This window comes from Eumetopias jubatus, unplaced genomic scaffold (assembly GCF_037043125.1).
Source record: "Eumetopias jubatus isolate StellerSeaLion01/CBP00866 unplaced genomic scaffold, mEumJub1_p1.0 scaffold_14, whole genome shotgun sequence".
NCBI classification, from domain to species: Eukaryota; Metazoa; Chordata; class Mammalia; order Carnivora; family Otariidae; genus Eumetopias; species Eumetopias jubatus.
The window spans coordinates 45,128,169-45,200,257 of NW_028274820.1; positions in this window are offsets into that span (position 1 = coordinate 45,128,169).

The following is a 72,089-nucleotide window of genomic DNA, read 5'->3' on the forward strand; positions in this document are numbered from 1 at the left end:
ACAGCGAATATCATTCTTAGTGGGGAAAAGCTGAGAGCTTTCCCCCTAAGGTCAGGAACGTGGCAGGGATGTTCACTATCACCATTGCTATTCAACATCGTATTAGAAGTCCTAGCCACAGCAATCAGACACCAAAAAGAAATCAAAGGCATCCAAATCGGCAAAGAGGAAGTCAAACTTTCACTCTTTGCAGATGATATGATACTGTATGTGGAAAACCCAAAAGACTCCACCCCAAAACTGCTAGACTCATACAGGATTTCAGTAAAGTGGCAGGATATAAAATCAATGCACAGAAATCAGTGGCATTCCTATACACCAACAACAAGACAGAAGAGAGACAAATTAAGCAGTCGATCCCATTTACAAGTGCGCCCAAAACGATAAGACACCTAGGAATAAATCTAACCAAAGAGGTAAAGGATCTGTACTCAAAAAACTATAAAATACTCATGAAAGAAATTGAGGAAGACAAAAAGAAATGGAAAAACGTTCCATGCTCATGGATTGGAAGAACAAACATTGTGAAGATGTCAATGCTACCTAGAGCAATCTACACATTCAGTGCAATCCCCATCAAAATACCATCCACTTTTTTCAAAGAAATGGAACAAATAATCCTAAAATTTGTATGGAACGAGAAGAGACCCCGAATAGCCAGAGGAATGTTGAAAAAGAAAAGCAAAGCTGGCGGCATCACAATTCCGGACTTCCAGCTCTATTACAAAGCTGTCATCATCAAGACAGTATGGTACTGGCACAAAAACAGACACATAGATCAATGGAACAGACTCGAGAGCCCAGAAATGGACCCTCAACTCTATGGTCAACTCATCTTTGACAAAGCAGGAAAGAATGTCCAATGGAAAAAAGACATTCTCTTCAACAAATGGTGTTAGGAAAATTGGACAGCTACATGCTAAAGAACGAAACTGGACCATTTCCTTACACCACACACAAAAATAGACTCCAAATGGTTGAAAGACCTAAACATGAGACAGGAGTCCATCAAAATCCTAAAGGAGAACACAGGCAGCAACCTCTTGGACCACAGCCACAGCAACTTTTTCCTAGAAACATCGCCAAAGGCAAGGGAAGCAAGGGCAAAAATGAACTATTGGGATTTCATCAAGATAAAAAGCTTTTGCACAGCAAAAGAAACAGTCCACAAAACCAAAAGACAACCGACAGAATGGGAGAAAATATTTGCAAATGACATATCAGATAAAGGGCTAGTATCCAAAATCTATAAGGAACTTATCAATCTCAACACCCAAAGAACAAATAATCCAATCAAGAAATGGGCAGAAGACATGAACAGACATTTTTCCAAAGAAGACATCCAAATGGCCAACACACACACGAAAAAGTGCTCAACATCGCTCAGCTTCAGGGAAATCCAAATCAAAACCTCAATGAGATACCACCTCACACCAGTCAGAATGGCTAAAATTAACAAGTCAGGGAACGACAGATGTTGGCGGGGATGCGAGAAAGGGGAACCCTCCTACACTGTTGGTGGGAATGAAAGCTGGTGCAACCACTCTGGAAAACAGTATGGAGGTTCCTCAAACCGTTGAACATAGAGCTACCATACGATCCAGCAATTGTGCTACTGGGTATATTTCCCAAAGATACAAATGTAGGGATCCAAAGTGGTATGTGCACCCCAATGTTTATAGCATCAATGTCCACAATAGCCAAACTGTGGAAAGAGCCAAGATGTCCATCAACAGATGAATGGATAAAGAAGAAGTGGTATATATACACAATGGAATATTATGCAGCCATCAAACAGAATGAGAGCTTGCCATTTGCAACGACGTGGATGGAACTGGAGAGTGTTATGCTGAGTGAAATAAGTCAATCAGAGAAAGACATGTATCATATGACCTCACTGATATGAGGAATTCTTAATCTCAGGAAACAAACTGAGGGTTGCTGGAGTGGTGGGAGGTGGGAGGGACAGGGTGGCTGGGTGATAGACATTGGGGAGGGTATGTGCTATGGCGAGTGCTGTGAATTGTGCAACACTGTTGAATCACAGATCTGTACCTCTGAAACAAATAATGCAATATATGTTAAGAAAAAAAAAGAAGAAGAAGATAGCAGGAGGGGAAGAATGAAGGGGGGGAAATCGGAGGGGGAGACGAACCATGAGAGACGATGGACTCTGAAAAACAAACAGGGTTCTAGAGGGGAGGGGGTTGGGGGGATGGGTTAGCCTGGTGATGGGTATTGAGGAGGGCACGTTCTGCGTGGAGCACTGGGTGTTATGCACAAACAGTGAATCATGGAACACTACATCCAAAACTAATGATGTGATGTATGGTGATTAACATAACAATAAACACACACACACACACACACACACACACACAAAGAACTAGTCAAGTTTCTATTAGGCATAGCTGTGGTCTGAATGATTATTTCCTCCAAATATTCATATGTTAAATCCTAATGCCCAAGGTGATGGTATTTAGAGATAGGGTCTTTGGAGTGTGATTCGATCATGAGCAGTGAAGCCCTCAAAAATAGGATTAGTGCCCTTTTAAAAGGGGCTCCAGAGAGATCTCTAGGCCCCTGCTATAGGAGGATTAAACAAGTCTGAGACCCCAAAGAGGACCCTCACCCAAACATGCTGAACCTCTGATTTCAGACTTCCAGTCTTCATAACTGTGAGAAAAAAATTCCTGTTGCTTGTCAGCCACCCAGTTTAGAGTATTTTTGTTACAGCAGCCTGAATGGACTAAGACAGGCATCTAGTCAAAGTTTCACGTAGACTATAATTATATCCTCCACTGTCTTGAACTGCTCTCCATTGCACTACACAGAATTTTGCACAAAAATTTAAATAAAGAGATGATTATCTATAGTTTACTCTTAATAATTCACAAGTAAACCAGATGATAAAGTTCCTGTCCTCTATATAGAGCTTCCATTCTAGTGCATCCATCAGAGGCTATATATTTATTTTAATAAATACTGGAATATAGTCCACCCAAACAGTGCAATATCATCTTTTCAGGCCCAGTGCAGTGGCTCCCACATCACCGGTGTTTAGTAAGTATTTCTTGAATAAATAATCTCACTTAAGTATCAAACAACTTTGCTAGATAATCGTATTATCAAATATTATATCAAGACAGAAAACCTAATTCTATAATGAAGCCTTAAAGAGGTTAGAAAATTTGCCCAAGTTTACACACCTACTACAGAAGCTAGCTTGCAATTTTGTTGAAAGGATAAAAGAAAATAATGAGAGTGAAGGTGCTTTGTAAACTCAAAAGCTAATGTGTTGTTCTAAAAAGCACTCACAGGAAATGACAGAAGCAGATTTCAGTGCTCATAGCTACCATTCATTTTTCAAACAAACCCTGCAGGATGTTACCTTCAATATCTACCATACTGAATTATTCTGCTACTTTTAGCATTAGATATTGTTTAAATGAATTATCTTTCAAATAATAACCAATATTTAAGTGTTCACAAATCTTAAGTTTTGACAGAATGGCTGAACTCCTGCAGTAAATAAATTATTTCTATAAAAGTTCCTAAACTCATAAGGAAATTTGAAGGTTCACTGTACATTTAATTAATAATGCCACTGACCAAAACCAAGAGGCATTAACATTCCCATCAGCTTCACCAAACTTTAGAAAGGCTTCTTCCTGACTCTAGACCCCTGATTTCCCTTTTCTTAGATCATTTCCTTTAGAAAATTTGTCCACGTTACAAAACAATCTCTTGTCATAAAGATGGGAGAAGTTAATTTTTCCTTTGGATAAAATCAAATAGAGAACACAGATAGCCTATGACTTACCCCAAATGCCCTTCAGTATTTTTTTCACTAGCTCATCCCAGCCTTTAAAACACTCTACCCGCTGTGTGTCAGCAAAATTCAACTCAAACTTAGTTGTGGCATCTCTCCCTACTACAATAGCTTTGAATAAAGTCTTTCTTGCCTCTTTAATTTTGTCTGGTATAATTTTTGCTCTGATACTATATTTTTAGAAAAGATTTTCATAGAGTTGACGGATGTCACGTGTAAACAAAACACAAAACTGAGAGCACCTCACTTACCATAAAAATATCAGCTCTGGGGCAAAATATAAATTTGTGAAGTCAAGTTTATAAATTATTGTTTGAGATAAATGTTTCTGAATAACTTTTTCCCCCATGCAAAGGGTCATTTTCACAGACAAGAAACAAACATGGAAGCTACCCATATAAAAGACATTAATCTCCTGTTATTTGTAGAAATTCAAGTAACTTAAAGATTTTTTTAAAAACAGCATTTGAGCACCTGGGTGGTTCAGTGGTTAAGTGTCCAACTCTTGATTTCGGCTCAGGTCCCAATCTCAGGGTCATGAGATCGAGCTCTGCTTTGGGCTCTGCACTCAGTGTAGAGTCAGCTTGAGAGGTCCACTTCCTCTTCCTTTGCCCCTCCCCCTACCCCACACACATGCGCTCTCTCTCCCTAAAATAAATAAATAAATCATTAAAAAAAATAGCATTTAAGGGGCGCCTGGGTGGCTCAGTCGGTTAAACATCTACGTTCGCCTCAGGTCAAGATCCCAGGGTCCTGAGATTGAATCCCATGTGGGGCTCCTTGCTCAGGCAGGAGGCTGCTTCTCCCTCTGCTTCTGCTCCTCCTTCCTCCTCGTGCTCTCTCACTCGCTCACTCTCTCTCTCTCTCAAATAAATAAATAAAATCTTTTAAAAATAAAAAATTAAAAATGGCATTTGAGGGGCACCTGGGTGGCTCAGTCAGTTAAGCATCCGACTTTTGATTTAGGCTCAGGTCATGATCTCAGGGTCATGAGAGTAAGCACCAGCCTCCCTGCTGGGCCTGGAGCTTGCTTAAGATTCTCTCTCTACTTCTGCCCCACCTTCCCTTTCTCTCTTTCAAAAAAAATAAATAAATAAAATAAAGTTTAGAAACATAACCAAATATTTATAATTAACCAATTCTAGAAAAGCAACCTATACCAGGGAGTTCAGCAGCCAAGTGTGATCAATGGCAGGCCTTCATTGTACGTTCAATACAATGCCACACCCTTTTCATTTACCACTCCGGCAATTAAAAGAACAATAGAAAGAAATCAAGTTACACATTACAGGAAAATGTAAATGAGAAAAAAAAATCAAGAAGATTGAATATAATAGGCAACAGAGTATTCAGAAGATACAGTAAGAAGGAGGAAAATCAATCTGAATGTCTAAAACCTAGATTCAAATTAATATCACCAAGCTTGAAAAATATCTTTTTAAATTCATACAATTTGAATTTAAAGATGAACTCAAATATAAGCTAAATATACTCATAGCAAATCTGCCCTGTTCACATTGCTCAGAATAGCAAGAAACAATTTTAAATGCTAGCTCATCAATATGAGGCTTCTAAAGAAGACAGACCAACAAATTAAAATAGAATCTGATTTCTCATATACTGGAAAGATAGCATGAGATTAAGTGAGATATCCATGTCCTGGGGGTGGAAAATAATGAACTGGGAGTGTGAGTATGGAGACATAGGAAATATAGAACAATTTTAAAGCTGTTCTCTACTAAATTAATAGAAATAATCTCTCCTAAGAAATATAATAATATTTGCCCCAAACTGACCAATAGTTTTAAATGATGAAAGTAGCTCAGGCTCACTAAGGATTTGAAGACTCAGACACATCAGGGAATAACTAGACAAAGAAAATAATTGTAACAGGAATTAATTTCATATTTGGAAACATCATTTAGCCTTAAAAAATTCCCAAGTGAGAATTAATAAATCAGAATTATCTCTATTAAAATGGTACTATTATTTCAATTACTTTTACAATAGAAGTTTTGCCTATCAAGGAATAGAAATAAGAACCATGAAATAGAAAACATATTCAATCTATTAACTTTCTATATGATTTATACAGCACAGAATAGCTCAGATAAATGTAAATGAAATTCAGTTATACAGTTAATTCAGTTTGATGTTTATTTATCAAATTAATTACATGAAACAAAAGTAGCAATACTATAAAATAATTTTTAAATCACAGAACTATTTACTCAACAGGTGTTAGATGGGATCTTAAATCTCTCAATATAAATCCCATTTACCACGTCAAATTATTGTAAAGAATTTTCAACCCAGAAAGTGCAAAATGTATTTCTAATGAATTTTAGATACCAAGAGACTGCTCTCAAAGACTTACTAATTCAACAAATAAACACAAATAAAATAACATTACACACGTTTTCATTAAGGCATTTATCATATATTCCCCACGACATGATTTAAATTCAATGCAAGCTCTGTACCAAAAATAAAAAGCAAATTCTTCATTTGCTTTTTTCTTACCTAGAGTAATATATACCATTAGTCTCAATATTTAGTATCTTATTCATGTTTTCTCTTTTCGTATCAGAATTTAGTGCACCATCAGAAATTTCCACACTGATATTTATAGCCCTACACACTTGACAGGTATCTTTTCTACTAAAGAATCATTAAAAAACTCAAAATGAAACATGAAGACTCTGTAATACTTAGATTATAATTCCTGACCATAGGAAACCAAAGGAAATTATACATTTTTTTTTTCCTTTAGGAATATTTTTCCCAGAATAAAGTTCATTCCTTGAGGGAGCAGAAAACAGATTCCATGATTTTTAAGTTATGTTTACATTGTCATCTAGCTCTGGGTAAAATCAAACACTGTGAATCAATTGAAGTTAACATGTCATATGAAATTATCAGTACATTTATTCCCTTGCTTAAAATTTCAGACTTACTATTTGTGACTTTTATAAAGTGCTGACCTACACAATGCCACACTTCATTTTTATCAATTTATAATTTTCTTTTATGTTTATGTGCATTTGTTTATTGTGAGATAGGGGAAAAACTGCATTTTACTGTCTTAAAGTTTAAATTTCTACAACTTAGGACCTATGTTTTTGTTCAGAACATAAATATGTATGAATAATATTTGAGTGTGGGAAAGTATAAGTATATACTTTATATTAATATTTTATTTTATTTAAAATATATATACCTTATTTCCAAGCTTGGTATTGAGAATAACACTGTTTTAGACGAAAGCCCAGAAGTTATTTTGCCCAATGTATACAATGAAAGACTTCGGAAAATCTTGAAATGTCCTCTGTATTCTTTCTTAAAATCTTCCATAGAACAAAATTTCACTCCACTGAAATAAATTCCAGTTTCTTGTTGGACAATTCGAATCTAATATTTCTAATAAAAGCTCTTCTTTATATCCACCCCCCAAAATATATGCCTCTATCCAACATTCACCACTCTTTTTCATGAAGCAATCCTTTAACTATTTGAAGACATTTATGATGTTCCCTTATTCATTCTATCTTCCTCTTCCCATAACTGGGCAAATTTGTTTTTTTAAAAACTAATGTATAATTTCGTACTTATCCTTAAAAAAGTGTATTTCAACGATAAACGTAGTGGCCACCCCAACTAGGTCTTTAATGGAGGCAGACCTAAATCAGAGAGGTCGCTGGAGGGCACACTACAGGGAGCAAGACAGAGGCATCACATTAGTCTAAAAGAGAAACCTTATACACTTGGTCAAACTGCCTTAAATAAATGTTGAGGGGGGTTTTTTGTTTTGTTTTTTGTTTTTTTAAATCAGTTCCCAAAGCCACTTCCCTAATACTGGTGAGGGTAAAGAAAGACCCCCATTACAGAAAACTTGTCAATATCATTATCAATTTGAGCATCCCCAGGTTACAGATATCAAAAATTCACTCTCAAATATTTCTAATAATGGTCAGTTTTTGAAAATCAAGCACCAATCCCCATCTCTAATTACAGTATTCTTATTTTCCTTGGGGGGAGTGATTGACTCTATTTTTTCCTTTCTCTCTATGTGCTTTGAAAGGAGTGGCCTCTCAGGGAGGGTATTTGTATCAGAAAAGGAAAATCAGAGCATTTCATTTTTCCTGAGCACAGCGATAGGTTCAGCATTTGACATGTGAATCAAATAGAGAGAGAATCTAGAATCTAGAGGTATTTACTGAGATTGTAGAGAGAGCTGTATACTTTTCTTCCCTTGACTTTAGTCAAGATGTAAAAGTAAAAAACCTGGTTTGGTTCCTATATGAGAATAATTTTGGTTGAAAGTGAAAGAAAACCCAACCCAAATTGCTTTAACTAAAAATTTCTAAGGGTAGCAATTTTCTTCCCTTGACTTTAAACCATCAAGATGTAAAACTAGGGCTTACTGTCAAGTCATCCTGCTAATCATGAAGTCTTCCAGAGAAGTCAGCTTGGAAGAAAGGAGAGCCAAGAGGTGGTGTGGTAGGCTGGGTAATGCCCCTCCCCCAAAGATGTCCCTCTCCTAATCCCTGGAAACTGCGAATACATTACCTTACATATAGGAAGGGATATGTGAATAAATTAAGGATCTTTCTTATCAAGAAAGACCGAAATGTGATCATAAGGATCCTTATAAGAGAGAGGCAAGAGGATCAGTGGGGGCAAAGTGGTAATGTGATGATCAAAGCAGAGATCTGAGTGATGCAGCCAAGAAAGAAGCAATGAAGACAGCTTCTAGAAACTGAGGCAAAAAACAGATTCTTTCCTGGAACTTCCAGAAAGCTCTGTCAACACCTTTATTTTAGCGCATTAAGACTCATTTTGGACTCCTGACCTCCTTCTGGAAGAGAATAAATTTGTGTTACTTTAAGCCACTGAATTTGTGGTAATTTGTTATACTAGCAATGGGAAACTAGTACAAGTAGAGAAACACTGAGTCCTGGTGATTTCCTTAATCCAAATGTGGCTAAAGCCAATGCTACCCTTAGAAATTTTTAAAGCAATTTGGGTTGGGTTTTCTTTCACTTTCAACCAAAATTATTCTCATATAGGAACCAAATCAGGTTTCAGCTGACTTTAGTTAAAATTATCCATTTTTGCCTATCAGATTTCTACATGATCTTCACATTCAATAATGTCCCTATAGTCCCTTCCTTAAAGTGCTTTTGACTAATTTTACCATCGTGATATGATGCTATCATTTAAACCTATTAAAGTATTTTTTGATGCCTAATTTTTCTTCCAATCTATTAGCTAACTTTATTAGTATTGTGCCATTGCTTTAGTTTTTAAAATATAGCAGTTATCTCCTCCAATAATTAATTTGACCCATATATTAATTGGCATAATTTGCATATAGTTATAACTGTGAATCAACTTGAATTTGTAATTTATTTAAATCACATTCTTCACCTTTCTCTAACAGAAGTGAAATTTAACAATTTAACAATTCTTAAATTGTTAAATTGTTAAATTGTTAAAATTGAATGTATTTTTATATCTACTTCTATAGAAGTATCAATCAAAAAAAAAAAGAAACAAGGTAAGTTTGTCTTAAATTCTTCTTCCCATGCCCATATCAATTTCATTGATCACTACCTTTTGTTCTGTTTTGTTTTGTTTTATTATATAACTTATATTTTACTCTTAACAACACATCTCAGAGCACCTTACATGCAAGTCTCACAAGGCTACAGCCTTCTCTTTCCTTTTAACTTTATTGAGATATAATTCACATTTCATAAAATTCAGCCATTTAAAATGTACAATTTAAAGGTTTTTAGTACTTTCATGGAGTTGTGTAACCATTATACCACAACCTTTTTTTGGAACATTTTCATTACCCCAAAAAGAAATTCTGTACCTATCAGTCACTCTCATTTCCACCCCTAGTCGTCACCCATAGCAATTATTAAGCTACTTCTTCTTTCTATGAATTTTCCTATCCTGGACTTTTCATATCATGGAATCATAAAATAAACAGTTTTGTGAATGCTTTCTTTCACTTAACATAATGTTTTTAAGATTTATCCATTTTACTGCATGTATCAGTATTTCCCTTCTTTTTACAGCAAGATAACATTCCATGGTATGGATATAGATCGACCACATTTTTAAACTGTCTACAGAACTGAATGAAATAAACATTAACCCAAACATGTAAATTTTCCAAATTCAATGTCTTTATTCCTGTGGAAAATTTGAAAAATATGCACCAAATTTAATATTCTTTCCCTACTTTATCATTTGTTAACGATAGTAATTAATTCTGCAAATGTTTCCAAGTTCCTTGAGATGGAATTCACTTAGACCTAGTTTTTCAAATTTCTTTAATCCATAGAAATGTTCTCTCATGAATTGGGCTCACCCTACTCTTTTGCAATCTCTGTATTATCTTGTAGAGTTTTAGAATTATTCTCAATAGAAAAATGGGAAGGGGGTGGGAGGGAGAAACCAGGCAGAAGCCAAGTATTTCTACTTACTCTGGTGTCATTAGTATGATATTCACCAGAAAGGGCTGTATGCCTTCTTATCTATCTTCTTCCTTCAAGGAAGGTTTCGGAAACTTCCTTCACTGGGAAAGTCCTTTTGGGTAGGTGAGTCTCTGCAGGGAAGAAATGGCTGTGTGCTGATCCTAAACTTTCCACAGTGGGGTCCAAACCAATCTGCTAAAGTACTGGAGAGAGTTTGCTCCACAGAGAGAAAGGGAGAGAAATGAGAAGGTAAGACGAGAGAAGAAAGCCAGAAGGGTGATGGGAAATTATGTCGGCCTAATAAAGATTCTCCTCTGATCTCACAAATATTTTGTAAGCTTTATAAACTCAAGAAGTGTTCAATATGCATGATTTTTCTGGAAACTGGAGTAGCATCAGATTTTTACATGCACACTGACATGTGGCAACATAGTGATAAAATATAAAGATTCAAGAACAAAGGGCTGTTAAGAAAACAAGACCCTTGAAAGTTCAGAAAAATCTTGAAGATGTTTAAGGTTGTGCATTGGTCTTCAAAATAATTCTACATAGATGTCAAGAGTCAAAGAAGCCCAAGCTGATGTGGAGGACAATGGCTTAGATGGAGGCAGCTTTTCAAAAGGGTGTTAGTTTATTGACTGATTTTTGCAAGTTGTAGTTCATTTTTAGATTCTAGCACAATTTCCTACTAATTCTTTAATTGCATTCTTTTTTCTATCTTTTAGTTAGGTTTGGAGCTTTCTTTCTTTTGAGATGGATGACAAATGTACTTGTTAAAGTCCCTATTCTTTTTTAGCTTAATACAGAAATTCTCATCTCAGTAAATGTATGTTTGCTAGGGCTTCCAGAACAAAATACCACAGACTAGTGGCCTAAACAACAGAAATTTATTTTCTTACCATTTTGGAGGCTAAAAACCCAATATCAAGGTGTCAGCAGGTTTGGTCTCTTCTGTGGCCTCTTTCCTTGGCTTGCAGATGACTACCTTCTTACTGTGCCCCTACAGGGTCATCCCTGGGTCTGTGTCATAATTTCTTCTTATAAAGACATCAGTCATATTGGTTAGAGCACAAACTAATGACCCCACTGTAACTTAACTACCTCTTTAAAGGCCCTATCTCCAAATACAGTCACATTCTGAGGTACTACAAATTAAAGTTTCAAGATATGAATTTGGGGGGATACGATTCAGCACATAACAGTAACATAATCATATTTTCTCTGTATTATGTAATCTAATTTGTCAAAATCTTCTGTATCCTATATCTATGTATCTGTATCTATATCTATATCCTGTATAATGTTGTATTCCTTTACCATCACAGAAGGAAATGATTATTTTCCATCAAAAATTACATATATCTATAAATACACATACCTACCACACAAGTCAGAAATCCCAATACAGGCAGGTCTGTGTCCTGATCACTCTAGGGTAGAATCATCATCCTCCATATCCTGGATTGTATCTCTGTGTGCATGTATATGTGTGTCTTCACATATGTATAAAACTTGTTTACTCACAGTATCTTAATTAGTGTTAGGAAAGATTGATTCTTAGTATCACCACAGAAGTTAACATATTTTAATGAAGCATATCACACATGAAATTGTCTGTTGGATAGTTGTCTATTGACCAATGTAAATGCCTACTCTATTCTTGTTATTTGAGTCAGAAATCTCAGACTGTTGAGTGATGGATAAAGATAAAGAAGGGGGAGGCAGAAAACAGTGTACAAAACTTTAGCCAAAAAACACAAGGAACCCGGTGACAGACATAAAAATACAATGTAAGCCTTTCAACACTCTATGACATGTTTTTCTATGAGATTATGATACTTTAGATATGGGTTATAGAAATGCCACTATTTCTTTAAGTACTATTGCTCCCTCTCCTACAGGATTTCCACCACATTACAGAGATTTTATAAAAATTGTCAGAAAAGGCCCAAAGTACTTTGAGCTCCTCAGAAGAAAGGTATAAAATAAAACTAAGTAATTGTCAGTACTATCATTATTATGCATTAAACATGTCAGATTGCTTCAGAAAGGTTACTCATGGGACCAAAAACCTAGTATTGTAGTAAACAATATATTAAATCGATTAATATTTAAAAGGGTATATAAGAATCATTGCCCTTCAGGAATTTACCTTTCAAATTACTAAATGTAAGTATTAAAGCAGTACTCTATGCATATCAACAAACTCAGAGTTCCCAGATAACAAACAAAGACTAAATTTGCCTTCAGGCTCATGTAGATTTGTCTTCACATACAATACTTCACAACCAGAATATAAAGTATCTACAGCTCTAGGTTTCCCACCTGACTTCTTAAGTAATCTTTTAAGACATCATCTGAATAATTGTTAGGAATGATATGATACTGCATGAAATCAAAGCTGTGGATTTGATAAGTATAAAACTTTTTAGTAAGTGTCTTTGTGGTCTCAAGTCTTAAATTAAGGTCCAAGCCAGGAATCTAACCTTTAGCAAACCAAAAATGAGAATTTCAAATGTCTTTGGATATATTGTCAGTGCCGCTCATACTCATCAGAGACAAACTCTGTAAAAGGATTTGTATATTAATTTCAGTGAGGCATTTTGATGCCCTAAAGAACTGGGATGAATCAGGATTTAAAAATGTTTGCCTGCCCATTGCATCCAAAAGGCCAGCCAATTCAAATGTAGCTGTAAATTCAAATATCTGAATTATTGTGCATCTGGACATAGCTAGATGATTATGTGCCAATAAAAATGTCAATTTGTTATAGAGACTTCTGAATTATTACTCATTTCTTATGAAATGTGTGTATTTCTGTTTACTTTTATGTGCATGTATATCTCACTTTTAAAATACTACATATAAACAAAAACAGAATTCATTGCTAGTAGTTGTGCCTCACAAAAAAATATTAAAGGAAGTTCTTCCGAAGTACCTGGCTGGCTCAGTTGGTAGAGTATGTGACTTTTGATCTCAGAGTTGTGATTTTGAACCCTATGTTGGATGTAGAGATTAGATAAATACATACATACATACATACATACATACATACATATACTAATTGGAAAAAAAACAGAAATAAAGGAAGTTCTTCAAGATTAAAGCAAGTGAAGCCTGATGGAATTTGAATCCATAAGAACAAAAAGCATCAGTAAAGGTAATTGTGTGATTATTTAAGATATATGTGTTTTTGTATATATGCATTTTCTTCCTTTTCAGAACTTATTTAAGAAGGTATTGAATAAAATATATGTATATGACATAATGTTGGGCTTATAACATATAAATATATTATATGTATAATATATTTGCCACAAACAGCTCAAAGGAAGTATGTTTTCTGTAACATTAATAGGTATAATATGTACAGCAATAATACCACAAAAGGGGGGGAAAGGGACTAGAGTTATATAGGGTAACATTTCTATATATTACTGGAATTAAGCTAATATATGCCTGAAGATGGTTCTGATAAGTTTAGATGTATATGGTAAGCCCTAGAGCAACCATTAAAAAACAAACAAAAACAGTGAAAAACTCAAAGAAATTGAAATGCTATATTAGAGAGTATTTACTTAAAGCAAAAGAACACAGTAAAGGAAAAAGAGTGGCAAAAAAATAAGACATATAAAAGAATAAAAAGTGAACTGGTGGATGTAAACACAACTATTATAATAATAGCATTAAATGTAAATGGATTAAACAACCCAATCAAAAGTCAGAGATTATCAGACTGCATTGAAAAAAAAAAAAAAACATAGGTTGAAATGCTAATACCCAATGTGATGGTATTAGAAGGTGGGCCTTTGGAGGTGCCTAAAGTCATGAGGATGGTATCTTCATGAATTGTGGGAGTGTTCTTATAAAAGACACCTCACAGTGATCCCTAGCCCCTTCTACCATGTGAGGACAAAACAAGAAGTCTCTGGCTATGGACCAGGAAGAGGGCCCTCATCCAACTATGCTGGCACTGTGATCTCAGACTTCCAGCCTCCAGGACTGTAAGAAATACATTTCTGTTGTTTGTAAGCTACCCAGTCTGTTTTGTTATAGCAGCCCAACTGGACTATGATAGTACAAACCTGCAGAAAACACCATACGCATAGCTATATCATCCTGATGTTGAGCATATATCAAGCTAATGATGCTTTTGAGAAATCAAAGTAATGGATAACATCTGAAATTTTGGTCTTACATGAGGAAACAGCTAATAAGTAAATTGGCAGATTTTATTTATTTGGATAAATAGTCCTACCATGGATACTGTTTAAAATAACCTTTTTGGCTTTTATTCTGCCACAGGTGGCATATGAATTTCACAAGATACAAAAACAGAGAAGTAAGGTTATTACACAGTATAGTTGCTTTGCAATGTTCACATTAAGATGAAGACTACCATCTGTGCTTTGGAAAACTGTGTAACTACAGGAAGATGTTTGCTTTGCCTAAGACATATCTTTACCCATAATACTAAATAATAGTGGCCACTGCCATGATATTACAGGGCTTTTGTATTATAGAATAAAATATGAAATCAAGTGCTAATGAACAGGCATGGGTGATATGTAACAGACATAGCTAATAGGCAAGACTTTCACTTGTCAGGAAGGGCACTATTTTTTTTTAATTATTGGATTTGTATATTCATTTTATAGGTTCAAAGTGTTTTTGTATGTGGCTTTTCTTTTGATTCTCACAATGGTCTAAAATCCAGGATAAAGCAAGAGAAAATATTACTTTACCAATAATATTTTCATTTTTATGGTAAAACATGGCTAAAAGTCATTCTGTGTCATGCATTTTATGAAGAAAAATAATGGTTTTTCTTCCAATATTCAAGAGGGTCATCAGATCATATGCTTAACATTTAACTAGTATAGATTTATGCCTGACCTGGGCTATTATAAATGTATGAACTTTTTTTTTAAAAGCAATTTCTATTTGCAGTTAATCAAATGAGTTATTTCTTTAAGATAGTATCCTAGCAACTTCAGACAGAAAAGGAAGTCCCCGCTGATGTTAGAAAGAGATTTGTTTATCACATACCCAGATCTAACTTCTGAATGTGCTTCAAAGTGTTGCTTTGATCAAATAACTATCAAAACTTTTCTATTATAGAACTAACAAGGTTGTAAGAATCTTCATTTCAAAATTTCTCAATTTGAGATGCCCATAGAGAGGGAATGGTGTTGCTCTCATTTATAATAAACACCTTTATTAAAATAAAGAATATTTTAATGAGGCTGCATCTCTAAAATAAACCCAATAACTTATCAATAATGAAATATTTAACTAAATCTTTTCAAATATTATTGGGATGACAACTAAGTAATTAGGAGTTTTCAACCAATTTTAAAATAAAACTTACCTGGCACATTACCCAACTAAATTTCTCAGTCAATGACAAATGAAAATGGTTTGAGTCCCTAAGATCAACTTCCACTCCATATTCTTTGCTCCTAACCTCTACTCTGATTTATGTCCAGAACTTAAAAAAAATAAAAATAAAAAATACTAACCCCAGCCAAGAAACATTGAATCCAGTTCACTCAGGATAGTCAATGACTTCACATCTCTGTTAAACTTCTCTCAGGTAATATGGTATAATGAGAGGAACTGTGAGTTGAAGATGTGGCCTTGGCTCTACAAAGTTTAATGCAGAAATGCAACAGCCCTACTCACTGGTCAGATTAGGCCAGAGGGAGGGACAGGGAATCCAATAGTCAAATACAAATTTGAGGATATTGATACCTGAAGAAATATCTAACTTAGGTCATAAAATAAATAAATGAATGGAGACTAACCCATGTAGGACTTCGAATCTGGCCTTAATGAAAATATATTAACAAGATGTACAGAGAAAAATCTCAGTTTCTTCAAGTTTTATCATCTCCAGTGCTGTAGGATTTTATATTGCAAAATAAAGATATGTATTTCACATTTTGATTCTTGTAATTCATAATTAATTCCTAACAACCAAAGAAAATACAAGCCTAGAATGTTTAAAGTTTCACTCCTATAAGTTTCAATCCCTAAATTTGGTAGATAGAAGGACAATTCCTAAAACTATTAAATACTGTTTCTTGGTTAGCTTCCCCCATTACTTCCTATGAATCAGTCACTATTAAAGAAAGTAGGAGCAATGCTGCACATCCTGGATGCTGGGAATAATAATGTTAAGCAAGACGTGGCCTGTTCAATTAAAGCAGAAGAATCATCCACCTTTAACTGATAACAAAAACAATGGCAATAATAACATCTAACCTCTAACAAGTGCCAGACACTATGCTAAGTTATTTATATACATTAGCTCATCTAATTTTTACAACAAAACTATGAGGTAAAAATTATTATGCCCAGTTAGTAGATTAAGAAAATAATGCTTAAAGAGGTTATGCAACTTTCCCAGAGTTACCCAAAAAGTGGCAAAATTGGAATTCAATTCAGGACTCTATCCTCCCAAGTCTGTGGGTTTATGCATGATGCTACACAGTTTCCTATCACCCCAGCATTGTCAAATATCTCTAAGTAATGTAGGATGCATGGTTCTAGGAGCCAGCAAATCCTATAAGATTATATTAGAAACAGAGGCAATGACTTCCCATGAGCCACTTCTTCATATCAGTAATTCCAGTTTGGGCACTAATCAGGTAGGATTAGCTTGGTCTGCATAAAACACAACACCTTGCCCCAAAATAAAAATGGTTTAAGCAAAACAGATGTTTATTCTCCTGAAAGTAGAAAAAGTTCAAATGTACAGAGTCTAGAGCTGATGTGGCAATTTTACAAGCATTTGGGATCCACGCTTTGTCTTTATACACCTTGATCTTTAGAACTGATTTCCATTGACAGCATTGTCTCATGGTACAAGATGGTTGCTTAAGTGTTAGCCATCTAATTTTAGGCAGGAAGAATGATGAGAATGGAAGGGGAAAGAGGCACTCCTCCAAGATGAGTCCACATGCTTTAAACAAAACAAAACAAAACAGCTCTTCTAGAAAAACCAATACCATATTTTGCACTCAGATCACCTTGGCCACCCATAACTCACTTCAAGAAAGATTGAAAATGTCTTTCAACTGGGAAGACTTCTACTGGTAAAGTACAAAGAGGTAATAAGTGTTATATCGATAACTAGCAATTTCTATCAAGTGTGAAACACCATCACTGGTAAGGCTGTGTAATACCTTCTTTTAAAACTGTCTCAAAGACAAAATTATTAAATAAAATGTAGTATCTTGTAGAAGCAACACTCTTTGAACATGTAAAGAAACACAAATCTCATAATCAGAATTCTATTGCTGCTTTAATAAACATTCTTCTAATTACTTATAATTTAAAGTTTGTTAATTCAATATGAAATACAAATGTGATACAAGGACAAATAAGAAAAATCCTAGCTACTAAATAACACATCTGTCTAATTTATTCTACTTCATTTGGCTTTGATCCCTGGAAAGATTTCATGTATTTATGACAAAATCTGGTCTGATGACCATGCCCATAATTAACATTTCCAATCTCATGCTCTGTGTTTTCTTTGTTTTCTTCGTTAACATATGTTACCTCAGATATAGCATCCTCTCCTCCAACTCCATTAGCCTAAATAGATCAGAATATATCCTCTAGCAGTATACTTAATATAGCTCATAATCAAATATTCTTATTTCTCTGCCACTTCATTGAAAGGAAATCACACAATCCTTACCTCTGCTTCCTTCTCCAAAACCTTACCACATTCTCTTCATTTCTTTCAGGTAACCACCCATGTAATTGTCTCCCCTCATTTAGATTATCATGATTAATTATCATGTATAATAATATGTGTTAAAATGAACATTTGATGTGGCTTCATGGTATAGAAAGAAAGCTTATAGGTAGAAATGATAGAGAGGCAGATGTAGCTAATGTCTTTATTAACCTTAAGAGTAGCCTCATAGTGGATAAGACCATCTCAAGGTGGAGACAATAAACACCATACACAGTTAAGCAAAGGCTAGATGTCAACCAGTAGAGATAGTAAAAAGTGAACTGTTATGTTGAGTGGAAGGTCAGCTGATTCCCTAACATTCTCTCCCACTAAAATATTTTGTCTAAATTTAAAATAAATTGAGTTGCACAACAACCCTCCAAATTATAGTTAATGAAACCTCATATTTTATTGGATATTAGCCTAGCTGATGAAATTACACTTGGTCCTCTGTGGGAGTGCCTGTGTCAAATATTTAATGCTAATTAGACAGTAAATTCAGACCTAGCATTGACATAGGGAGGAAAAGCAAAAGGATTATTAAATAGAGGTGATTATTCTCGTGCTCTCTATCTCTCATTCTCTCTCTCTCAAATAAATAAATAAAATCTTTAAAAAAAAAAAAAAGAGCGCCTGGGTGGCTCAGTTGGTTAAGCGACTGCCTTCGGCTCAGGTCATGATCCTGGAGTCCCGGGATCGAGTCCCACATCGGGCTCCCTGCTCAGCGGGGAGTCTGCTTCTCCCTCTGACCCTCTTCCCTCTCGTGCTCTCTATCTCTCATTCTCTCTCTCTCAAATAAATAAATAAAATCTTTAAAATAAATAAATAAATAAATAGAGGTGATTATTGCATTTTTATTGCTTTTAGAAGAACTTAAAACTTAATCAGCTCTTCAAGTGACTCATTATTTACATTGAGGACAAAGGATTAAATATTGAGAGAAAAAGCCAATTGTTCTAAAGAAAGCTAAGTAAAAATCTATCTATCCATTATCATCATTAACTATGTTAAATTTAGTTAGGTAATACTAGAAAACAAGGCAAAAGTCTATGAAAATATATTAAGTGACTTCATTGCTCAAAAATATTGAGCATATTAATATAACACAATTTTAAATTGCTCCAAGATAAAACATTTCTATTTTTACATAAAAATAACTTTTCTAATATTAATCTAGTGGCCTTTTTTTTTTTAAGATTTTATTTATTTATTTGTCAGAGAGAGAGAGAGCACAAGCAGGGGAAATGGCAGGCAGAGCAAGCAGAGGGAGAAGCAGGTTACCCACCGAGCAAGGAGCCCAACGTGTGACTCGATCCCAGGACCCTGGAATCATGATCTGAGCCAAAGGCAGATGCTTAACCAACTGAGCCACCCAGGCGCCCAATCTAGTGACTTTAAAAAAAAAATTTTAACAGTTATGATCAAGTAGATTTTGGTCATCCTGAGATTGGGCTCTCAAACTTCAATAATTTTATTTCTATAGAACAATGCATATAAAGAAAGAATGTTAAAAGCCCTTTTCAAGTTAATAATCCACAAAACAAAGGAGAATTTGAATGCTGAAAAGACTTGGGGGTCATAGTGTGTGCTGCATCATATATTTCACTTTTGATCTCCATGTCAATATTGTATCAGTTTAATAAAAAATGAGGTATTTTCTCATAAAAATAACCTGTATTTTCATGGGCAAGATAGAGGAGTTGAGGCTAAAGAAAATGCAGTTATGGCCTATACCTCCTGAAAACAGTTAGAAAAAACAACAACTAACAAAGAAATTTGCTGAATTTAATTTATGAAGAGAGTTAAGGGAATATGAGGCTTGGGTGCTTGCTCAATTTCATCTTCAAATTGGAAAATAGCAATATTAACATAGTTATTAAGAGAAAAATTGCTTGCTCATATTATTGCAAAGCACTCTAACAAATAAATTGATATGATGTTTAATATTAAAATTGTCTGTACTTTGAGTTTTTTGGTGATATTTTATATTAATTGATTTCTAAAATGGCTTTATCTTTACTGCATCAGTTTGCTGTAGAAATCTCTGAACTAATGTCTTGAAAGAAGTGTGTTGCAATTACATGCACAATAAACCAAACGAGTAAAAACTCATATTCTAGACTTGTAGAAGACAGCATTGAATTGTAGAAAAAATAAGTATTCAAGTTAGGGGGTTAATCTTGGTGCAACCTATTAGTATGTAAAATTACCAATGTTACTAATCTCTCAAATCAGTTTATTCTTATAGAATAAATTGATATGAAAAATCAAGATAAAGATGTCATGCCTAGTTATATATTTCCCACCTCCTATATCCAACAAAGTGCATGCAATATAGCAGATACTCAATAATTGACAGTCATCTGTCCCTCTTCCCTTTTGTCACTTTCCCACAATAGGATTTAGTCCTCAACAAATAAGAAGCAACCAAGTGATCATTCTTCCCACAAGAAAATAAAACATTGAGAAGAACACAGTCAAGATGATATGAGAAAAACGATATCATAATTCCTCTTTCCCAAGATACCATTAAAATAATAGTAAATTTGTTTTTTTAATCATTTAAATGCATAGCATATTTTTGATAGAGAGAAAAATACTGAGTAATGAAGAAGCACCAAGGAAGCCATGGTCTAAGATCCATGAAAGGATAATATAGGGGGAAGCAGCTAAACTGTTGGGTAGAATCTTGGAGATTTTTTTTTTTAAGATTTTACTTATTTATTTATTTGTTTACTTACTTACTTACTTATTATTTGAGAGAGGAAGAGCACAGAGGGAGAGGGAGAGGGAGAAACAGATTTCCCGCTGAGCGTGGAACTCACTGCACGGGGCTCGATCCCAGGAACCTGAAATCATGACCTGAGCCAAAGGCAGACACAACCTACTGAGCCACCCAGGTGCCCCAAATCTTGAAGAATATTCAGGAAATGCTGCAACAGAAAGTCAGATGTACAGCTATAGAAAGAGTGTTAACTGAAGTTTTATACACTAGACCATTTATCACCCTCAAATTCTCCTTCCTTCCTTATCAAAGAGTAAGGGACAGGCAGGTATCAAAGAGGGGGGATGGGAAAGTTATTTTTAATGGAAATCAATTAGCCACTGAAGGAGAACGAAGGCAAGTGGTGTGAATATTAGCACTCCAGTATAATTCTCATACATACTGGCTCTTAGGCCCACTCCATCAACGTGGCAGTCTTCCTGCCCACTCACCTTAAAGCTAAATCTATTACTTTACAAACTCAGAAAGCCACATAGACTTCCCAGACTGCTTCTTTACTGCCCCCCTTTAAATTTGATTGGGCAGCCAAGTGTCACCATTTACAGAGACAAAAATTGATCCCAAGCAAAGTAACAATCCAGAGAACAAAAGGAGGATGAATTTGTTTACTCAGAGAAATGCAAAAACTAACACATTCATAAAACAAGAATCAGTAACTACTGAAAAAAAGAAAAATTGGATAGTGAGAGTCTTTGGATAGTGCCATAGACTGAATGCTAGTGTCCCTCCAAAATTCATATATTGAAATCTAATCCCCAATGTGATGTTATTAGGAGGTGGGGCCTTTGGAAGATAATTAGGTCATGAGGGTGGAGCCCCATAAATGGGATTAGCACCCTTATAAAGGAGACTCTAGAGAGTTCTCTGTTCCTTCCTCCATGTGGGGACAGAGCAAGAAGATGGCCACCTACGAACCGGGGGCAAGCTCTCACCAGACACTGAATCTGCTCGATACTTGATCTTGGACTTCCCAGGCTTCAGAACTGTGTGAAATAAACTTCTATTGTCTATAAGCCACACAGTCCCTGGTATTTTTTATAGCAGGCCAAAAGGACTAAGATAAGAAAATATTAAAATATGAATACTGAGAAGTGGAGCTGGAAGTATTCAAGGAGGGGCACACAATTGGACCAGCTGATGAGACCAACACTTTTCTGCGTCAGCCTCTACTTATCTACAGGGAGATGGAGACCCTGTCATTGATTAGACTAATCTCTCATAATTTCAGTAAGAAACAGGATTTTCCTAAGATACATTAGCTCAAGTCCAAAACTAGAGATTATGAACCAACTCTCAACTCTTTCAACTTTACATCCATAAAACTGGAAACAGCCAGCACCCCTCCACAAAACCGTATGCTCATTAACATCTTCATTAACATAGGCCACTCTATGGACAGTGGGACCAAGAAGACAACAGAAGCCTTAGTAAGAGAAGTGAATCCTAATGTGCAGTGAATGAAGGGGTGCGGCAATTGTACACACTTTATGGATGTGAATCAACAGCTGCTTGCCATCTTGTTCAGCACTGTAAGCCTAACACTCAGTAGGTGAAAGTTGTCCAGTTGCACACAGAGTGCTAGTGGAACATATGGATCCCAGGATTTGTCTGTAAGGAAATTCAATTCTACAAAAAAGCTTACACCAATAAAAGCTCACAAACAGAAGGACATTTGGTCAAGCAAAGAGTCAAAACAAAGCAAACCAGCAGAAGTGCAGAGAATAGACAACTCTGCATTTGGACAAACATGAGGTGAAGCTTCATTTAGCTCATCCATGAAAAATTTTTAAATATTTTACATAAATAATAGTATCATTAACAGAGTAGTAATACCTATAGTAACTGAGAGGATCTGCCTCCCTCCACCCCCCAAAAATAAAAGCCACTTATTTTGGTTTTATTTATTTGCTATCTTAAAGTGGAATGATCTTATATCTTCCAGTAAAGATCTTCTTTGTCCTTTATCACATATTAAGTGATTGTCTATAGGATAAGACTGCAGTCTCATTTACTGAAATAGTGTTAGCAGGATAGGTAACGATCTGTATTCCCTTACCCCTACCCCTATCCCCTGTACTGTTTAATGTCTGTGTTTACATGAATATGGCCCTCATTTATTTTTCTGGCTTATAAAGAATATTACCTTAAAAATGTGACTCCTTGAAATAAAACATTTCAATGGAAATCCAGAATGTAAAGTCAAAAATATCTCCTAAAATATAAATCAAAGAATCAAGCCATATTCCTTTCAATTAATAGGAATTCCAGAAAAAAAGAACATATAGGTAGAGAAGCTTATCAATGAAAAAAAATGCAAGGAAAAGTTTATAGGTGAAAGGAGCCTGGAGACAGCATACTGAAAGGGTGACAAGAGGGTGAAGCAAATGTATTTTAATCACTCTTCCCCAACACATTTAGAATATTCAAAGTGCCAAGGATAGAAAAAAGATTCTGAAAGATGCTAGAGGAGAAGCAAAAATAACACAAGTCACCTACCAAACAACATCAATTAAACAGTTCTCATTTTTAAATTTGAGTGGAAAAATCCTGAATATATACAATGTAAAATGAATATATTATTGTCTATTACAACTGTGGGTTTTCTTCATTGTTTTCAGAGTTAGAATTTAGTGATTCATCAGTTGCATATAACACACAGTGCTCATTCATAAAATGCCCTTAGTGCCCACCACCCAATTATCCCTTCCCCCCCAACTCCCCTCCAGCAATCCTCAGTTTGTTTCCTAGAGTTCACTGTCTCTTATGATTTGCCTCCCTCTCAATTTTCATCCTATTTTATTTTTCCTTCCCTTCCCCTAAGTTCATCTGTTTTGTTTCTTAAATTCTACATGAGTGAAATCCTATGGTATTTGTCTTTCTCTGACTTATTTCACTTAGCATAATACCCTCTAGTTCCATCCACGTCATTGCAAAAGGCAAGGTTTCTTTCTTCTTGATGGCTGAGTAATATTCCATTGTGTGTGCGTGTATGTGTGTGTGTGTGTGTGTGTGTGTACCACATCTTTATCCATTCATCCATCAGGGACATCTGGGCTCTTTCCATAGTTTGGCTATTGTGGACATTGCTGCTATAAACATTGGGTGCATGTGTCCCTTCGAATCGTTATGCTTGTATCCTTTGGATAAATACCTAGTAGTGCGATTGCTGGGCCACAATGGTGTTTTAATTGTCTCTTCCTGCTATTCTGTGAGAAAAGGCAATTTTTTTTCCTAAAAATAAGCCTAAACAAAGTATAAGAAATATATCAAAGTGTATATTTATATAGATATACACACATGTATATGTATGGTTTTCTAAATTTCTTAATTTTAATTCATTAATTAATATGTACTACTTATGACTAATGAAGACAATAAATATCTTTATTTTAATTCACTAATTGACCTCATGCTGACTCTGTGTTTAGGAAGATTGGTTGGCAAATTTACAACAAATCTTGAGATTTAGGTGCTTTGATTTGCCATCAAAGTGTGGCAAAAGCACATTAGAAACACCTGAAAAGTGCTGGTTTTCAAGAGATCAATATTTTCCTCTCATCACAGTAACAAAGAAATAGTAAAGAAGCAACATAATTTTATTAAGTTTTGAAAGAATCACTCTGTTTCAGCTCTAATGTAGAAAACAGGTGTTACTTCTATGTTTAACAAAAAACTGGGGTGCCAGGGTGGCTCAGTCGCTGCGTGTCTGCCTTTGGCTCAGGTGATAATCTCAGGGTCCTGGGATCGAGCCCCACATCGGGCTCCCCGCTCTCCGGGAAGCCTGTTTCTTCCTCTCCCACTCTCCCTGCTTGTGTTCCTGCTCTCACTATCTCTCTCTCTCTGTCAAATAAATAAAAATTTAAAAAAATCTTTAAAAGAAAAAGCTGAACAAAATGAAAAGAATGACTTTTCTTGGACTTATCAGAGAACGAAGTTTATTGGGCAAACTGCCACCCCAAATTTCGAGACACATTGAGTCCAGAGTCAGAGCTGAGATCATACCTAGAGCGGAAGACACTGGAACCACAAACTGAGATAAAGAATGTCTCATTAATGGGCCCATTCCTAGCTTGGACACAACTGAGGAAAGAATCAGTGAGCTATATCAGTAGAAACTTCCAAAAGTGAAATACAAAGATAAAAAAGAACAAAACACACACACACACGGAACATCCAAGAAATATGGGACCATTTCAAAAGGTGTAACATAACTAATTAAAAAAAAATCATTTTGGCTTTAATACTAAGAAAAAACTGTAAGTAGACAAGGGTAAAAGCCAGGAAACCACTTAGGAGTCAATTTCAGGAATACAGGAAGGAGATTATGGTGATATAGGCTAGGCTCAAAACAGTAGAGTGGGATAGTGGTCAGATTCTGGATATATTTTGAAATTCTCTTAGCCCTTCTTTCTAAATATAATAAATAGCTTATTTTTGTGTCATGAGTTGCAGTTCACATGCATTGCTGGATTTGAACTTTCTAAAATCCCTAAAAAATATAAAGAACATCTTATAGGGGACAAAACTAAGGTTGGAGATGCCACATGGGTTCTTCTGATGCCATCACTGGTTGACTTTTGGCTACATATGCTTCAAGGCTAATTTTGATCTTTTTTGGTAGCTACCAGAGAAAGTATTACTATTTGGAACAGAATACAATACATATGTAATCATACCACAGTCTTAACAGGCAATGAATACCAAGTGTTAACACAGAAGCATTCTAAAACTTCATTTGAACTGACAAACCAATTGTGTCTAGTTGGAAGCATGACTGACACAGATTTCCAAATAGTAAACTGAATCATTCTGATTCTTTTGCTCTATTAATGATCATAGTACATTCATTCAGGAGAATGTTACATAGAGAAAGACCATGTAGTAGTTTGGTACCTTTATACATAAACACAGTTTATGGGAGAATTATTACCTATAAATTCGTTAACATGAAAATTTTAAATGTGCTAATCTTGTTGGATAGTAGCTCTGTTATACCTATTATTAATAATGTAATACTATATATTGTTGTCAAATTAGTGTAATGCAAGGCTATATCTAGTTGCTTCTTATTATAACATCCCTTCCCCTTTTCATAACTCTTCTCATCCATGGCTCCTTGATAGTTTTACAAACATTAATTAAGACTTACATCACCTCTGTGAGACTGGGAACTGCCACAGTCATCATCCTGATGTGAGGTTAGAGTTTAAGCCGTGCTATTAAGAGCAGCTCTAGGATTAAAGCTCCTAACATTTCAAACTGGAATTTTTAAACAATATAAGATATACCTGTTTGTACCCCGGTCCCCAACTCAGATATTTTGTAGCAGATATTCATATCTTTGTGGAAATTGTACACCCCAATTGCAAAAGTTTTCAAATTAAATTGCATCTATTTTGCATATGTTCATCTTAACATTTCCAAAGATTGAAATTTAATAATGTATCTTCATTGGTATCAGGAGTTATATAATCTTTCACAGCCCTTTAGAGAAGGCAGTCAGGCTTCCAGAATGCTATTCCCAGCCCTTAAGATTGCATAGCAATTTAGTTACAGGGTCTGGAATCGAACTTCTGATTCTCTAACTTTTTGTCCGACTTGCTCTAGTGAGCCGTGCTGCATTGCACTAAAACACAGCATGCTAAGAATTTGAATTTACTTTATAAGGTCAGCTTTGCTGGAAGATTGCTGCTCTTTTCGTCTACATTAAAAAAAAAGTGAAAAGTAAAAAGCTATGTTCTGAAAAGTCATTTTATATTGTGTTCTTCCCACTCTAAAGTGAAACTGAGAAAGTTTTCAATGTTGTTACTGGATCACATTGAAAAAGCTACCTGTTTTCTCACAAATTATCTTCTCTTTAATTAAGCATCCTGTTGAAACACCTAAAAACATGTATTCTCGTTTTCTTTTTCAATTTTTTATTATTTACAATGTATCCATATTTAATGTAAGTTCATTTTAATTGCCTGTAAACATTACCATAATCCTTCAGCTTTATTATGCACGGTCCTACACTGTCGGTCACACTTTTAAAAGAGGATTTCTATTACATATATATATATATATATATATATATATATATATATATATATAAGTTGTTTGACCTCGGGATTTTTTCCCAGCTGGTCTAAGCCCCCGGAGCCATTCTGCACAGGCAGAATGAGGTATCAGTTGAAGGTGGACACCAAATTTTTACTACACCTTCTCTACATGGACAAGGGTGAAATTAGACACTAAGATGTATGCAATTCACACTTCAAAGACAATGTGGAGCAAATGTTAACCTATACAAACATTTTCAGTATTCAACTACAGTCAACAATCGGGGGCTACTAAACATGTCACCAAACACAGCATGATCTTTATATGAAGGAAACTTTAGTACTGTCTGCCTCATAATACTTTTGTTTAGCAAAAGTACCCTACTTGAGAGAAATACAATTCAATTAAATGTAGATTGTGAGTTTCTATATTACACCACCACCCCAGGTACTAATTTTTCAGGGACATGTGAGATAAGAGAGAGAAAGAGATACAGAAAACTTCATTTAATACTTTGAAATATTTTTTGAAATAATAATAATAAAAAGAAATGTAAAGGGAGATCTTTCAATAGATTTTTTTTTAAGAGCTATTGAATAGCCCCTGGCTGACTGAAAAAAAAAAAAAAGAAAAGATATTCACTGCTTTTGCAATATGAATTCATTTTAACATAAATGCTATAATTATAGGATATAAATATGCCTTTTTTAAAAAGATTGCATTGTTTATACATGGTTTGTACTATTTAATATTCTACATCATTGAACTTCAATTTCTCTTAGCAAAGAGAATACAATTTAAAGATATAGTAGGAAAAAGAAGTGTTATCTATTTTATAATAAATTTGTTCCATTGTTTCATTAAAATTTGGCAAATGTTATTTAAATTTGTTAAAAATCATAAAGACAGAGAGCTTGGTATGTTATTTAAATAAGTTATTTGTTGCTTTTATTTATTTGAAGAGAACTTATTTCACAGAAAAATAATACATTAAAAATATACTATGGGGGGCGGAGCAAGATGGCGGAGGAGTAGGAGACCTAGATTTTGTCTGGTCTCAGGAATTCAGCTGAATAGGGATCAAACCATTCTGAACACCTACGAACTCAACAGGAGATCGAACAGGAGAGTAGCAACAACTCTCTGAACAGAGAAGCGACCACTTACTGGAAGGTAGGGCGTGCGGAGAAGTGAATCCAAGGCGATATTCGGGAGGATAGACGGCGGGGGAGGGGCCTCCGCCGGCCGCTTCTGGCAAGTGCTAGAGCCGCGGAGCACAAAATCGGACCTTTTAAAAGTTGGCTCGGCGGAGGGACGTCGCTGCAGTGGCTAAGCGGGGGGTGGAATCCTCCCGGGACAGTGTGGTCTCAGGACCCTTGGGGTCACAGAGAGACCGGGGGTGCCTGAGTGCGCCAGAGCTCCCAGGTATCAGAGCGGGGAAGCCGGCTGCAGAGACGGAGCAGAGTCGCGGGCTCTCAGCTCGGGGTTGCCACAAACTGTGATCTGCGGCCCAGTCGGGGCACGGCTCCTCCAGCAGGGACCCAACAAGCAGCAGATCCGGGGAGACTCCCCTTCTTTCCCGGGGAGGAGCGGTGCGGGAACACACTGCAGGGATCTGCTGGGTTTGGAGACTCCGAGCGGGGTCGGGTGCCAGAGATAGCAACGCTCGATCACAGGCCGGGTGAGCACGGAGTGCGGCCAGAGACCGGGGACACGGGAGTGACTGCTTTTCTCTGGGGGCGCACTGAGGAGTGGGGCCCCGAGTTCTCGGCTCCTCCGGGCGGAGACTGGGAGGCCGCCATTTTCGCCCTGGTCCTCCAAAGCTGTACCGAGAGCTTGCAGGGAACAAAAGCTCCTGAGAGCAAACTGGAGCAGCTTCCTTAGCCCGGACCGACAAGGGTGGGGCAATTCCGCCTCCGGCAAAGACATTTGGAAACCACAGCAACAGGCCCCTCCCCCAGAAGATCAGCACAAACAGCCAGCAAGCCAAGACCAAGTTGATCGATCAAGGAGAATAGGAGAACTCCAGCGCTAGGGGAATACTGCACATAGATTCATGGCTTCTTTTTTTTTTTTTTTTTTTTTTACCATGATTCATTATTTCATCAAAGTTAATTTTTGTTGACTTTTTTTATTTTTCTTTTTCCCTTTTTCAACCAACATCTTATAAATCCCTTTTTAAAAAAAAAAAAAAACATTTTTTATTTTTTTTCCATTTTTAGAGTCATATTTTATCCCTTCATAGTAGTTATCCTTGTTTTTGGCATATATATATAAGTTGTTCTCTCTTTAAAATTTTGAGGTACAGTTTCTTCTAACAGATCAAAATATACCCTAAACCACTAGTGTATGGCTTTGTTCTAGTCTCCTGCCTGATCACATTCTCTCCCTTTTTCCTTTTTTTTTTTTCCTTAAATCTTCTTTCTTTTTTCAAACAACTTATCTTACCAAGTCCTTTTATAAAATCTTTTATAATTTTCATCTTTACAGTCATCTTCCATCCCTTCATTGTATCAACCCTTATTTTGTACATATACGTCTTTCTTCCTTTAAAATTTTAGGAGGCACTTTTTCTAACAGACCAAAATACGCCCAAAATCTAGTGTGTGGCACTGATCTATGCACTAGCCTGATCATATTTGATCATATTCTGCCTTTTTTGAATTGTTTTGTTTTTGTTTTTATCTTTTTTTCTTTTTTTTTTTTCTTTTTCTCTTTCTTTTTTCTTTCTTTCCCTTTCTTTTCCCCTGGTTTCAGGTCTTTTCTGATTTGTATACAGTATATTTGCTGGGGACGTTGTAAACCTGTTAGCCTTTTGTTCTCTCATTCATCTATTCTCCTCTGGACAAAATGACAAGACGAAAGAAATCACCTCAGCAAAAAGAACAAGAGGTAGTACCGTCAGCCAGGGACCTACTCAATACGGACATTAGTACGATGTCGGACCTAGAGTTCAGAATCATGACTTTAAAGATACTAGCTGGGCTTGAAAAAAGCGTGGAAGTTATTAGAGAAACCCTTTCTGGAGAAATAAAAGAACTAAAATCTAACCAAATCGAAATCAAAAAGGCTATTGATGAGGTGCAATCAAAAATGGGGGCACTAAATGCTACGATAAATGAGGCAGAAGAGAGAATCAGCGATATAGAAGACCAAATGATGGAAAATAAAGAGGCTGAGAAAAAGAGGGAGAAACAACTACAGGATCACGAGGGCAGAATTCGAGAGATAAGTGATACGATAAGACGAAACAACATTAGAATAATTGGGATCCCAGAAGAAGAAGAGAGAGAGAGAGGGGCAGAAGGTATATTGGAGCAAATTATAGCAGAGAACTTCCCTAATGTGAGGAAGGAAACAGGCATTAAAATCCAGGAGGCACAGAGAACCCCTCTCAAAATCAATAAAAATAGGTCAACACCCCGACATCTAATAGTAAAACTTACGAGTCTCAGAGACAAAGAGAAAATCCTGAAAGCAGCTCGGGAGAAGAGATATGTAACCTACAATGGTAGAAACATTAGATTGGCAACAGACCTATCCACAGGGACCTGGCAGGCCAGAAAGGACTGGCAAGATATCTTCAGAGCACTAAACGAGAAAAATATGCAGCCAAGAATACTATATCCAGCTAGGCTATCATTGAAAATAGAAGGAGAGATAAAAAGCTTCCAGAACAAACAAAAACTAAAGGAATTTGCAAACACGAAACCAGCCCTCCAAGAAATATTGAGAGGGGTCCTCTAAGCAAAGAGAGAACCTAAAAGCAGCAAAGAGCAGAAACGAACACAGACAACAGACAGTTAACAGTCACCTTACAGGTAATACAATGGCACTAAATTCATACCTTTCAATAGTTACCCTGAATGTAAATGGGCTAAATGCCCCAATCAAAAGACACAGGCTATCAGATTGGATTAAAAAACAAGACCCATCAATATGCTGTCTGCAAGAGACTCATTTTACACCCAAAGACACCTCCAGATTGAAAGTGAGGGGGTGGAAGACCATTTACCATGCTAATGGACACCAAAAGAAAGCTGGGGTGGCAATCCTTATATCAGACAAACTAGATTTTAAAACAAAGACTGTAATAAGAGATGAGGAAGGACACTATATCCTACTGAAAGGGTCTATCCAACAAGAAGATCTAACAATTGTAAATATCTATGCCCCGAACATGGGAGCAGCCAATTATATAAGGCAATTAATAACAAAAGCAAAGAAACACATTGACAACAATACAATAATAGTGGGGGACTTTAACACCCCCCTGACTGAAATGGACAGATCATCTAAGCAAAAGATCAACAAGGAAATAAAGACTTTAAATGACACACTGGACCAAATGGACTTCACAGACATATTCAGAACATTCCATCCCAAAGCAACGGAATACACATTCTTCTCTAGTGCCCATGGTACATTCTCCAGAATTGATCACATCCTAGGTCACAAATCAGGTCTCAATCGGTACCAAAAGATTGGGATCATTCCCTGCATATTTTCAGACCACAATGCTTTGAAACTAGAACTCAACCACAAGAGGAAAGTCGGAAAGAACTCAAATACATGGAGGCTAAAGAGCATCCTACTAAAGAATGAATGGGTCAACCAAGAAATTAAAGAAGAATTAAAAAAATTCATGGACACCTATGAAAATGAAAACACAACTGTCCAAAATCTTTGGGATACAGCAAAGGCAGTCCTGAGAGGAAAGTATATAGCAATACAAGCCTTTCTCAAGAAACAAGAAAGGTCTCAAATACACAACCTAACCCTACACCTAAAGGAGCTGGAGAAAGAACAGCAAAGAAAGCCTAAACCCAGCAGGAGAAGAGAAATCATAAAGATCAGAGCAGAAATCAATGAACTAGAAACCAAAAGAACAGTAGAACAGAGCAACGAAACTAGGAGCTGGTTCTTTGAAAGAATTAACAAGATTGATAAACCCCTGGCCAGACTGATCAAAAAGAAAAGAGAAATGACCCAAATCAACAAAATCATGAATGAAAGAGGAGAGATCACAAGCAACACCAAAGACATACAAACAATTATAAGAACATATTATGAGCAACTCTATGCCAGCAAATTAGATAACCTGGAAGAAATGGGTGCATTCCTAGAGATGTATCAACTACCAAAATTGAACCAGGAAGAAATAGAAAACCTGAACAGACCTATAACCACTAAGGAAATTGAAACAGTCATCAAAAATCTCCCAAGAAACAAAAGCCCAGGGCCAGATGGCTTCCCAGGGGAATTCTATCAGACATTTCAAGAAGAATTAATACCTATTCTCCTGAAACTGTTCCAAAAAATAGAAATGGAAGGGAAACTTCCAAACTCATTTTATGAGGCCAGCATTACCTTGATCCCAAAACCAGACAAAGACCCCATCAAAAAAGAGAATTACAGACCAATATCCTTGATGAACATGGATGCAAAAATTCTCACCAAAATACTAGCCAATAGGATCCAACAGTACATTAAAAGGATTATTCACCACGACCAAGTGGGATTTATTCCTGGGCTGCAAGGCTGGTTCAACATCCGCAAATCAATCAACGTGATACAATACATTAACAAAAGAAAGAACAAGAATCATATGATCCTCTCAATAGATGCAGAAAAAGCATTTGACAAAGTACAACATCCTTTCTTGATCAAAACTCTTCAGAGTATAGGGATAGAGGGTACATACCTCAATATCATAAAAGCCATCTATGAAAAACCTACAGCGAATATCATTCTCAATGGGGAAAGGCTGAGAGCTTTTCCCCTAAGGTCAGGAACGCGGCAGGGATGTCCACTCTCACCACTGCTATTCAACATAGTATTAGAAGTCCTAGCCACAGCAATCAGACAACAAAAAGAAATCAAAGGCATCCAAATCGGCAAAGAGGAAGTTAAACTCTCACTCTTTGCAGATGATATGATACTGTATGTGGAAAACCCAAAAGACTCCACCCCAAAACTGCTAGAACTCATACAGGAATTCAGTAAAGTAGCAGGATATAAAATCAATGCACAGAAATCAGTGGCATTCCTATACACCAACAACAAGACAGAAGAGAGACAAATCAAGGAGTCGATCCCATTTACAATTGCACCCAAAACCATTAGATACCTAGGAATAAATCTAACCAAAGAGACAAAGGATCTGTACTCAGAAAACTATAAAATACTCAGGAAAGAAATTGAAGAAGACACAAAGAAATGGAAAAACGTTCCATGCTCATGGATTGGGAGAATCAACATTGTGAAGATGTCAATGCTACCTAGAGCAATCTACACATTCAATGCAATCCCCATCAAAATACCATCCACTTTTTTCAAAGAAATGGAACAAATAATCCTAAAATTTGTATGGAACCAGAAGAGACCCAGAATAGCCAGAGGAATACTGAAAAAGAAAAGCAAAGCTGGCGGCATCACAATTCCGGACTTCCAGCTCTATTACAAAGCTGTCATCATCAAGACAGTATGGTACTGGCACAAAAACAGACACATAGATCAATGGAACAGAATCGAGAGCCCAGAAATGGACCCTCAACTCTATGGTCAACTTATTTTTGACAAAGCAGGAAAGAATGTCCAATGGCAAAAAGACAGTCTCTTCAACAAATGGTGTTGGGAAAATTGGACAGCCACATGCAGAAGAATGAAACTGGACCATTTCCTTACACCACACACAAAAATAGACTCCAAATGGTTGAAAGACCTAAACGTGAGACAGGAGTCCATCCAAATCCTAAAGGAGAACACAGGTAGCAACCTTTTCGACCTTAGCCGCAGCAACTTCTTCCTAGAAACATCGCCAAAGGCACGGGAAGCCAGGGCAAAAATGAACTATTGGGATTTCATCAAGATAAAAAGCTTCTGCACAGCAAAAGAAACAGTCCACAAAACCAAAAGACAACCGACAGAATGGGAGAAAATATTTGCAAATGACATATCAGATAAAGGGCTAATATCCAAAATCTATAAAGAACTTATCAAACTCAACACCCAAAGAACAAATAATCCAATCAAGAAATGGGCAGAAGACATGAACAGACATTTCTCCAAAGAAGACATCCAAATGGCCAACAGGCACATGAAAAAGTGCTCAACATCGCTTGGCATCAGGGAAATCCAAATCAAAACCTCCATGAGATACCACCTCACACCCGTCAGAATGGCTAAAATTAACAAGTCAGGGAACGACAGATGTTGGCGGGGATGTGGAGAAAGGGGAACCCTCCTACACTGTTGGTGGGAATGCAAGCTGGTGCAACCCCTCTGGAAAACAGTATGGAGGTTCCTCAAACAGTTGAAATTAGAGCTACCGTTCGATCCAGCAATTGCACTACTGGGTATTTACCACAAAGATACAAATGTAGGGACCCGAAGGGGTACGTGTACCCCAATGTTTATAGCAGCAATGTCCACCATAGCCAAACTGTGGAAAGAGCCAAGATGTCCATCGACAGATGAATGGATAAAGAAGAAGTGGTATATATACACAATGGAATATTATGCAGCCATCAAAAGGAATGAGATCTTGCCATTTGCAACGACGTGGATGGAACTGGAGGGTGTTATGCTGAGTGAAATAAGTCAATCAGAGAAAGACATGTATCATATGACCTCACTGATATGAGGAATTCTTAATCTCAGGAAAGAAACTGAGTGTTACTGGAGTGGTTGGGGGTGGGAGGGATGGGGGTGGCTGGGTGATAGACATTGGGGAGGGTATGTGCTACGGTGAGCGCTGTGAATTGGGCAAGACTGTTGAATCACAGATCTGTACTTCTGAAACAAATAACGCAACATATTTTAAGAAAAAAGAAAAAGAAGATAACAGGAGAGGAAGAAAAGGGGAGTATGTCAGAGGGGGAGACGAACCATGAGAGATGATGGACTCTGAAAAACAAACTGAGGGTTCTAGAGGGGAGGGGGGTGGGGGGATGGGTTAGCCTGGTGATGGGTATTGAGGAGGGCATGTTCTGCATGGAGCACTGGGTGTTATGAACAAACAATGAATCATGGAACACTGCACCAAAAACTAATGATGTAATATATGGTGATTAACATAACAATAAAAAAATTTAAAAAATATATATATACTATGTTCTCTCCATCCTTGTAAAAATTAAAAAAAAAGAAAAAGAAGAATATACTAAATTCTGGTGAATAATTCTGGCACATGTAAAAATACAGAATCATTATTACTACATTAATGAAATCTTACTACTACAGAGGTAGAATATTCTGTTTGAGTAAAAGTTCCTAAATTAGATCTTGACTGGGGTCCCATTTTAACACTGCAGAACAGGGCAGATATTATTCTGCATCTAAAAATTTAGAACAAGTTTAAATAGTTGTCTCCTTGATAACAGAAGAATATTCAGCATTCTTCTTGCTGCTCTAAATGCTTTTAGCAGCACTGATTTCCAAACCATCTGCCTGCAAAATCTATCCCAAGGTAATTAAGCAAATTGATCCAAATTGGAAATGGAATTATTTAATATTGTCTATTTGAATTTTGAAGAATGTCCACCCCAGACAACTAGAGTACTTTGGTTTTGACATACTAAGCTGATACAGAATTATTCATTCCTGAGAATTAGAGAATTAATTAGACAAAGAGGGCATTTGCTTCTCTTGGCCAATTCATTCACTCATGTCAATAGTATGAACAGATTAGTCTCCCTATTTCCCACCTTGATGGAGTGTTGATCCATCCCATCTGCTATATCATCAAGGTATCAGGATATAAATTAAAGAGAGATGGTTTAAGAGACAATTATACAGCATCTAGGAGTTATATCTGGTGAATCAGAAATCAACCCCTAACCACTTATGAACAACATATTTAACTTACAAGGAGCTTCTGCCAATCTATGTTGGATTTACACAACTAGCTCCAGAGCTGATTTCTGCCAAAGTCCAATGAGACAAAAGAACACTAAGGATTGTTTTCTAAACATTTCCATTTTTGTACCTCTGCATTCCCATCCATAGAAGTCTAGCTTATCTATTGATCAAGATAATGTAATAATATATTAGGCAATTAATAAAAGCCTTCCACTTGTTTTAGTCTTTCATCTCTCCCTCTTTCCCTGTTGTAAGACAGAAATAGTAATTATCATGCTTTCTCCTTCCTCAAGGAAACTTTGAGAACTTAACTCACTTTGAGAACATCAGTCACCTATTATTTGTAAGATTTATTCATCTGATACATGATATTTGTTTTTGTTTACTTCATATAATAGTAGATGGTATCATGACGGGAGAATTGAGGATATTTCCCTATTTCATAAAGTATCAGAAATCCCAGTCCCAAAACTGTTGATTAACTCTGCTGAGACAAACATAATCTATAACATCTCCATCAAACAATCCTCTATAGTCTCAGCCTTTATGTAACACAATTTTCACTGAAATAAGTTGGATTTTCAAGGCATGTTCCCTACCAACTGGCTAAGAAAAGTTAGTCACTCTCTGAAATACCAATAGCTACCAACAGTAGATTTGGGCACATAACTCAGCTATTTAGATAAGGACAACTAAAATACCATGAATGCCATGCTTCCACGTCTGAATGCTTTCTTTCTTTTTAAAAGCTGTTTAAAATTAATCTCAAAATGTAAAACACAATGACCTACCCATATAGACTAACACTGAAAAGTTCGGGGAAATAACCAGTGAAGCCAAGCCTACAGTAAAAAGAATGTCTATTGACCATTCCTTCCTAACATATATCTGTGAACTATCTCTAAACCATTAACTAAACCATTATTTAAATAAACAATGGTTCCTGATCAGAGATCAGACCTGTCACTTCTTACTTGTACATCTATTCAGAGTCTCTAATTGCTAATGTCAGTTTCTGCAGTTTCAGAATCTAAGCCCTCCAAAGTGATCTTCTAGGAAAGATTTGGTAACATTTATTCTTACCATGAACTCTTTCTTATCTTTCACTCAATTTCTGATAAAGTTGTTCAATCTCGTACTATTAACATTTGGGGCTAGATAACTTCTTATTGGTTTTATTTTATTTTATTTTTGTTTTGCTTTTTTTTTTTAAGAGAGGAGAGGTGGTATGTTCTAGGCATTATAGGGTGTTTAGCAGCATCCCTGGCCTCTACCCACCAGACGCCTGTAGCAACCCCTTCTATTGCGACAACCAAAAATCTCTTCAGACATTTCCAAATGTCAGGAGACAGGGAGCAACCAGGTCCTCTGGTTGAGGACCACTGTAGTAAAGACTTTAAATGATTTTTCATTACAGCCCTATCACTTCTCCCCCCACCCCCTTTCTGAGTGTAGCCTGAGACAGAAGAAAAAAAAAAATCCTTTTATTTGCAATTGTTTTCCACTGAGGTAAGGGAAACCAGTTTCCCTCTCTATCCAGTCCCATACTCACTGCCTTCTTTCAGAATTATAATAATAAATATATTTTTAAATTAGAATACATTTTTCAGAAAGAAGTAAAGATAAAATGCTCACATGTGTGGGTACATTTTAGCCAAGTAGGTCTCCTTCTTTAACTGCATCCCAGGAAAATATACACCGAGATGTATATGCAACCAGCGTAGATTTTGATAGGAATAAATTGGAAACAATTCAATTCTCCAGTAAGAAGGAAAGAGAGATGACCTATGTTCCAGATATACTGGGGAGTATTATTTATGGCAAATTTTAAGTAATATTTAATTTACTTATTTAAGTAAATTAAGGAAATTTAAGGAAAGTAATCAGAATCATTTATGGAAAAAAAATCCCACAGGGCAGTATATACATTACAGTACTGTTTGATAAACTATAAATAGACATAGGAAAAAATGTGCAGGTACAGACACCAAATTATTATCAATGATGTCTTGGGGGTACAGATATTAAGTGATTTTTCTTATTTTCCTTTGAGATTTTCTATGTTTTATACATTAAACATGTTAGTTGTGTAAAAAGGAAAGAGAATTGTTTAAAAAGATTATCTGTTTTCAACTATTAAGCTAACAAATAAAAATTATTGGTGGTTATGACTGTTGATTTCTTCCAACTCTCAGAATTGTACACTAAATCGGTGAATTTTACTATATCAACTATTTAGAAGCAATATAAATCCTGTTTGCAACTTACCTTTTCAAATCAATTTGGCTTCTTTTTCTACTAATAAGAAATCAGTTTTGAAACAGTATATATTCTTGAATAAATAGAAAAAATATTTTATATGGATAAAAATAATAGATACTCAGCTCATAGCTCTTAAGGAATATGAAAAAGAATAACTATAGACCCTGAAATTGTTCCATTTAGTAATAAAATGTAGTGCTATTTTCAATGAACATTTCTTGTAGTAAAATTGTATTTGTGAAGTGCTGCCCTCAAAACTGCCACTTAATTATATCTGAAATCTAATCAGGTCACTTATTTAAGGAAAGAGATTGTAGGACTCCATTAAACACTAAGCCAAGAAACAATTGAGTTCTGGAGTTTATTTATTCTTCTATCTGTGTAGGAAGTTATCTAGAAATATTACTTCAATTAGAGTTCTTTGTATTAGCTTTCTCCTCCCTTCAGTGTTAAAATAAATATTTTTATATCTAATAATTTAAAGAACTTTTCCCCTAAGGCTGAATCACTGCTATTTTTCTATGTGTTATTTTTCTTGGGTTAAAAATTTTGTTAGGTCCATTATAAGTAAAATATCAATAAGGAGATAAGAGCTAGCATAAAGCCATCATGTTCCACAGACTGCACAGATTAGATGCAAATTGACTCAGGGGAGGAAAAAAATGGGTCTCCCAATCTTCACATGTTATCTCTCCTCTACCACACATCCAAAAAAAAAAAAACCTTCCCAGGGACCTCAGATAATTGATAAGTTTGGTTTTTGTAGGGAAGAGTTGTCTTTAAGTCAATGAAAACCCTCCACTCATAATTGTTTTATTTTCTCATCCTCACATAATTAGATCATGTAAAAAGAGCACTTCAAGCTTGCTTAAAACAGTACCCTTCAAATCTTGTCCCATCAGTTCTGTGGCAGTTCAATCAATATTAGATAGCATCAAAAATCTATTTCCTGTCCCTGACAGGAGAAGGAGGTCCATAAGATTATCTGTTCTGAATGGCAAATGCAAACTCCATACTATCTCAAAATGCCAACTATGCTGTTTTTACCTACACACATTATGGGAACCATGGTCAAAGTCATGTTCTTTTAATTACATAAAACTTTAATTTTTAATTATGATTGAAAGATAGTGTATGGTAAGCCACCAAATCATCTCAAAGTCACTGAAATGCTGAGATTGTGTTCTGTCGGGTGTTTCATTCATATTAACTGGTTGAAGCTCAGTCCTTTAAAATAAATTTCTTTCAAATGACCATCAAAAATGAAACTGAGGGTGCCAGTGAAATTCTCAGAATGATGTATGTGAAAAATTATCAGACACAGTTTACCAGGAACAAGGAACACAAATCTCAACACCTTCTATTTCCTTTCAAGAAAAAAATTAAAATATAGAAACACTTTTGCTAATCTTTAACTGAAATACCCAAAGGAGTGAATACCTAAAGCTCACATGCTAAATTAGGATATCTGCTGGCAATCTCTATTTCACTTTTATAACATCTATATTAAAAGAAAATTTAAAAAAGAATTATCATGGAAAGTTTTGGGAAGAAAAAACAGGAGGGAATGACAATAGCTTCCTAACACTTGACACTTACCGTGTGTTAGACATTGTGGTAAGTCTGTGAATTCATTTAATACTTAAAACAATCCTTCCTGGTTGGCACTGTTATTACCACCATTTTTAAAATGTAGAAACTGAAAATAGCCTTGTGGGATTCAAACTTATTTTGCAACAAGCTTTTAATGAACAATATTATACATTTCAATGTATACCATTCCTTATTCATAATCCATGTGTACCATGCCTAGCAGAATTGTATTAGTTTAAGCAGTGCAGTTTTTTTAAAGATAAGCGTGGGAATTTTTTTCTTTAAAAAACTATCTCTAAGATTGAACATTTCTATTATTTCTGTTCCTATTTTCTAATTTGTTAATTTCAGATTTTATCTCTATCATTTCTCTTTTCTTGTTTTTCTTCAGTTTGGGGTGACAGTTCTAATTTATCTGATAATAATGGTATAACCCTCTTGTTTTGTTTACTTGATAAATCTTATCCTTTAACTTTTAAACAGTCTATGTCCTTTGTTTAGGAATGGTGAAAGCATCATAAACGCTGATGGAGAGTTTTATCTAATTAACCAAATTTGAGAATTTCTTAAACTTCTATTATGGAATTCAGTCCATTTGCATTTATTATCAAAGACCTTAAGGTTGGCATTATACCTTCACCTTGTTTTTTGCCTTCCTTTTTAGTTTACTGAAACATTCTCTTTGTTTTCTACATTTTTAAAAATGTAAATTTCTTTTCCTTCAGCTATTCAAAATTGTGTGTATTCGAATTATAGTAGTGACTATCCCGTTTTTAAGGACCTTACCTGACTATATTTCTCTAATTACCAATATAAATAATATAAGCACATCTATTCATCTGCACCTGTGTTATAGAAGAAAAGTAACTTTCTTTTATTTCTGATTACCTCCTGATTGTATTGTATAATTGAACATTTTACAGAATATTGTTTATTTGTTTCAACTTATCTTCTTTTAATAGTTAAAATAGGAAATCACTGTAATTGTAGATGTTAAAAGTAAATGTTGATTAATAGAAATCAGCAAAGTCTAACCAAAATTACAATTTTGAGGAATGACTGGCATCACTGGGAAAGATATAAAGAGTGGCCATTATGGGGTGGAGGGATTTTACATGAATAATTGTAATGAGCTGAATATGTCCTAATCCCTGAAACCTGTGACTATTCCCTGATTTGTGATGACATTAAGGATTTTGAGGCAAGGAGACTGACTGTTCTGGATTATCTGGGTGGGCCCTAAATGCCATCACAAGCATCCTTATAAGAAAATGACAGAGTGAGATTAGAGGGTGACACAGAGGAGAAGACAATATGAAGATGGAGACAGAGACTGGAGTGAGGCCACCACAAGCCAAGGACACCTCTTCTAGAGCCTCCAGAGGGAAGGGGGCCCTGCTGACACCTTGATTCCAGACTTCTAGACTCAACCATGAGAGAATTCATTTCTGTTGTTTTAAACCAGTCAGTGTGTGGTAATTTGATAGGGTACCCCAGAGAAGTTGATACAACAATCCATGCCTCCCTTTGACAATTCTCATGGGACTAGATAAGAATTTGAAGTATTTTTAATTATATTTTCATTCTCAAACTGCATTTCTTTCAATAATGTTTAAGGATGGGGCCATGCAAAGTGACTGAGCAGGATAGAGAACAAGAGCTAACATTAACTAAGTGTTTCCTTCCTGGAGGTACTTGTCCAGATACTTTACATACATTAAGTCTTTTCCTCATAAAAGAAGACTGTGAGGCTTCCAGAGCCTAAGCAATTTATACAAGATCACAAAAAAAGTGGCAGCGGTAAAGCTGGGATTACAACTAAGGTTTTTGGAATTTGTAACCCAAAATCTTAGTGGCTAAAAGGCACCACATTGCTTTTCACTGTGCCTGTCCCTTTTTTATTCAAATGTTCTCTTCCTTTTCATCAAAGAAATTGAAATGATGTCTTAGGCTGTATGAAAATTGATCTCAAGTCATATGCTGACATTGTTTCAACACAGCTTTGGGGAAACACTAATATTTCTGCTACGTGGGATCTCTACTGTTGATACTAGAAGTGCCAGTTAAAGCCTGTTGTGTCCAGACGCTTGCTGTTCAGGAAATCTGAGAACCTTCCCCCTCTCCTCTAGACCAGTAAGCTCTGACATAGTTACTCTAATCTTTTCCTGACCCTCTCTCATAAGCCATGTTTTTCCCTTCCATAATCTTTACATAATCATTTTTTTAGGAGTATTGTCTAAACCCAAAAAATGTTGAAACTCTTAGAGTGTCTTGTTAATTATTTTACAAGGATGAAAGGTTCAAATGAGCTTGTCCTGGGCAAACTGGCATGTATGGTCACTCTAGTTATTTATTTAGTGCATTAAATATTTCAATTCTGTCTTCCCTTCCAGAGTGTAAGTCCTAGAGAGCAAAACACTGATTTATTTCTGCTCTTCATTCTATCCCCATTGCCTAGTACAGTGCCTGACACTCAGTGAATACCCAATAAATACTTGATGAATGAGTAAATCAACCTTGATATACATAGAGTTATTTTATATGGTGGTGAGAGGCACGGCTCATATTCCTTTTTTTTTTTAAGATTTTATGTATTTATTTGCCAGGTAGAGAGAGAGAGAAAGAGAGAGAGAGAGCACAAGCAAGGAGAGTGGCAAGCAGAGCAGGCAGGGCACGGCTCATATTCTTAGAGTACATGGTAAAATTCTTTAAGATTCACAAGTAACTATGTTGAAAAATATTGGAATTATGAAATGATTTAAATTTTTGAAAATACCCTGAGCCAAGGCAAAATGAACACATCCAAAATAAATTGGCTCAATTCACAGGGGGGCATTTTAGCATCATGAGGCAGGCATTTCTTTGCTTGGACATAGCACAGCCACAAGCAGGTGTTCCGGCAAATCAGACTTTCCCCTCATCCAGTTTGATCCTGTTCCTAGAGCCACAGGCCGGGTCACCTCTAATATGTAGTTCAATTTATTACAGCACTATACACTGAGCACCCTGTAGCCTGGAATTGTGTAAAACATTAAAACGCATTTTCACGTTTAGAAAAAAAATGTATTATTGAAATATATAGAAGGCCATGGACATTATCTCTAATCCCTGATCTTGCCAAAAGAGCTAAAGCTATTGCATGATTCTTATAATCGGTACATGATTTTAAGACCCTTGTCTGTAAAAGCCAGGCTTTCCATAGACTCTTTGTCATCTTTGCAAGGACTTATTCTGGTGTTTTTTTGTTCATTTGTTTGTTTTTAATATAAACTGATGATATCCAAGATTTATTTTAAAAAAATGACTAATGGACCTTATTACTTACTAAACCATGACTCAGAAGCAGAAATAGGTTGAATTTGTTTGTTAACCAATTTGTAAATATTAGCCTCCCTTAAACCCACTTGAAGCATAATGGACACCACACAAATAGATGTAAAGATTGCCCAGACTATAGGCTTCTAATTAGGCCGTTAATAAGAACTAAGTGTCACTGCACACTTTTCCTGAGAAGATATGATAAGAGTGGTAACAGAAAATCTGGCATCCTTACAGTCCCATTATCAGGTCCAGAAAAATCTTGGCTGAATTGAAGCAGAAAAACAATTTACCACATCACCAGTGGAAACAGGATGTTCCAGCTCATCCAAAGTCTACTTACTGTACATTTGACTCTCTCTTCCAAGAGGCTTAGAAATCATTCATGGTCAAATAGCTAGTTATCGAAAGATAGACTGACAAGCACAATGTAGGCAAGGTAGATGCTTGTACTGATTTAGCTCCAGCCTATCATGGTTGGGCTGCTCAACCACTAAGGGAGTAAAAAGATAGGGAATAAGCTATATGGATAGAATTTAGTTTATATTTTAGAAGACAGAAGAAGTGTTCCTAAGAAGACATTATATTTTCTTGCCCAAAGCAAGAAAAATCCTAATTAAATAAAGGCTGCTTTCTCTATATTATCCTACTCTTTCAAAATCTCTTTGACAATCTTGAAAGGAAAAGATCTTCTCTTGTAAAATTCAGTATGTTAAAGTCTCTGTAACTCACACCCCTTAGATGTTGTTCATTAGAAATATCTGTCCATGATTTTATGAATTTCAAAACATTTTACATCTGTGTTGGATAATGTACTTAATCCTAACAGAATTGAAAGAATGTGAGATTAAATGTTGCAACAAAAGGAAGTAGAATCAAAACACTTGGTCTTTACTTGAAAGGCTTTCCGAAGAGGTTGATCAATGGAAAGATATTCAAATATGGAAATCAATCCAGCTGTCAGGAAAGTTTCACCCTTGTCCTTTAGAAAAGGTTAATAAGAATTTATTATTAATGGGCCTGAACTTATGGTTTCAGAGAAATGTGAGTAATAGTAGTGAGCCAGGTACATCATTTCAGAAGTAAAATAATGGCATGAGGTAATTTCTAGTGCAGTAAATGACTATTACCTCGTCCTAGTGCAACACAAAACTGGGAAACACTTTCCTCACTAGATGTAAGACAGTTAAACCATAGTTTCTCAAAGATAACTCTGAAGTTCTCAGCCTCTTTGCATTGCCGGTGGGCATCTAGACTCCTGGAGAGAAAGAGACCGGCATTTAAGACCTTCCCGTGGTGTGGCCACTTTGATGTGCTATGACAGATGATGGGTAAAATTTTACAGTCTGTCCAGTCTTACTCCAAACAACTCAGCTTATTTTTGCTCACAAGTTTTATATAGATAGATAGATAGATATGTATATATACACACACACACACACACACACAAACACACATACATATTAAATATTCTTTATTAACACTAGTATGGATTTCTAGAATAAAGAATATATTCTGCTGATATCTAATTTATTACTTCATTCCTGGTCCAAATCATATACCTTTAAAACTACATTACCCTCATGCAATCGTGTATTATGTAAGATTCTGCACTACTTAAGTTATATACCTGTTGTATTGCTATTCATCACTTTTTTGGAAAATAATCAATATGATGGGTGATATAAGTGATTTCAGATGAAGGATTTGCTGATGAATATGAATTTCATCTCTCCTCTCTTCCCCTGACTACACTTTTGTAGACTTATTCATCACCATTGAAAGAGAAGGCTATAACATTCCAGGAGGGAAACAAAGATTCTCTGGAAGTTACAAATTAAATAACGAGCTCCTAGAAACTTTTAAGCACCCTCTACTTAGAGAATTAGCATCTACAAAATATTAAGTTATATCTTTCTCCACTGAATTTCTTTACTACTAAGGGGAAGTCATATTTAGAAAATAGCTTTTCCTAAATTAAAAAATAAAACTTTCTCCTTAGGATAGCATGTGTGATTAAGCTATTTTAACTTGCTTCTTCAGAAAGTCAGTAAAGGATGAAAGAATAGATGTAAAGAAAACTGGCTTTAAGTAGCAGTACAGTTCTTTTGTATTTGAAACACATAGCCTCTCTAACAATAGATAAGAACATTTTAAAATGTTATTTTTTCATTGTGTTTGAAATAACAGGATCAGGTTTTCATTTTTGACTAGTCAGAAAGTCAAGGGAGTATAAATAAGTCAAATATCCACATCCATGTCAAATCAGTTGTAGGGGGTTCCTAAGTGTTGACTTCTCAATGTCTGTGAAGCAACAATGTAACTGCCTGCTACCATCTGTAAATAAGACCTCCAAAGTCACAAATGCTTTAATATGAAAGGCCCTCTCCATGCTCTACTGCTGCCCTACTCAGCACTATATTGCCTAAAAAAAAACCTATCCTAAGAAAAAGAATTAATTAGAATGATTGCCCAACTTCTTCAAAAGGACTATCAGGGACACCTGGGTGGCTCAGTCGGTTAAGCATCTCACTCTTAGTTTTGGCTCAGGTCATGATCTCATGGGTGGTGGGATCAAGCCCCCGCATCAGGCTCCATGCTCAGCAGGAAGTCTGCTTGAAGATTCTCTCTGCCCATCTTTCCTCCCGCCCCTCTAAAATAAATAAATAAGGGTGCCTGAGTGCCCTCTCGTGCTGTTTCTCTCTCTCTCTCTCTCAAATAAATAAATAAAATCTTTAAAAAATAAAATAAAATAAATAAATAAAACTTAAGAAAAAAAAAGGACTGTCAAAGCTTTCATCCCATCAAGCCTTACTTCCTTGTTTGTTTCAGTCAGGATATGACAAGAAGTCCAAGCCTACCAGCTCATCCTTCATCACAAACAGATCTATACACTCTCCAAACTGACCCATTTTCTGCCCTTCACTATCTTTCAAACTCTACCACTGGGCTGCATTGTATTCTCAATTTCTTCCCTAAATTTCCCTTTGCCTTCTTAAACCTGAAACCTGGCTACCTATGAAAAATGTACTTGTCTTTTAGCACATAGACTTCAGGACTTTTTTTCTCCCACATTCCCACACTATAACACTCATAAGTGTCCTCCTTAGTTCTCCTATTCTTCCTGATAATTGGCATGTTATTCTTCCTTAAAAGCTCTAGCATCCCTGAAGGGCATTTCATCAACTCCCTCACCACTAGTCTTCTTTGTTGCACTCCTACACTGACCTCTGGGCACTGACTCACACTTTTGGAAAATCTTGGCATCTGGATTACATTCTTACTCCACCTTATCATATCAATATGATTACCTAGCCAACTCTTCACCTCCACAAGTCTAATTGTCTACCCACCTCAGCCAACATTTGTCATCAATAAGGGCACCACCAGCAAAATATAAATTTTTAGCATCCCACTTTCTGACCAAAATCTCCTATGTTTCTAGTTCGTTTACTTTAGTACCTTCACAACCATCTTCTCCCCATTGATACCTCCAATCATTTGACAATCCTCACTTTTATAAGTTTTCTATTGCAGCGGTAACAATTTACCACAAATTTGGTGGCTTAAAATAACACTACTTATCTCAATTTCTATAGGTCAGAAATCTGGGCATAGTATGGCTCAGCCAGTTCTCTCCTTAGAGTTGCACAAGGCCCAAAGCAAGGTGTTGGCAGGGCTGCCTTCCTTTCTGAGAGCTCTGGGTCTGATACCACTTTCAAGCCCTTTCAGGTTGCTAGTAGAATCCTGTTCCTGCAGTTCTAAGACTGAGGTCCCCATTTTCTTGCTGGCTGTTAGCAGGGCCACCCACATTCCTTGATATAAGTCCACTCTCCCTATTTCAAAGCCAAACAGGTTGAGTCCTTCTCATTCTTCAAATCCTTCAACTTTCCTTCTGCTTCATCTCTCCTCTCCTCCTAGCCAGAGAAGATTCTCCACTTTTAAGGGCTTATGTGGTTAGATTGGAGCCACTCAGATAATTCAGGAAGATCTCTCCATCTCAAGGTCCATAATCATAACCACATCTGCAAAGTCCCTTTTGCCATATAACATAACATTTCCACAGATTCTGGGAATTTGGGTGTGGATGTCTTTGAGAGGCCATTATTATGCCTTCCACACCACTTTAACTGCCCATAATCCCTCTCATCTCCTCTCCTTTCCCTTCTTACACAGTTTAGATTTCATGAGACATCACTGTAGCCCCATCCTTTGTAAAATTCCTCCATCACTTTATCCCTTTTCTTCTATTTTATTTGCCTAGAAAAATGCTAATTCTGTCTAAACCCAACTTTACACCAATTCCACACCTCTATACAAAAAGCTGACCATGACTGGAGAAGAAAACACCAGAATTAATAGTATATATCTCATTTTAGTCCAATCCTGCTGGCCACCCTCTATGTATTATTTATAAATTTAGCCTTCTATTCTTCAAGACAACTATTTCACATGTTTTCCACTCTCCTTAAACTTTTAATACTCTCATCCCCAATTCCTTTGCAGCAGAGAATCATGTTTCTAATTTCACCAAAGAGAAAAAAGAAAGAGAGAGAAGGAACTACTCCTATATTCCCACTGCTACATTTAATCTATAGCCCATGTATTTTACTTCCATTACAGTTGAAAATTTTTCTATTCTCCTTCCTTTCTCTTATGTAAGGCTACTAGATCACTGGATCAAATACTCCATCACATTTTCAAGGAGATAGCTTATGCGATTATCAATCCTTTTCCCACATCACAAATGTCTCTATTCTTTTGTATTATACCAGTTAGAATACAAGCATGGTGTATTATTTTCCATCTTAATACTTTCCCTTAATCATGCCATACCTTTGCTCCCATTTATAGAAAAATTATCAGAAGAGTTTTCAGTATCTGATATCTTTTCTTCACTTTTTAATTCACTGTGATCAGGCTGTTGTTCCTTTTCTTTCATTGAGACCACTCTTTTCTTTATCACCAGTGAACTCTATCCTGTTAAACCCGATGGTTAGCTCTCTGTTCTCACCATACTCAACCTCTTGGCAGCAGCTGACACTGTGACCATTTTTTCCTTCCTGAAACTTTTCCTTCATTTGGCTTCCAGGACACCACTTTTCACAGTTTTCCTTTTATATTACACTTACCAGTCCTCTTTAGTCCCATGATGTGGATCTTTCTCCTTTTCTCAGTCTCTATCGGAGTGGCCCACATCTCAGCAGTCCTGGGTCCTCTTTTCTACTGTCTATAAACCAATTTTCTCATTAATCTCATTAGAACTCATGATTTTAAATAACATCTATGTGTGATAACTGACAGATCTCCAGCCCCATATTTTCCTTATTTAAATATCCAATTACCTCTTCTCCTATCTACATAATTGACATTTCAAATTTAACAAAACCAAAACCAAACCCTTGACTTTATCCCTTTTGAGAGAGTCAACTAGCAGTTCCCAAATACTCATTATTTCTTTTTCCTTAGCAAAAGATTCCCTAATTTTCAAAAGGACATATGGCTACCTAGAATCAAGACTATATTTCTCAGCCTTTCTTGCAGTTAAATATGTTACTAAGGTCAGGCCAACGGATGTAAGTAGAAATATCTTGTAAAACTTCTGGAAAGTGCCACATGCAACTTCTGGAAATTATCCTTAGAGGGAAAGTGAACACCTTCCTGTCCCCGGCAATGCTAACCCTCAAACGACAGCACGTTTCTCCCCAGATAGGAACTTTACTAGTAGATTATACTGCCACATGGAGAGGGAGTGATGTTTGAACCTGGCCTTTAGACTTGAACAGTCAAGCTTTACTGGACATGGTAAGAGAGGAGTTGACCGTTTTTTCATTCAATAATATCCCTTGCCTCCCCTTAACCAGCAATTACCCATTAACCTGGATCAAATATAAAGTACATTGTATTTAAAACATTCTAAAATCAGGATTTTAAACATGAGTATAACCATAATCCCACTTTTAATTTAGTACCCCCACTCCATCTGCTATTATTCTATCACTTGTAAACATCTCAGAATGTTCACTGTGTGCAAAATACTGGTTTGAGTACAGCAGTGACTTACTTCAGTGAGTGTCCTGGAGTAGTTAAGCAAGGAATGAAACCCATCACACTTGCGAGTTAGAAGAGCATACATGTGCCCTATCCATCTGTGGGCTTAATCCTGAGGTAAGAAGCTAAACTATTCCCAGATGCTCAAAGAAAATGTCATATACTTTGCTCTCACTTGTATCTATAAATTGAACATTCCACTGTAACTGTTCGACATCTTGGGGCATAGCTGTACCCTGGATACCTTTCTTTATGGACCATGCAAAGGACATAACTGATCATGGTGTTGTTGTTTGTTTTTGTTTTTTTTTTTAGTAGATCTTTGACAATAGTATGGGATTCTGCATGTGCATTTCTATGTGCTAATCTTATTCTTCCCTTTATTGTTTTGCTATGCCTTTTTTATATTGCTTATTCCCTCAGTTTCTTATTACCACCTAAAATTCTTTGTGGAATACAGCTGAAATGATTAGGCAAGTAAAATAAAAGTTCTTGACTCTGGACTGGGTTAACATGGCTGCCAAAGCACTCAGTAGGAGGTATGGGGTTTGGATTCAGAGCTGACAATCTATTTTTAGGTGACTACTTGGCCATTCTTTACTATACAAGTAAGATTCTTATTTCAGGAATGCTCCCCTTTGCTTAAATTTAATTGATTATGCATTGTCATTCTTTTATATTAATCCCTGCTTTTTAAATGTGTTTTAAGATGGCTGACTGATTTCATCATTGAGACAGAGATCCACTATCTGGAATAAGCACCTCATAAACCACTCACTTCTAGACTTTTCAGGCCATCAACAGTCATTTTCTCACATAGAAAAGCAAACAAGCCCTACCAAAGCCTTTCATAAGCAAAGGCTGAAATTATTCAGAACAGATGAGTTTCACTTGGAACAAGACTGGCAAAAACAGAAACCTGGTAAAGTGATGTGGGAAATCAGCTAGGAGGATGTGAAGTGACACTACCCTTTTATGTGGTGCATAAATAATAGAAATTATTAAAAAGATAAATACAATAAATGTTAGCATTCTGTTTCCCTTATATGCAGAGTTATTGATGAGAGTGGACATTCTGAATCTTCAAGGGTATCTTTTAAACATTATTTTAATGAAAAGAAACATGAGCAAATGAAAGGGCTACTCATGTCTCCTTTCCCCTCAAACCTAATGTTATCAAGAAGAAAAGAAAAAATAGAACTGTCATCCATCATTCTTTTCCTTTCATTTCTATATCATATTATCTGGTCACAATTTCCACACATTTCAAAGATTATGTATTAGTTCTCAAATATTAGAAAGTAAAGCATGGGGTCTATATTTTATATACACAATGTTAACTGATGTGGAAGAGCAGTACAGTGATGACCTCATTCATATGGTAATTTCTTACATGATACAGACACTTCCCAGGACAGCCCCAAATCCAATAACTCAACACAATTATGCAATGAAAATAGAACTTCAGGTACATCACTATTTCAAAACAGAAAGCAGGATCTCTGAGTGAATTTAATGCTTTAGGGAAGTTTAAAGAAAGATTAACTCAGTGAAAATTGTCAAAAACAGCAATTTATGTGGTAGTTCTAGATGTCAACTTACCTAAGCTGAACTACATTTCCCAGAATTCCCTGTCCTGTATGTTTTCCATTTGGTTGGGCCACAGAAATTCTCCTGAGAGATTTGGGTGGCCCAAGTAAAGAGCAGTCATTTTGTAGCTCATCAACATTATAGCTGACTGGCTGACTCATTTTGTTGGTGTGTGGCAGGAAGGAAGCCTGCAAGTACTCCACCATCCTCTAGATCCTCTTTTAGCTTCTCCAACTCCTGAGTCAGGTGTGTGTATTTTAGCTCCTTAACAAAGCTTCTGTGGTAACTCCATACCACGAAAGTCAAAGGCAAGAAGAACTGACATGTTTCAGTCCATCGTCATGGACTCTACCATTTTATATCTATCTTTCCTCACAACTGTCTTTCTTCTGAACTTTGAGTTCCAGGGTCACATAGGAAGTCAAGGACCTTAAAAAAAAATTTGTTTAACTAGCTGTAAATACTATCTTAGGTCAAACTGCTATAACAAACACAAATCCCTTAACACATACATATATACATCTCTTAGCATTTCACTTCTCCAAATGAGTACTCACTGATAAATCACAATCTCTCATATATATATGTCACTTAACACACCTATAGATATGCCATTTAACACAACAGTTCTCTCTAATTCCATAGTCCTCTATATATGGGTCAGCTAGCCTGGAAAGAAGGAAATAACCTCATTTCTTTTCAGATGCAAAACACAAATGCAACTACTTCATGGTTCTGAAATAATTGCCTCATTTTCTCCTTTTGAACTTTACACAGTTCCAATCCAAATGATTTGGTGACCATTAAAGTCCTGTAAATGTGCTGCATAATTCTGGACTGTAAACATGTCCTCAATTTTGGATTCTCTTTCCTCTTGCCTTGGACCAATAGAGATCTCCCAAAGACAGCTCCATCATTCCTCCACAGGAAAAAGGGAAATTTATGCAAATTATTCATACCATAAGAAATTTCATGTTTTGGAATGAATACATATAAGAATATTTATAAATCTATATATGTAAGATTTGTCTACTTTATTGTATCTAAATTATATTTCAATTAAAAAATAAAAAGGAAACCCATGTTTTATATTTCAGTAATTGCCACAGCATGTATTTCAACAGAATGCCCTGGAGGATCAGGCTCAGGACCAAGAGACCAAGATCACAGTTTTGCATAAATTAGGTCTGTTAGCATGTTTACTCATCATAATCATACATGATATGAAGAAAATAACCATATCCATTTTTCCCCATAAATCATAGCTTCATTGGCTTCTTATAAAATCAATGTGTTCACTGCAAAACGAATAAATGCAAGCACTTCAGTGAAAAATTTTTTAAAAAAAGAAATGCCATCACCCAGCAATAACAACTACTTGGGAAACTTTAGTCTGGTTATCTTCCAAAGTATGCACAAATACACACAAACAGAGAAACAACTAGCTAAACAACTAAATAGTGAAATAGATAAAACAGTATATAACAATGGAATTCTACCATAGTTATATAATGAGCACTGGCTTTCCTTGAGTAAAAATCTTCATATTCTCAAGTAAACTTAGTAAGTCAAATAATCTTTCTGTGTCTCGGTTTACTCATAAGTAAAATTAAGAAAAAATGTAGGACCTTTTTATAGGATTGTTACAAAAATTAATTATTAGATGTAAAACACTGAGATCATATATTCAGTAAATGTTAATTATTATTTCATAGAGAAAATATTTTATTGTGTAAGACTTTAACAGAGGAAAAAGAAACTGAAGACATAACTGATTAATGTTTCTTTAATACTAGTTCCTAAAGATATCTATACTCAAGAAGAAAATTGTTAAAAGATATCAATATGTTGGATTTATTTTTGGATATACTTCTTTTTACACAGTATTTCTGATGGCTTGTTAACAAGAAAAAGGGTGTGAGGGTAACACTGATATTATTATATGTTAGCTATATTATATATTAGTTATATATTCATTTTATATTTATATTACTTTATATTTTTATATCTTTTTTATTTTGTCAAGATTTACAAGATTTTTTTTCTGTTTTGTATTCATGATTCTCTCATAATTCACCCTCTTAAATGTAGTTCATATTTAAGTGCCTTCGATGGTTATGACTAGTCATTGTACTGCTACTTTTTCATTTGAGTTCTTGAGTTCTTTATCAACTCATCTCTTGATGAGTTGAATTTCAATTTATTCATTTATTCAAGAATAATTTGGGGGTTCTATATCTCTGAGTTTTCCATGTTTGAGATGCTTTCTTATTGCCTTAATCCAAAAATAAATACTGTTGTAACTACTCATAGCCTATTGTTGACCAGAACCTTACCAATAACATAAACAGTTGATAAACACGTATTTTGTATGTTATATGCATCATATACTATATTCTTACAATAAAATAAGCTAAAGAAACTAAAATGTTATTAAAAAAATCATAAGGAAGGAAAAAAAATCATAAGGAAGAAAAAAGACATTTCTTTTTTTTTAAGATTTTATTTATTTATTTGACAGAGAGAGACAGCAAGAGAGGGAACACAAGCAGGGGGAGTGAGAAAGGGAGAAGTAGGCTTTCCCGCTGAGCAGGGAGCCCGATGTGGGGCTCAATCCTAGGACTCTGAGATCATGACCTGAGCCGAAGGCAGCCGCCCAACCGACTTAGCCACCCAGGTGCCTGAAAAAAGACATTTCTAGCATTGTACTGTATTTATTGAAAAAATCCACACAAAAGTGGGCCCACACAGTTCAAACCTATGTTGTTTAAGGGTCAGCTATACTTATCTGAATATAAATAATACCCTTGGATCACAGTTCTTCTTTAGAAATCTTTAGACTTTGTTCCATTGTCTTCTAACATTGACAGTGCCTGCAGAAGACTGAAAGTAGCTATTATAGGGGGAAATCTTTAGAATTATACTTTTTCTGGTTCATTTGTTGACTTTTCTATGTCAGGAATGCCAATTATCTTTATATTTTATCTTTTTTGTCTTACATATCAGTAACTGTCTCTATCTTGCTCTATCCTCTAGGTCAATGATTTGTTTTAGCTTTCATTCTATTTTTGCTGTTTTTAATTCATTTGTCAGATTTGCAATGGAGTTTGCTGTTGTGCTCATTTTATTTCTTTTATTCTTTGATCTCATTTTGCTTCTTATTCTATTGTTTAACACCCAGTTCTTGTTTTACACAATTTATGTGTGTGTGCCATAGAAAGTTTTCTTTTGTTTCTTGAGTTTTCTTACAGTTCAGGTTATTTTATGTGATGCGATGTCTCTTCTTTTTTTCTTTAGTCTTTTTGTAATAGTGTGTTCATGTTGTCTCCCTATATCAGTTCTTCAATCAATGTAACTTTGCAGTTCCTCCTGAGAAGAGGCAGAATCGATCTCCCCAACCCTTAACTTCAGACAGGACTTGTGGCTTTTTCAGCCAAAGGGATATGGTGCATTTGTTCAAAGACTACCCCTCAAGAAACTCTGTATACTTCTACTTCCTCTCTTAGACCTCTGTCCAGCCATAATGTGAACAAGCCTGGGCTACCCAGCAAGGGGAATGAGAGACCACATGGAGTCAAAATGCACAGTCCCAAATGAGCCATCTGTGATGATGACCTGGCAGCTGAAACAGACTCATGACTGAACCCAGCTGAAATAGAAGAACTCCCTACCTGATCACAGGCCAATTTGCCAATCTCCAGACCAGTGAATTAAATATATCCTGTTACTTTAAGTCACTGAGTTATGGTGGTTTACTATGGAACAAAATATAATTGATACAGTCTCCATGCCATTACTTTTCATCCTCCATGCCTTAAACATTGGCAGCTTTATTCAGAACTGCAGCTTTCTCTAATATGAGTGAATTTTCTTGTGCACTTTCTTCTTTATCTCAGATAATTGGTATCTTCTATACCCTGTTTCCTCCTCCCACACATACAGTTTTATAAAAGTGCAGGCAACTACTTCTTGTCCTTTTTGCCTGAGGGCATGGAGATGGGGTATCATGGGAATGGGAGGACATTCAGCATTTGCTGGGTTTCTGGACTTGTTTCATTCTTCTGAGATGCCGTAACTGTTTCTTATCTGACTCCCATGGGCTTTAGCTCATCCTCCTAACACTAAGACCTTTTGGTCCTGCTAATGAATACTGATTTTTCAGAGGTGGATAAGGATGTCTACTTATTTTTTTTTTTAACTTTCAAATGTTTTTCCCTGCCTTTTCACCAGGTGACCTATTCACCTTAAAAGGCCGTTTCTCTGCAAATTGGGTCATTAGTAAAATTATTCAGTTTCATTACATATGCTTCTTTCTGTCATACAGAAAACAGGTGTTAGTGGTGAGGGGCTAGGCTATATCTCACCAGAATTTTCTTTCTCCTTAATCAGCCGCCCATTTTTTTAAAGTTTATGGCCTGATATTATACCTCTTTTTCCTAGTTTCTTTTTTCTTTTTTTTTAAAGATTTTATTTATTTATTTGACAGAGAGAGAGACAGCGAGAGAGGGAACACAAGCAGGGGGAGTAGATGAGGGAGAAGCAGGCTTCCTGCTGAGCAGAGAACCTGATGCAGGGCTCGATTCCAGGACCCTGGGATCATGACCTGAGCTGAAAGCAGACGCTTAATGACTGAGCCACCCAGGTGCCCCACCTCTTTTCCCTAGTTTCTGGCTACTTGTAATTTATTATTTCTTTCATCTACCAATTTTTATTTTTTAAATATTAAGGTAAGAGAGATTTTACTTCATTTTAGCCATAAGTTTGTCATATATGTATAATGTTACACAAGGTTATTCACAGTAACATTACATTCACCTGTTATTTTTCAGAGAAGTCAAACCCAGAAGTAAAAAGCTCTTCATAAGTCTGAAAAGGTGAATCTGTCACTTCAATTGTGTAGTTACTCCTGCCCTAAAGACTGTTACTACTTACAAGATTCTTGAAAAGGCCGTGATTCCTAACTAGGTGACAACACTTAAAACAAGTGTTCACTGTGGGAGAGGTCTAAAATTCACACAAAATTAGGGTGAACTGTTCTAGGAAGCCAGCTTGAGGCACATAGGATTCTTAAACCTGCCCAGTTCTTTTTCTTTGTTCTCCTAGCCAGAACCCTTCATGATGAATAACATGTTCTCTGAGGCCTAATGCTTCCTGTGCTTCCTTTGTCCTCCTGCATAAAAAGCCTTTATGTTGGAGAATCCCTCACATCCTGCCTTTTTTTTTTTTTTTTTTTTTAATTCTCAAAGCTGGGTTTCTGGTGACACTCACTTTTAGCTGAAGGGATTTTGTATTTGCAGCTTATTTTGTGGAAGAATATAGTAAATTGGTGACCTCCTTTCCCCTGTCTGCTATGTAGAGTTTATTTAATTTAGCCTTTTGATATAAAACTGGTGTGAACTAGAAGAGGGCAGAGGAGGGTTAAAGAGTCCAGCTGAGCACCCACAAGTTAGAATCTCCAAATGCTTCTGGAACTTTTACAAATCAAGAGGTGAAAGATTTCAAGTGCAACCCTGAAGAGAAACATCAAAAGCTCCCTCTTTTCTATCTCTCCTTCAACAATTTTTTTTTTACTATTATCTTTTAAAAGTTTCTGTGGTGGGAGGATAAAATTGGGAAGAATTTTGGGAAAATATTATAATGTAGACATGAAATGATATATAAATTCTTTGGGAAGTTTTTCTTTTCAAGTCAGATGCAAGTTGTCACATTGTTCTTGTGTTGCTTCAGTGGGATGGAATCCAAATTACACCTAGGATCTTAGGGAAGCTTTCATAAAAGAGGGGATAGGGTAACATTAAGACTCACAGGCTTACATCTGCATCCATGCACTATTTCTGAAAATTCAATGTCATTGTTTTCTATAACAATAATTAACATCCTAAATAAAGTAACAAATATATTCCTGTTATATTCATTGAAAAGAGATAGGAAAAATATGAAAATTTCATAAACAAAAGAATTTTCTAATTACTCTTCTTCCTTGTTCAATATACTACTTCATTGCAAAGGCAGTTGTAGGAGATTTCCGTTGGTTTTGTATACTCAGCCTCCATCCCTTCTGATTTTGCTATCGGAACCCATTCTTACCCCTTTACATACAGTGTTGACTACTGTTTTCAGGATACCTCTCCCTCTTCTGCCTAAGGGTTGGTGGGTGCAAAATCCAAGCTTGGACGATCAGTTTCTTCTCCACTCCAAACTCAGAATTTAAGTCTTAAGTATAGTGACATAAAAACTGAAATCCAAACAGCTCTTTTCATCCCAAAGGTGAAATTATGAAGGATGTTTCACATGGGGAGTTTTAAAACCTATTATTGTCTGTATCTACCCAAGAGACCCTGAATTAATTGGTCTGGAGTTTAGCTTGAGCATCAGGACTCTTAAAAATTCCTTAGGTTATTAAGAAGTTCAGTGAGAACTAAGAACCACTGCTCTAAGTCATAAGAGACCCAGTTAGTTTCTGCTACCCTGATCTGTGAAATGCCGATTCATACCTTTTCAAAAGCTGATTATTCCACTTTTTTTAATGCTGTAAACTACCTTATATTATGCCAATAAATATTGTCTACATCAGCCAAGTCAGTTTCTGTTACTTGCAACCAAGGATAATCGTAATTGTGCTGAAGATTGAGTATATGATGTTAATTATCTAAAAAAAATATTTTGGGCCACCTGGGTGGCTCAGTAGGGTAAGCGTCTGACTCTTGATTTCAGCTCAGGTCATGATCTCAGGGTCCTGGGGTAGAGCCCCGCATCAGGCTCCACACTCAGTGGGAAGTCTGCTTGAGAATTCTCTGTCTCCCTCCCCCTCTGCCCTCTCCCCATTTGTGCTCTCTCTTACCCTAAAATAAATAAATAAATCTTTAAAAAATTTAAAAAGTATCTTCTTTCCCTCTAAAATAAACTCTTCTACCATCCACCAGACCGCCATAAACTGTCACACCAAGTATTGACCATCAAGGGCCCTTGGCCAAGGAGGGAATAGGGACAGGGACTATAATTTAGTCTACAATCTTCTTGCCAAACCATGTATCCTTGAAGAGGAAAATTACCCAAGGCAGGCCCAGGCTGGCAGGCCCCAGAAGATGGAAAGTTACTAGCAATACTAAGAGATCACCAGAAGCCCCGCTTGAGCAAGAGATAACCAGCCATTTCTGCTTCTGTAGACAGGCTTCCGAACACGAGCTTCCTGCACTACCCTAACTGCTGCCCTAACTGCTGTTCCTGCCTAAAGCAAACCGCACTCCACTTCTCCAAGTGTTGCTTGGTTTCTCACCAGTCTGACTTATTTTTCTGTAACATTCTAGCAAGGGAATGCATCAGCCTTTGGGAAAAGACACATTTTTTTTTCTTAATTTATACAAAGGCATCAACTGGTTTTCAAGTCATAAAAGCCCATGGAACTAATCGGCCAAAAGGGGTGTCTTTTCCTAATTTGCACAAAGAAGACGTATTGGTAGTGGCCCTGACAAGCCACATTCTAGCATGATCAATCTTTTTTTTTCTTTTAAACTTCAATACTTAGATTATCTTATCCATTTAAAGACCCTAACTCTCTCTCTTTCAAGATCTGCCTCATGACCACTTTTCTTTAAATGACTTCAAATAGGTAATAGGAAAATAATTTTTATATTATTCCCATATTTATTTCAAGACTTGGTTATTATTCATTTCTATCTGTTTATACCAGTGTCTAGAGAGGATTTTAATTTACACAAGGAAGGAACATGTCTCACCTAATTATAGTGTCAGAAGTTGTAGAATCAGAAAGTAAATAGGTTAAGAACCATCGTAAGGGAAGGTGGAGCTAGGTTGGGAGAGATAGGTAGGGGGCTACGGGATCAGGCTCACAAAAATCCCAAAAATGTGGAGCTGTAGGGAAACCAGAGATAAGGGAACAAACCAGACCACCCTGCCCTAGGTGTCAGAGGTGGGGTCTTGTTATAACAGCTACTTGTGACCAACAAAGAATTACAGGACCCTAAAAAGGAATTAAGTCATTGAAGGTGTTACCACTAGTCCTTATTCAATGGTGCTATCAATAGAGATGTTAAAAAGATTTAAGTTCCCTGGTTTAGCTTTCTATAAAAGACCAACCCTAAAAGCCCTCAGTGGCAACGCAGTCCAGACCCCTCTCACTCCAAAGAGTTTTTTCTCTTTGGAAAGTATCCTCACTTAATAAAACTCGATCACTTTACTCACTCTCCTTTGTCCGCGAGATTCATTCCTCGACATCGTGAGACAAGAACCTTGCTCTCCCGCTTCAATAACATCTACCTACCGACTTAAAGCAGTGTTGGTGTGTTGGGTGTTTCTTTTCCCCTACTCTAGGTGAAAAGATTGATAAAGAAAAATGAGGTAGTGATTTACTTATTTAAAAAAATATTAAAACTTTTCACTTAAATTCAGTTTTTAAAAGAAAAAATGTTTATTAAAACTAAAAAGTTTTCGGGCTCCTGGGTGGCTTAGTCAGTTAAGCATCTGACTCTTGATTTCAGCTCACATTGTGATTTCAGGATCATGAGATCAAGCCTGGCTAAGTGAGGAGCCTGCCTGAGATTCTCTCTCTCCCTCTTCCACTGTCCCTCCCCTCTCACTCACATACTCTCTCTTGAAAGAAAGAAAGAAAGGAAGAAAGGAAAGGAAGAAAGGAAGAAAGGAAGAAAGGAAGAAAGGAAGAAAGAAAGAAAGAAAGAAAGAAAGAAAGAAAGAAAGAAAGAAAGAAAGAGAGAGAGAAAGAGAGAAAGAAAGAAAAGAAAGAAGGAAGGAAGGAAGGAAGGAAGGAAGGAAGGAAGGAAGAAAGAAAGAAAGAAAGAAAGAAAGAAAGAAAGAAAGAAAGAAAGAAAGAAAGAAAGAAAGAAAGAAAGAAAGAAAGAAAGAGAGAGAGAGAGAGAGAGAAAGAAAGAAAGAAAGAAAAGAAAGAAGGAAGGAAGGAAGGAAGGAAGGAAGAAGAAAAAAAGTTTTGCTTTCAAGTAATTTGACATGATTGGACAGTTTCAATGTATTTAGTCAATTGGTAGATGTGAGCTTGAATATATTCTCCTAATTATGACTTTCTCATACCAAATTCATAAGCTGTCTCATAATGAAAATTAACAGAAGATTCTCAACCATAATATGTATTACACATGCAGCCATGATCTGAGAGATGCAACTTCAAGTATTTCAAAGATTCATGATTATCAGCTTCTACTTGCTTAAATTTATATCGTTGGTACACAGGATTTTTTATTCAGCATTTCAACATGGGGGCAATTTTCCTTTTACAGTTTCACATAGCCAATTAAAGTTTTCCTTTAGCTTATTTTATTTGATTTAAGTTTATATTTTATTAATCTCTCAGTATAAAACTTTAACAGATTAAATTTGTGTTATAAAATGATTGTAGATTACCAAACAATCAAAAAAATATTTTCCTTAAACAAAAGCACCCAATGGTGTTTGTTATTTGAGCAAATCAGCATGATATGAAAAGTGTAATCTTTTCACACTTAATGTTAATTAAGTCTTACACAGAGTTCACAGATATCTGAGAGAAGGAAACACATCAACCAAAAGAGTAGTGTTTACATAAAATATATGGGAGACAAAGGTGAAAATGACTGACTTAATGGATTTAAGCCTTAGATTAGCCCTGTGGTTTTACGGAACCCCATGGGTGAGTCTTTAAAATATTATGTAGAATTAAAAGGAATATGATTATTAGTAAACTGACATTCAAAAGGCATTGTTTAAATTGCTACCACAGAGTCATTGTCTCTGAAGCTATAGACAGCCCTGATTCAAGTTCATGAATTTCCACTGAGCTCTCAATAGAATGGAGCTTAATTCATATCAGAGACCAATTGGAGAGGTTTTTTTAGTTCTGATAGGATATCATTTATGATCAGTGAGAAGAAAATTAGAAATATCCCACAAAATAATCAATCCCTCACTCACGGTCTAAGATGATCTGTTTTCACAAAACATGCATTAACCATCTTTTATAGTACTTGGTGAACTTTTGGATTTCAATAAATCTATAATCTGTATAGTTAAATTTCATATTACTAATATGGCTTAATTGAGCTACCAACCTGAATTACATGAATTATGCCAGCTTTTCATGGAGGTAATTTTTACATTCATGTTAGTTTGCTAATATTTGGACTTCTGTGTTTTGAATGAAACCATGTATGATGATTGATTGGAGAACCTCTCATTTTGTTCAACTGCCTCAGTAATCCCCCATAAATACATCATTTGGACAATCTGAAGGAAAATTCAATTAGTTTACCTATTTTTATCACTTGGCATTATTGACCATATCAACTTTGAAACTGCATTATTCCTTGAGTTCTGTCTTAAATACAGTATCCCTGTGGCTCAGGCTTTGGTATATATATATATTTATTTACCAACACTTCAACTCTCCCCTCAAAGCATTTAATTTCAAAACTATGAATAAACTCATTCCAAATCAAATGAACAGTACCATTGGGATAAATTACTGTATTAGTTATTGATTACTATAAAACCATTTACCCTAAAACTTTGCAACTTAGAACAACAGACGTGTATTATTTCACAGTTTCTGTGTGTCAGGAATCTTTATTTGGCATATCTGGGTACCTCTGGCTCAAGATCTCTCATGAGATTCAAGCTAAACTATGTCATCTAAAACTCCGATCTCACCTGAAAAGCTCAGGGGAGAAGGAGGGTAATGCACTTCCAAGCTCACTCGTGTAGTTATTGGAGTGTATCTGTCCCTTGCCACACACATGGTCTCCAAGGCAGCTAGCTTTCCCAGGGCAAACTATCTGAGAGCAAAAGAGAGCACCAACATAGAACCTGAAAGTTGTTTTGTTTCGTTTTGTTTTAATAACCTAATCTCATAAGTGACAATCTTCTTCTGCTGTATGGGATTCATTAGGAAAAATTCACAAAACCCAGCCCACACTCGAGGGGAGATTACTCATGGGTGTGAAACGCTGGGAGTGGGGATTATTAGGTGTCACTTAGAAGCTGCCTACCAGAACTACTATTGTTAAATCCAAAATTTTTAATTCTGAACCTGTGATAGTCTTATCCAACATAAATGACCCTCTTAGCTTCTCTGTAGTAACACCCTTCTCCTCACCATGCCAGGTCAAAGTTTCATGTATCTTTCAACCCTACCAAAACCCCAATATAACTTGTTGAGATTCAATTTTCCATTACATTTCACTTAGATGTGCCTTTCTCATTTCATAGCCACCATCTTAATTCAGATCCCCATCCCCTTTTTCTTGGTCTATTTAGTTATCTTCACAACTGGCTTTACCCCTAAATCCGTATTCCATACTACTGCCAGAATAACTTTCTTACCACACGATTTTATCAGGAACTCTTATTCTAAAACATTAAGCTGTTCACCAACTGCCTGCAGGACAGAGTCCAAGCATCTCAACCAGACCTCAACCTGATTTTTACTTATCTCTCTCTATTTTTCAATACTGCATTCTAGCCAAATTCACCCATTCACTGTATCCCATAATATGCTTTGCATGTTTTTAGCTCTACATCTATGTTCTTTAATTTGGATGACTTTTCAACAATTCCCAATCCTAGCATCCTTCAAAATTCATTCAAATCCAATACCCTCTTCATTCATCCATTATTCACTTATTATTCATTCATTTAAAAAGTAAAAACACTGGTTGCTAGATACCATGCATTGTATGCATAAGTGATAATTAAATGTTGATTGTTTTAAGTTTTAAGTTACCCAGCTCCCGGCTGTCTGTTTTAGAAAATTTTTGAGCCAGTGGTTAACTAACTGATCTCAGATCCAAATGGATATGTCTAGTAGGCAGTTACCAAGTAATCCAAAACTTAGAAGAGAGGTTTAGACTATAAGCCATCTCTTATCACTTCAGCTGAAAGTGTTTTCCTTTCCCAGAATTCCTATGCCCTATGTGCCTAGACAACTAATGTGACAATTATCACATTGAATCTCATATTGTGAATCTTCTTAAATTCATAGAGTCTCTGTCCCATCTACAACATAAAATTTTAATTATGTTTTTTGTGCTTTGCATACACAGGCACTGAAGAAAAATTTATTAGACTGATGGTTGAATAATACAAAAGAAATAAATTATTTTAGTCTAAATTACGTCATTAATTAGCCTGTGGATCTCTTTCCATTCTGTGTTTATTTTTAATGTATTTCCCATTTATCATATCTAAGTGATTCTACCAATAAATACTTGAGCATCAGTTTTTTCTAGAATGGGTTGTCTGGTTTAGTTGTCCCATTAGAAATAATTAAATATGTAAATGACTTTATTCTTACAGCATAAATGTTTATTATAAAACATCATTTAGAACTTCTTTTAGGAAATACGAATTTAACTTCCTTAACCATTAATACTGATCAGAGGATACCATCAAAATCTTATATATTTGCAGCCAAATAAACAATGTCAAAAGATCAGAGCTTATCTGTTTGAAAGATTATGAAAGACACTATGGCAGCCTTACCAATCACCTTCTTCTCCCATGCCCTCCATTCTTCCTTTCCAGCAGAACTTGGAATTTGTTCAATCTTGTTGTAGAAGACTACAGACTCAGAATTTGGAAACAAGATTTTGCCATTTATAAGAAATGCATTACAGAAAGGAAGAGGGAAAGAGCTTACCAGCCAGGGGCTGAGAACACATTTCAGTTTCTTAAGGCATCATAATTAAAGCTTGTCTTTTACATTGGCATATTTCCAAAACCGCTTTCCAGATTTCCCCAGGATCACCAGGGAAGGAGGATCCTTGTGATACTCACGGAAGATGAAACCTCAGATGTTCAGCAAGCTGGAGGAAAAAAAACCTTTAAGATATAAATAAGCAAACTTCAAAACAGCTATTTAAAAGAATAAAATAAGATATAATTGAAAATCATAGTAACTCACTAAAGCATCCAGGAATTATCAATGAGTTAGATTTATTCAAAAGAGTAGACATGGACCTACAAAGAGATCACACTGTTCATCCCAAAAACAAAAATGAAGAACTTTGTTAAGTAAGATCTTATTCTTTTAGTATACAAGGCATGAAGTTCTGTTTATGATGGATGCTCTGATTTTGTTAAGCTGAGCTATGAAAACAGGAGCTTAGGAGAGGCCCCTATGATAAAATGATGTCTGAATGAATTACTATGGATACATGACACTTGTCAACAATTGGTTTAGGAATAAACGTAAATAAGTCTTAGGTGTTAAATATGAATTTCTTGGTGAAAGGCAATTTGAAGGCAATTTTTGTGTTGAGAAAAAAATTATTCATAGATTTACTTTGATTTAAAATTTTTTAAATATTTATTTATTTATTTGAAAGAGAAAGAGTGGGGGGCTGGAAAGGGAGAGAGAAAGAGAGAGTCTTAAGCAGATGACTTGCTGGATGGGGCTCGATTCCACAACCCTGAGATCAGGGTGTGAGCTGAAACCAAGAGTCAGACACCTAACTGACTGTGCCACCCAGGCGCCCCTGATTTTAAAAATTTTAAATTCATTTTATTAAAGTCACATCTTTAAAAAGCCAGTCCCCCCAAAGTTTCAGCTTATAGATTTATTATAATTCAGTTAATAACCTAGCCAGTCTTAATAATTGGTTTTAAAGGCCATTTGATTAATGGCTGACACCATTTACAAACTTAACTTCAAACGTTTTAATCTATATTTATAAAGTAAACGTATTCAAATATTAAAGGATTTAAATTATTTTACTTAATACAAACTTTTTGAGTTCAAAATTAGCTCTTTTGTATTTAATAAATGTATTATTAGTATGATGAATCTTATGTTGTCAAAAATGTTTCAGCATTGTATGCAAACTTAATAAGATTTTAATGTAAAACACAGATCAAAATTGATATTTTAATTTTATATTTTAAATGGGAAAAACCAAGCCGACTTCTAAGTCTAAGTCTACTGGAGCCAATTTCTTAAAAATTACAATTATATAAAACATCAGTTATATAACCCCATGGTTTGATTATCTTAAACTTTTTGACACTGAATTCCCAATCTCCCCAGGGTTGAAAGATGCTTAACTATTTAGGTGATAGTTAATGTCATAACAAGCAATTTTGAGTAGTAACTTCACCAGAAGTTGTGATTGCTTAACAACTGTATATTTTGGGTGCATCACTGTGTTTGTTTTTTGGTGTTTTTTTTTTTTTTTCTGTATATCCTGATAGAGTATCCTTTATAAGCTAAATAAGGTTCTCTTCACGGACTAGAACAAGGATTTTATGACTAAGAGAGCAGCTGTTGTCAGTGTCTCAGAGGCAACAGAGTAGGTGTCCTGTTTACACACATTAATGATATGATTGTATTTTGCTTTTTAGGTCTTCAAATATATACATGTTCTGGCTGCCTAATCCTAAAGATAATTAAACTTGAGACGATCTGATCTCTTCATAAGTTCCCTAACTTTTAGGACCATACCACTTTTATGATATAAAATGATTTCTAATAGAACCCTAGAGATTTCTCATGGTATTGCCTGATTATTCAAGGCACTTCCAAGATCATTAGACTGACACTGACCAATAGCCCCTGAAGGGAAGCCTGCTGTGGGCTTCTGCAAAAATAAGAGAGATATACAAGAGAAAAGCCATTCTTTAACAGGATGTTCTCCTGTCCACATGGGGTAATTAGAGCCCTTTTGTGAATTTGAGGAGGCAAACCTGTAAAACCTAGCAAATGTGTCAAGTTTGATGGAGGCAAATCTGGGGTATCTACCCCTAAACTCTTTATTTAATAAGATAACACATGTCTTTTGGCTCGGCCACTTTCAGTTGGATTTTCTGTCACTTGCAGCCCTATTCACCCTAACTAATAAAATAATCCAGTAAGACAACCACATAATCGGGGTACCTGGCTGGCTCAGTCGGTAGAGCTTGTGGCTCTTGAGTTCAAGCCCCACAGTGGGCATAGAACTCAAAAAATATATAAATAAATAAAAATAAACAAGTAAAAAAGATGTCCGCATAATCGAGTTATGAAGTTCCAGGGAGCCATACTGGCAAACCCTATATTATATCAAATAATGCCACCAGTTTCCAAAATATACCTAGCAGTGTATCCAATACAAAGGGTTTATGCAAAATAGATTCCATGCAAAAAGTATCTCTAGGCATTTCTTATCTAATGGTTATGCACAAGTAATGAAAACAATATAAACAGACAGAAGCTAAATAGCTTATATTAACAATGTGTCACCTAATACATAAGCAAATGGTCACTTGGGTTATTGTCTTTTCTAGCTATCTCTGAACACATAACAAACCACCCCAAAACTTAATGGCCTAAGACAACAGCACCATTTATTTTATTTATGAAGCTGGAATCTGATCAGCTTGTCTCTAATCCACTCAGCATCAGCTGGGACCACTTGAAGGCAGGAGGTTGTCATCATACAAAGGCTCAACGTTCAGGGAGAACGCAAACATCTGGGCTTGGCACAGCTAGGGCTCCTCAGGTGTCTCTCTCCAACTCCACAAGCTCTTTATAGGAACTCTCTAGTATGACAGCTTCAAAGTAGCTGGACGTGTCCCAAGAGGAAGAGACACAGGCAGAGGCTGTACCGCTTTTATGACCTAGCCTTGGAAATCACATAACTTCATTTCCCCCTCATTCTATTTGTCAAGGTCGTCACACAGGCCTGCCTGAGTTCAAGGAGAAGGAAACAGATTCTACCTCTTGATAAAAGAGTGGCAAGAGGAGTATGTGGGACCCGAAATATTAATGCACACATTTTTGATACAATCTACCACACTGTAACAGCTTGGGTATTTCTCAGTTAAATCAAGTGATTTCTTGAAAGAGACAGATTGTTAGTCAAATCTTAAAGAATTTGAGGAACCTGGACTGTCACACTAAGTCTGCTTTTTAAAGAAAACATATTTTAAAGTAGTCATTTCTGAAGTATGCAGGTGATATCAAGAAGCAAAGAAACAGTTCTACTTACAAGTTCTCAATGCCTTCACTATCCTAAATTATAAATATCCCAAATCTAGCCCTTGTCCCCTTTATCTATGTGTGCAAAATAATCTTAAAAGTAAACATCATGGAACTTTTCATGACACAGAATTTGACTAAATAAACTCAAATATCTTCAACCTTTTAAACCCTTCTTTGGGCTTAGATGAAAATAAGCTACGAAATAAACTCCAATGGATTCTAACACAGAGGAAAAATTAGCCTTAAAATTCTTGCTTTGAACTAAAACGTAAGCTCTTTTATGTCAGAGACTTCTGTTGTTTGTGTTCAATATTCCATTCTAGTCCCCACCCTGCCTAAAGCACTGCTTTGTAAATATTAAATGCATGAATAGATAAAGGTAGTATGTATAGGATGCTTTAGTTAATAAAGCGCTTTCATATACTTTACGTCACAAGAACTTGTGACATAAATATTATTATTGGCCCCACTTAATAAAATAGAAAAATCAATAAGGTAAGTGAATTTCCCAAAGTCACAGAAATAGTGAAATTAAGAAATAAGACCTAGAACCCAAATATGTCTCTGATTCAAAAACCCATACCCTTTCTACCGATTATTGATGTATTTTAGGTATTTTCATGACTTTCACTGGAATATTATTTCTGGCATGGATTTGTGCTTTGCTTGATCCTCCACAAAATACCCCAAAGTAATCATCCTACATAAAACCATCAGCCTCGGATGCTGCAGATCCACTGTCATGATTATTGTTAAATTTTCAAATTCCTGCATGAGTAGTCTTTTAGGTTTTCATCTCCCATTTTATTCATTTGTTAACAGTTCTAATATAGCCTTAGTGAATGTTTTCAACACTAATACCTAGCAGGTAACCTAAACTTCCTTACAACCAAATACAGCTAGGGTGATCAGATTATGCAGACTTCACAATGTTAAGGTTAGGGGGAAAAAAATTGTAAAAGAAAGGGTCAATAATCTGTTGTAGCATGTTAACTTATCAAAGCAATGATAAATATTTAACACATGGAAATATCTAATAACAGAAACCAATTTTGTTACAAGGAAGGGCATATTCATATGTAATGCATGGCCATAATTAGAGCACATTTGCATATTTACCTTGGGGAACTTTTCTCAGGGAATTTAATTTGCATTTTGACCCAGAACTCTCTAAAGAGAAGTATATAAAGAAAAATGGAAGAATTTTTTCCAAATCCATGTATATAAGACTTCTGACTCTCTGAACCTTACTTTGCCCACATATTAGGGAATATTGAATTAAATGAGATAATATGTTCATAACAAGAGAGAGACAGTCGTCACCTGGAGTGAAAGACAGTATCCTCCTCATCATTCTTGAAGTACAATGGAATGCCTGCCCCAGACCCAGGGCTCAGAGAAAACTACTTTGTTGCTGGGAGTTGAGAGCAGGAAGGACAAGGAGGGGTAGGAGAATATGATGCACCGGCAGAGTTAACACTGAAAAAAGCTTCCAGGTATTTTCTGTTAGGAAAACACGGAGACTGGAATTCACCTTTAGAATAACATGCTCTCTCTTCCTGGGAAAAATGCCCAAGAATCCTTATGGTTATGCAAATATAAAGCAAACCTGGTGGGTAGTATTGGAACTAGGGCTCCAAACAGCAGCCTGTAACACACTGTACTAGAAGGCACTACTCTTGCTATGTGCTGTTGCCTTAAGGAGTAACCGTTCAGAACCAGGACCTACAGCCCCCAGGGCAGGCCCGAACCCAGACCCTTAGCTGAACTCTCTCTGTGTTCCAGAGATCAGAGAAAGAAGTCCCCACCCTGCGAGAAGAAAAAGAACCAGGAAGGCCTGCAGCAATTGGACTGGGTACCAACACAGACCCTTGAGCCCAAGGAATAGCCCGGGGCACCACAAAAAAGAAAAAGGCATTGTCTCTGTGGAAGCACAGGGAATCGGGACGGTATGTGATGAAGTCACCAACAAAGCAAGATCCCAGTTTCTGGAAACTGGCACAAACAAAACTTGTGGGTGACTCTGAGCCAGGATGCTGCCCTAGATTCTTCACTCTCCCATCTCCAGAACAGTCCCGTTTCCCAAGCCTGAAGGGAAGTGGTCTTAGCCAGAGGGTACTGGGAGAATATAAAGGTAAATGCAAGGGGAATCACTCTAATTACCCTAAATTGTCCCACGGATGGAAGACCAAGAAGCCTCGATCAAAGCTGCTGCTTGCATCCATTCCTGCCAACGGAAAAGAACCTCTAGAAGCAGAATCTCATCTCAGTCATGAGAACCACTGCTGGCAGGAGGGTTTTGCAGCCAGGGTCAACACTGAAGAAACAGCTGTTGAAAGCCGGGACGGGGATTAGCTGCTGAGGGTGACCTGAAAAGAATCCTGGGCATGGGGCATTGCAAGGAGCAGTCAGTCCCTCCATGCTAAGCAACGCTTGCCAGTTCAGGGACCTCTGGCTCACTCTGTTTTGCCCTAGGATTACCTGTGCACGGGGAGAAAGAGAAGTTATTCCTCTTATCTAAGGGGAGGGTGGAAATTTTTGTTTTTCATTTTCTTTCTTATTACGGAAAAAATACAAGGGTTCACGTCAATGTAAAAGTACTGAATGTCGCCTGAGCCTTGCATCTCCAGCCAGGAAGAAGAGGGACAGGGAGAGGGAGTTAACATCTATGACATTCTAGAAAGAATAAGTTAAAAATGAGTAGGCTTCAGTATGTATAGTGTATCAAATCACATGCTGTACACCTTCAGTATATGCAATTTGTATTTTTAAAAAGTAAATAGGAAAAAAAGAAAGAATGAGTAGGCTTTGGAAAGCCTTTTGTTTTAAGCATTATTATTTTTTCTGAGGCTCTAGACTAAGGTTAGTTGTATCTAATTCTAGAGAACACGAAAGTTAATTCTCAACCTTTTCCAAAGGTGGTCGTATTCTTGCTGTTGTTATTGTTTTGTTGTTGTTAGAAGCCAATTGGTCCTCTGCTATTTCTATGAATAATTGACTTTTCTTTTCATGTTTTTTTAGAACATAGGTCTTTGTTTTCTGGTTTAGGTTAGTCTCAGTTTTATTATAATTAATACACCTTAAATAAACCGCTTAAAATTTTGGTTACGTTTTAAACGTGTTCTTAGTCTTCCCAGACTGTCATTTTAGGGGAATTTTCAGAGAACAGAGAGAGTTCTGTCATAGCTAACAAACAAGAAAATCTGATACCAACACTCAAGTCCATCCAAAATGACCAAACATTTTTTAAAGCGGGAAATATAAATAAAAAACTTACTTTAAAATGTATTTTTACATTAAGATTGAAAATCAGGATTTACCTCACATAAAAGCTTGCAGCATAATTCTGAGAAATTAGTTTAATCTATATTTTCACATATAAAAAACGTAATAACAGCTCTTTGAAGCAAACATTACAGAGAGACTTTTAAAATAAGATGAGAGCAATTTGATCAAAATACTTTCTTTTTCTGCTCAGTTCAAAGCCTGATTCAAGGCAAGAGGTCATATGGTGCTCTAGATATATCCTTGGGTTTTCTTTTGACTCATTATTCCTCTACTCATTCCTACCTTCAGGAGTTTATAAAATTTCAGGTGGAGGCAAATAGAGAGCTACCTCTCCTTGAATAGGAAAGAATATTCTGTGTTCCTTAAGTATTTACTGGTAATTACCAATTTAAGGTATTTTGCGTAAATCTTGCAGTAGATCCACCTGGGTAGTCATTCCCCTATGCTAATAGACTCATTAACATTAAGACTGTCTATGCATAGCTGTTGCATTTAAAAACCTCCTTTGATTAGCTTTTGATGTTGTTTGAAATGAGAATACCTAAAGTAAGATCTGGTGTGGCTCTCTGTATGGTACAGTTATACATAGGTTGTAAAATGTCTATGATAGCCCCAAGTAACAATTACAGCCATAAAATAACTTTAGGTGCTTAGCCACACACTAAATACTTGAAGTGGTAAGAGTAAGTACAGCAAAGTGCATCAAATATATTTCTACAATGTTACATCACAGATTTTTTAAAATTCGTATCTTATATTCCAAATTTTAAACAATGAGTGTGTATTATTTTATGATCAACAAAGCACACACTCGTTTAAAACATATAAATGTTATACTCTCAATGGAATGAATTTTATAGCCACTTAAGTTTTACACTTAAATCTAAAAGAAGTCAATCCCCTTCCAAAGGAAGGTGGAGAGAGAAAATTCGGTCAATCACATTGTTTCTTGTTGCTTCATGATATGGCAATGAAACTATATTCTACCCAGTCCCATAGATCCTGGTTCACTTTGCCATGATGGCATCTGCAGCTGCAGTAGGGCCCCATATTTGGACTCCAAAGGGCCTATTCAGTGACAGTCCCAGGCCCCCAATCATCATTCCCTGAAGGACTTCTAGCCTCAGCCACTGACTGTGCTAGAACCAGTTCTCACCCATAACTTAGTGTGTCAGCTCTGGATTACCGACTTCAACCCACCCCCTTTCCTGCCCCTGGGATACTGCACTTCACCTGGCCAGGTCTTCTTAAAATCAGAGTTGAAATGAGGCTCCTGGGCTCCTAATTAAAATTAAGCCATACCCTGGTGGTCAGAATCCTATAGGTTTCTCAGGGAGTCACTGTTTTAATTAGGTCAACAAGAACTGAATAATGTATTAATCTCAAGACCATGGCTGTCTCCTGACTCAACATTTGAATAACTATAATGTGTCATTCAAGCACTCTCACTTCAATAACAAGGTCTCAGCCAGGTAACTTGAAGTCTACCCTCTGGACTGGCATTTTTGGTCCCTCAAAGTGAGCAGCCCATTAGCCTCAGCTTTCAAGGTAATCCTATTACATTTACTTTCCAAACACTTAGCATATTAGTGCCTTGGACTAGAACCAGGACCAAAACTCCTAATGTCCTAAATAAGTCTAACATTTCCCATTGGGAAACATTTTGTCTGATTCTCTCTCTCAGTTCTAATAAGTCATCAAAAGCTAAAGCTCCACTCCCACTCCATACACCCAGAAAGGACACAAATGTAGTCCCCTTTCCTGGGAAAGTTTCAAGGCTCTGGCTACCATCAACTGGAAGGCATTTTGAATGTTAGGTGGAACAATCAATCTGTAAGTCCAAGCGATGAATTTTATAAATTCTTGGTTGTCTTTTTTTTATTTTTTTAAAGATTTATTTATTTGAGAGAGAGAGTGCATGCAGGGGGAAGGGCAGAGGAAGAGGGAGACAAGCAGACTCTCTGCTGAGAGGGGAGCCCGATGCGGAGCTCCATACCAGGACCCCGAGATCATGACCTGAGCTTAACCGACTCAGCCACTCAGGAGCCCTGTTGATTGTCTTTTAAATGTGCAACTGAGTTGAAAAAGTGAACATTCTATTTCATGTAAAGGCAATCTCAGCATGGCAATTTTCCCATGAGAAAAAGTAATCAGGAAAGGAAAATGTCCTCTGTACTGTATCAGATGACTTCTGCATTCAAATCACATCTTCCTTGAGGCACCACTAGGTTCTTCCCATACAC